This window comes from Meriones unguiculatus, chromosome 7 (genome assembly GCF_030254825.1).
Source record: "Meriones unguiculatus strain TT.TT164.6M chromosome 7, Bangor_MerUng_6.1, whole genome shotgun sequence".
NCBI classification, from domain to species: Eukaryota; Metazoa; Chordata; class Mammalia; order Rodentia; family Muridae; genus Meriones; species Meriones unguiculatus.
In genome coordinates this window covers 10,114,436-10,186,524 of record NC_083355.1, presented here as the reverse complement: position 1 = coordinate 10,186,524, position 72,089 = coordinate 10,114,436, and the positions used below count along the sequence as shown (strand labels likewise).

The 72,089-nt window shown below is 39.3% G+C and overlaps 1 pseudogene; it reads left to right on the top strand.

The window, feature by feature from the left end:
• The first annotated feature begins 27,474 nt into the window (after positions 1–27,474).
• LOC110561597 (large ribosomal subunit protein eL6-like) lies at positions 27,475–49,340 on the top strand (annotated as a pseudogene).
• Positions 49,341–72,089: the final 22,749 nt, after the last annotated feature.

Here is a 72,089-nt window from a genome sequence, read left to right as displayed (position 1 = left end):
CCATATTTTTTACTTACACATTGTCAATGGTTGATTCTGATTGCTACAGGAGGAGAATGTAGTCTCGGATCACATGGTTTACAGATTCTGAAAGACTTTCTAACCTTGGAGTAGAGTTTCATGGTATAGACTTCAGGGCTGTTAAGAGGGCTTAGAAGATACAGGTGCTGTCACTAAAACTGATGACCTGATTTTGATAATTAAACCTTAAATCATGTAAGGAGAGAATAGACTCTAGCAAATTGTCTCCTCAGCACATTTGCCATGACACACACCAGATACTCACAAAGATAATTTGTTAACAAATAATAAATATTTTGGAATCAAAAACTACGGAACTTGGTTCTAGTCATTGACCTTGAATAAGAGTTTAGGGCTTGTGTTAAGTATTTCTTTTCAAATACTTTGTGGGGGCATAAGAGATGGCTCATTGGTTAAGAACAGTTGTGCTTGCAGTAGACCCAGGTTCTATTCTCAGCACCAACATGGTGGCTTACAACCATCTATAAGTCCAGTGCCAGGGAATCTGATGCCCTATTCTGCACTCAGTAGGTATTAGTCATATATATAAGTTGTCCATACACATACATGCTGCCAAAGCACTCATACCTATAAAATGAAATAAATAAATCTAAACAAAATGAAACATTCAATGCCCCACCGACAAAGCTGCTATTCATTGTGATCTTCCTTCCTGAGATACAAGGAGAAACTAAGATGATTTCCTCCACTTCCACTAGCCTGAACAAAACCACTTTTCATTTATAGTTTAATGGTTGAGACCAACTGTATTCTCTCTTAATTCTGGTAAGCCTTTCTGTCTCCAAGTAATACCCAATTTGTTCTTTCTTGTATGATAGAATCAAGTTTCTGATGATGTTGTTTAGTTACTACTGAATAGTTAGCGCATTTGTATCTGTCTAGATCTGATAGTTTTCACAGTCCTTGCTCAAGAGCCTCTTTGCTAAATTGTGTAAAATGCAACCAAACTAGGATGGACAGGGAGATTCTGAGGAGACTGTGATGCTGACCCTGAATGCTTTTGAACCTGTATAGCCAATGTTCTTCTGACAGAAGGGCAAAGGATGATTTTTTGATGTTTCTCGCTCTGGTACTAGTTTTTTAGCTAATCCAGTGCTTGGCTGCCAGAAAGGGTCTTTGGCAAACACCTATAGGAGAAGTGTCTAAAATGTAAAGTGTGAATCACTGGAAATGGGAATTCTGTCAAAATAAGGGAATTAAATTCATTAAAGGTGTGGTAGCTTACTTCACTGTGCCAGCTTGTAATGATCAGGCCTGGCACCAACCTTCAGAGAATACAAACCCACCCAAACTTGGCAGAATAAATGACCCCAGCCAACCCACCTTCTTGGCTTTCTCTTCAGGTTAAATGGGCTTAAGTTAGTAGAAACTGAGTTTCGACTTGGGGCTGTTCTAGTCTGAGGACAAAGAGCAGAGCTGTCTTTGCTCATGGCTAGTGTGAAGTACAGTCTAGCTGAGAGTCTTTGAGATCTGCATCAGCAATGAGAAGAATTTATGCTGAAACTGACAGAACCTGCTTCCCGAACTGTATATATTTCTCTACTTCTCCATAAAAAGTGAACAGTTCTTCTCAAGAAAAAGACCTGCATGTCACATAAGAATGATTTCAAATTACCAATTCACAAATAAAGCATCGTTTAAATGACAGCCAAGAATAGGTAAGAGGACAGAGCTAGATAAACAGAAGAAAGAGCCAAGGGAATTTACTGAGCCTTACCCAACAGTGATGTCAACTTTGTTGTTGTTGTTGTTATTTATTATACAAGAGATAGGGCATATCTGTGCAGTTCTGGCCATCCTGGAACTCGCTCTATAGATCAGGCTGGCCTTGAACACAGAGATCTACCTGCAAAATAAATAAATAAATAAATAAAAGATAGTGTAACTCAATGGCTATTTGTTTTTTTCCTGTATTTCCCAAGAGTGGAGCTAAAGTTTAACTGAAAAAAAAAAAAAAATGGCCATAGGCAAACATCACTTTCTGTCCTTAGCGAATTTTCTGTACTTCTTTCATAAAACAAGAAGTTTGGATGAGAGCATTAATGTATGATAGAGTTTCATAATGTGTATTATTAATTTTATGTTGCTGTCCACTAACTATAAAGGCTTAAGTGGAAATATACAGTAAGTGTCAAAATCAGCCATAGTATAGTGACAGCAGTATATTCAACGTTTTCTCCACTTTTTCATGTGTGTTTGATCGTGTTTGGGAAGTGAACAAGTGTGTGAGGGTCACTTGCCCACGTGGAGATTAGAGCAACCTTGGTCATCACCTCTTTGCCACCTTCCGGCTGAGTCTTTCAGTGGCCTGGACCTTTCCCAAGGAGCTAAATTAGTTGCCAGAACGTTCCAGGGACAAACTTATCTCCTTATTCCGTTTCACCATAGCTGGGATTAGAAGCACTTGCTGCTGTGATTAGCTTTTTAAAGCATCTGAAGATCCAAATGTACATCGTCACATTTTCAAAGCAAGTGAGAAGGAAAAAGAGCTTGGGAAGCAACTATGGCAGTTTGTTATAAAAGGCACAGTTGGTTTATTCTTCTTTCTTACTGCATTTCATTGCTTGCTTTTTGTTCTGTTTTTCTTTTCACCATGATATCTTTGGTGTTAATTGTGTTATCAAGAGTAAATAATGGTTTGGAGAATGTCTCAACAATACTTATATCCTAAATAATATTTTTTGCAGCATTAAATAAATAAATATTTGCTTTAAAACTAAAATGTGTGAGATACGAGGAAATGAACACAGAAAAATGCTTTTCAGATGGAAGGGGAAGAAGACCTCCTCTATCACTGGACTTGGAGAAGGGCATGGGAGGAGATTAGGGAGAGAGAGTGGGATTGGGAGGGAAGGAGGAAGGGAGCTACAGCTGGGATACAAAGTGAATAAACTGTAATTAATATAAAAAAATAAAAAGATAATTTAAAAAAGGCAGTTGCAAACTCAAGTTTAATGTGCTTAAGTTAATAGAAATTTAGCTTGGATTTTCTCTCACCTGTTGGAAGGAACAGACATTTCTCATAGTGATGATGAAACAAAGAACCCAAGAGGTTTTCCCCTAAGAAACTGAAGAGAAAGTACATTACAACTGAGTAGAATATGAGAAGTGGTTAAGCATAGAAAACACATAAATTGTACTAATTAATATGAAATCAGTTTAGATTTTATTGGCAAGCACTGTCACTCATGGCCATGGATTGTAGGCCTCAGGCTTTGGCTCAGCCAAATAATTCAAATCAACTCAAGGGAAAAACAAAAACGAAATGAAACAAACAAACAAACAAAAAACAGAGCAAATAATAGATTGGGAGAAATGGAATGAGAAAGCTAACAAAGGCTCAAACACAAAATTTTTGGAAAGGGGGAAAAACGTAGGATCATTGGTTTTTTATTTCTTATTTTTGAGATTATAATATAATTACATTTGTCTTTTCCTTTTCTTCCCTCCAACCCTCCCAACTACCCTTCCTTGCTCTCTTTTAAATCCATGGCCTCTCTTTTCATTAATTGCTGTTACATACATTTTTGCATATGTGTTTATGTATATAACCTGATCACTCTATATAATATTACTTGTTTTCAGGCCTGACTACTTGGTGTTGGATAAACAATTGGCGTGCTTCTCTGGGGAAGACTGTGTCTCCCACTCTAGGCGTGGGATTTTCCGCCAACCTCTTTGACCTGTCTATTTGTGTTTTTCTCAAAGAAAAGCACGGAGTTTAAAAAATGTTCATGCCTATAATCCTAGGACATGGAGGCAAGAGGATCAGAGTTGTCTTCAGCTGCAGAGTTTGAAGCTTATCTAAGTTATGTGAGACTCTGTCTCGAAACCAAACAATTGTATCAGCTGTGTGAAAATTGTCAGGAGGCTTCATTTTTTTTCTAAATTCTGTTCACTTTTTTATTACTTCTTCAACCTAAACATTTATTTATAGGTATCTTGGTTTTTGCTGGATATAGCAGGAAAATGTCCTTCCTTCCTTCCTTCTTTCCTTCCTTCCTTCCTTCCTTCCTTCCTTCCTTCCTTCCTTCCTTCCTTCCTTCCTTCCTTCTTTCTCCTCTCTTTTAAGTTAGGAATAAAAGTAAAATTTTATTAAAATTTATGAAGTATCATTATTATTCCATAGCTTATGTACATTTGCATTTCATGGATATGCCTTTAAATAATTTAACTTGCCTTTGAAGGGTTTTTAAACACTATATGAAATAAGTTTAAAATTATATAAATGACCAGCATTTCAGTGGTTTATGGATTAGAAAGTACCCCATGCTATAAAGCCACATACAATTTATGGAGTATTATAGGCATCAGGTGGACGACTTAAGCGAATACCAGTAAAGTCAGTTCTTACTTGAAAAAGTCTTTGCTTCCAAAATACAGACATTGCTTTACTGCTTGCTCTTCACTCTCTTTTACGTCACAGACTGTGTCGTTGATTACTTTAGCAAGTCTATCATATTTTTCAGTAATATATGATCACTTCATTTCACTCTATCACATTTTGGTTATTTCTCCACTATCTTAGTCATTTTGCTTTTTTATTTTAAATTACTATTGAAAATAGATATTTCTTTCATACATCATTACCAGTTTCCTTTCCCTCCAACCCTCCTAGCTCCCCACCTCCCCTCAGCCTCAGTCCTTTCTTCCATTTCCTCTTCAGAAAAGAGCAAGTCTCCAAGAGACAATGGGTAGACAGAACAAAACAAGATACAATTGGGCAAGACAACCCATAACAGGAAGAGTTTTAAGAGCAGGCAAGAGTAGGAGATACACCTGCTCTCACAGTTAAGAATCTCACAAGTTGCTCTCCTTCTGGAGCTCCTGTTCCCTCATGGTCTTCCTATCTTCCCCTTCTTTCATAAGATTCCCTGCACTCTGCCCAAAGTTTGGCTATGATGTTTTCATACCCTGTTGGGTAGTCTTTCAGAGGCTCTCTGTGATAGGCTCCTGTTCCGTTCCGTTTTCTCCCCAGGGACCGTCTCTGACATAAACTCATGGGCTTTGATCACCTCCACCTGAGGGGGGAGCAACATTACCAGGCCACAGAGGAAAATAATGGAGTCCATCCTGATGAGACCTGATAGACTAGGGTTAGATGGAAGGGGAGGAGGACCTCCCCTATCATTGGACTGGGGGAGGAACATAGGAGAAGAAGAGGGAGGGAGGGTGAGATTGGGAGGGGATGAGAGAGGGGCTACAGCTGGGATACAACGTGAATAAACTGTAATTAATAAAAATAAAGTAAATTTTTTTTAAAAAAGTTGAAAAAAAAAGAGTCTCACGAGAACACCAAGATAACAGCCTAACATATATGCAGAAGACCTGATATAGGTCTTTGCAGGCTCTGTGCTTGTTGCTTACGTTTCTTTGAGATCACAGGGGCTCTGCTTAGTTTATTTTGTGGAGCATGTTTTCCTGGTGTCCTCCATTTCCTCTGAATTCTACAGTCTTTTCTCCCCCTTTTCTGCGGAACTCCTGGATCTCCATGGAAAGGGACCTAATGGAGACCTCCAACTTAGACTCTTTCTGAATGATGTCTGGCTGTGGGTCTTTGTACCTCTGTACCTGCTCCCAACTGCTGCCAGAGGAAGCCTCTAGGATGACTACTGGTCAAGGTACCAGTCTATGAGCATAGCAGAATGTCATTCGAATCATGTTTATTTTTTTTTCCAGTCATATTTGGTTCTACCTTTGGTTTCTCAGCTATCCAATCTCTGGCCATCCAGGCCCCCTCTCGTGAGGTAGTCCTCAAGTTAAATGGGACAGAGGTTGGCCATTCCCACAAGTTCTGTGCTACCATTGCTCCAGCATATCTTGCAGGCAGGACAGGTTGGAGGTGGAGAGTTTGGTGACTGGGTTGGTGTCCAGGTTTATCTTTTTATAGCCTGTGAAATATCTTCTTATACGAAAGAGACTGGAATGTTAGAGTGAAGCCTCCAAGACCATACCAGATCAACCTCTCTGTGTTCAATGAGTAGAATATGTCCTCCCATGGAAACTGCTGTCAGTTTCCATGGGACAAACTTCTGTATTAGTATCAGCTTGGAATGTTTAGGGATCTTCATGGAACCTCCTCAGTCAACAATTTATCAATAGAGGCCTTGCCTTGCTATAAAAGATGGCCAGTTTAATCTCCATGTCCCCCATCACTAAGAGTCCTTACTAAGGTCACCCTATGGATTTCAGAAAGTGTCCACTGTATGAGGTTTTCACACCATCCCCTCAAGTGCCCAAACCCCAGTTCCAGCTATCATACCCCATACTTTCTCCCTCCACCCTCCCTACCCAATCCCTCCTGCTCTGGTGCTCACACCTGTCATCAGCCCACACACAGAAGTGACTCTTTATCCTTTCCAGGGAGATCCATGCTTGTAAACCTATCTTTTATTTGTCTCTATAATTGTTGTTTCAGAGGTGTACTGCCTCTGTCTGCTAACCTAGGCCTAGTCTTGGAAGCTTCTAGCCTCCATACATCTTGGTTGGTTTGTTTGTTTGTGGTTATTTATTTATTATGATTTAATCGTTATATATCCCCATTGAAACCCCCTCCCTCAACTCCTTCCATTCACACCCTTCCACCCTCTCCCCTAGTCTCCTCTGCCACCTGCCCATAGCTTATCAAGCCTCATCAGGACTGCCTGGATCCTCTTCCTCTATGGTCTTATCTAGGCCGAGAATGCTTTCAGCCTCCAAGACTTACTACTGAATAAGCTCACTCTTTCCAGTACTTTCTGAACTTTGGTTGGCTGCTTCAGGTCAGCTGTTCTGGCTCAAATTCCTCTTTAAGCTGACTGATTCAGACTGGCTTCTCTCAGCTTCTGATTAAATTGCTCTACTTGGCCTCAAACTAACTCTAGCATTCTGTTCTAATTTTCTGGCTCCTTCTCATCCTCTGGCTGTCTCTGTACAACTGTCCCAGTAAAACTGCCTCCTCCCCCTCCCTCTGCTTGCTCTCCCATAAGTCCCCTCTCTTCTCTCTGTTCTCTTAAGTTGGGCATACCCTATTCTGTCAAATCTTCCTCTCATTTGTCACTTTGTCTGCCTCTCAATTAGCCAGAACTTTCAAACATTGGATGCTTCTTTCTACAAACTAACTTTACCTTCATTGCTTAGGGTTAAAGGTGTATGCTCAGGTCATGTCTGTATTCCAGCCAGAGTAGCCATGTTGCTGGATTAAAATACCTGTATGCATGCATCTCACTAGAGCCTTTCTCTTTACCTTACCTCTCTGCATCTGTAGACTGTAGCTGGATTATAATTTACTTAATAGGTAACATCCACTTATAAGTGGATTCATATTATATTTGTCTTCTACCTCACTTGGGATGATATTTTTTCTAGTTTTATTCGTTTGCCTGCAAATTTCATGATGATGTCTTTTTTAAAAAGCAGAGTAATACTCCATTGTGTGAATGTAAGACTATTTCTTTTTTTCATTCTTCACTCAAGGGATATCTAGATTGTTTTCAGCTCCTGGAAATTATGAATGAAGCTATAATAAACATGGTTGAGCAAGTGTCCTTGAGGTAGGTGGAGCATCTTTGGATATGTGACCGAGTGGTATAACTGGGTGTTGAGGTATATTGATTCTCAATTTCCTGAGAAACAGCCATATTGATTTCCAAAGCAGCTGTATAAATTTGTACTCCAACCAGCAATAGATGAACACTCTCCCTGCTCCACTCCTCACCAGCATGAGCTATCACTTGTGTAACTGATCTCAGTCATTCTGAGAGGTGTGAGATTTAATCTCAAAGTAGTTTTGACTTGTGTTTCTCTGATGGCTAAGAATGGTGAACATTTCTTTATGTGTTTCTGAACCCTCTGAGTTCCCATACATTTATTCAATTTATATTGATTATTTCCACCCACCACTGTCTCTCTCCAATTCTCTCTAGTGTCTTTCTTACCTATAACCACACACATACACACACAAATAAGTAAGTCAACATATACTAAACGGGGACACCATGACCTGGGACAACTCCTCTTTTTTTCCAAAGGATAAGAATAAAACAACAATCACTGCAGAAATTATATGAAAAACCTTTGTGTACACATATGTACAATTAAACCATGAAAAATTCTACAGCTCTAGAGCCGTTCTTCATACAACAGACTGCAATGTTTGTTTATTTTTCACATAACTATATTATCAACAAGCACACAGTTCTGCAGCTTTTATAGGAAGCATCATTGTAAAAGGATTATACATGGAGACATTTATTGTAACGAGGTGACACTATTTAGAGTAGATGGGGAAATAAAGAGATGGTTCAGTGGTTGAGAGCCAGTCCTGTTTTATTTTTTATTTTGCTGTTGTTTGTTTGTGTTTTGTTTTTGTTTTTACAGAAGGCATACACTTGATTCCTGGCCCCACATGGTGGCTCATGACTGTCTATCTCCAGCTCTAGTTCTAATTGACCTGATGCCCTCTTCTAGCTTTTGTGGACACTAGCCACACCACACCAGCATGGATTTTCACACTGGCAGTATATCTATACATGTGAAATACATAAATCTTATAAAAACAAAGAGTAGATTGGGTTAAGAGAATGACAAAGACACTTCTGCATTAGTCTACTTATGATTTCACAATGGAATAGACAATTAATCATCCCTACTTGAAAGTAAGACGTCATTGTTGAGAAATATGGCTGTCTCTGATCACCCTCTCTTTCCCTTTCTCTGTCTCTGACTGTCTTTCTGTCTCACGTCTCTTTCTTTTTATCTCTCTTTTTTCCTCTCTCATTCCCTCTCCGTCTGTCTTGTGTCTTCCTCCTGCTCTTTGCTTTCTGGTTTTCAGAAAATGAGCAGCTTTCATGAGCCAAGCCGGTCTCACCAAGATGTACAGCCTCAGCTCAGACTCAGAGAAACAGGATCAAGAGACCATACCCTCCAATCGCTGAGACTGTGAGCCAAAAGAAATCTTTCCTTTTTAGAAATTATTCACCTCATATTTGTTTTCTGAAACTGAAAGTTGACCAGGACAATATTGTATCATATTTCACTTCATCTTACAGTAATTGAGCCAGGTGTCAGTGGTGTTGTAACAAACAGCAAAATGTGATATTTTTTTGTAAATATAGTTTTGTGAATGATAGCTATAGCTATCTGTTTATATATTGTCTCTGGTTGCCTCCGTGAGCTATAGTGTCAGATCATTGAAAAGGTTATGGAGATTCTATGTCTCACAGAGTTAGAAATATTACGGCCTTGTGATCTTTCTCTATTGATCGATCTATCTATCTATCTATCTGTCTGTCTGTCTGTCTGTCTGTCTATCTATCTATCTATCTATCTATTGTCTATTTATCCATCTGTATAAATATCTCTATTTATCTCATTTCCTCTTCTGGAACAGGGTCTCATCCTATACTACAGCCTCTTTTCAACTTATAATCGTCCCATCTCTGATTCCCAGGTGCTGGGTTTATTAAGCATGTGCTCCTTCTCCACGCTCTACATGGTGATTTTTCACACTGATTTTTAGTATAGCTGAAAAGAAAATCTATAGTAATGTTTAAATAAATACACTTCTAGAATTTGATGCTTCTCTTGAATCACAAAACTTAATGCTACTTTAAGAAAAAAGAAATGAGTAATATTTTTAATGAACAGATGAAAATGTTTAAATTTACTTTGCATGGGTTCCCGAAAGCAGCAATGTGTAGACTAACTATGAAATCTGTCACCCAGTTGGTAGACCAGATGTGAGACTAATACATTACCTAGTTTGCACAGTAGGATAAGAACTGTAATTACCACCACCCCCAAAGTCAATATTCTAGTTTTTCATTACAATTGAATTCTCAGCTTTCCTCAAGTCTATCAACTGAATTCTCAATACTGTCTTTTCTCCCCACTTTCCTTTTCCCTCTCTCTCTCTTAAGATATCTCTCAAGCCCAGAAGCAGCCCTCATGCCAGATAACAGCCCTGCCTGACCCCTGTCTCTCCTCACACTTTTCCCCTGCCACACAAATACAAAGTCGCCGACTATCTTTTCATGGAAGCCCTTGAGTCTTCATGACTTTCTCTTGATTCTTCACTGTGAACTCACAGGAAAGTTTCTGGATTTTCTGTTGAGTCATAGCTACTGTAGCGAATAGTTAGAGGGAAAAATGAAGCAAATGAGTTAAAGAAAGAAGGGGTTTCTTTCTAAAGTCAGCCCACGGCGGCTCTAAATGGGCCCCAGCTCTGCAAATGCTGAATCTTATGTAGGAACCCTTTAGTGGCAAAGGAAAACAAGCTGCCCTTATTAGAAATTCTGCAGCTAAGGATGTAACATCATAGCTAAATTCAGTCGGAGACAGGTTGAGCAACAAAAACCAGGAGCCAAGGCAGTCTAGTCGGCTCTGAAATTTGATTCAGGCACCAGATTATGAATAGATTTAACTAGTTCGCCAAATGAAAATGTAGATTTTGGCAAGGACTGACCTTTTTTTTTTTTGTGGGGGTGGGAACATTCTATATGTGCAGTCCCAGTATGCACTGAGGGATACATAAAAAAGAGCCTTTATATTATATAACTACTCACTGTATGTCTTAAAGGAAAACAATTAACTCAATAAATGCCAAAAGATATCAATCTTATTTTATTAACATGAATATCAACCCCTCTGATTTACCTTGCTCTAGAATATAAGCTATCTTTCATGATGTAGATGGATACAGCATTATCCAGCAATCAATAATCAAATACTGACATGTGTGAGCAAATTAAAACAGTACTCATCTGGTCTGTCCATTTAAGTGGGGGCAGAGATATGACAAGCGGTGTAAGCCAGAGCATTGTAAATAAGCACTTATAAATCTAGTTTAAAGTGCCCTGAGATTTCTCAGATTCCCTTTCCTTTCCTGATGAAGGTGGTGTGCCTCAGACACAATGAACTCCATTTTCTTCAGCTTCCTGAACACTGGCATTTAGATCATTATTATTATCCAGGCTTTGTGACAGTGATCAAAGGTTAAGACAATTACAATAATGACAGTTAATACTGCTACCTCAATTTTGCAACCCATTTCTCAGTTCTAAACATACATTGCCTTGTTTCAGCAAAAGTTCAAAACTGTCATTTAAATACTCTGTCTTGCTATCTTAAAGTTAGCCACACAAAAAACACTTGCTATGCAATTTAATATATCTTAACAGAGTTAAATAAAACACAATTGATTACCAGGAATATTGTCAGGAACTTTTTGTGATTAATTTTCAGTTATAGTATTTCTTGCTTAAAAGATAGATATTAAGATAAGTTTTTTTTCTGATTGTGTTTGAGTGTATATGTGTGCATGTATGTATGTATGTATTTTTGTATGTATGTGTCTATGTGTGCATGTATGCCTGTCCCTAAATTGGAATCTCATTTCAGCAAAAAAAAAAAAAGATACCCTTTGTGTGATGAGACAGCGATCTTTATAATGAAGCCTTGTATCCTTAAAGTCCTGAGGTATGCTGGATCACAGTTAAATGTCAAATTCTGGCTCTATCAGTGTGTGGTTTTTCTAGCTTTGATCACTTTTGTTTCCACCTCTTTTCAAAACTTGAGCTTCTCTCATAAACATTAGGGTGTTGGCCTTAACCTAATGAGATTTCACACCCTGTTAGATTTGCTGCAGAGTCTCTAATGTAAGATACAATCAGTAGGCCCACGCTAGACAGGGTGCTTAATGACAACATAGAAAATTGTGTCTGCTCACAATGAACTGGCCATTTAAAAGCAAGCAAACAGATAAAGAAATGTTTGACTTCAGAAGGGTAAGGCTTGCCAAAAGACTAGAGGAAAGAACGTGGGATTCTTGGGCCATGTGCACAAAAGACAAATCAAGAAAGCTGACATGTCTGTCCATCAGGTTTTCCTTTAGAGTGAGATGTTTTTATCAGTTGGATTAAGGCATCGCTGGCATTCATTTTATAATAAAAAACAAGATATATAATATAATTAGTATACTATATATACAGTTATATACATCCATTATAAAAATTTAGATATATAATATGCTGTGAAGGATTTGCTAACACTTCCAAGTCTTCATATAAAGCAAGATTTTACCAGTATTTTGGTTGGTTGAAATAGGATTATATATTTAATAATCACTCCCCAGTAAGTGGAACATCTTGGGGAGGATTAGGATGTACGGCTTGGTTGGAGCAGGTATGTCATGGGTATGGTTTTGGGGGTTTCGAAAGCCTATGTAATTCCCAGTTTTCTCTTTAATTCTTTTCTGTGGATAAGACATAGGTGCTTGGCTACTGCTCTGGCACTAGGCCTATCTGCCCCCTGCCATGCTACTGACCATGATGGTCATGGACTCTAACCCTCCAAAACCATAAGCAAGCAATACCCTATTTCCTCTATAAGTTGTCCTGGTATCTTATTCCAACAACAGAAGAGTAGTTAAAACAAGTATTAAGCATGCTTCAGTGCTGTGAATAAGCAGGATCTACAGTAGTAATTATGCAAAGACTGAGCTGAATTAGGGCAGCAAGGACACCTTGACATTGGAAAGTTGTACATTTTATTTAGTTCCACTAACCTGTTAAGAAAGAAATCACAGACACAGAGATGCAGTGTTGGGCCAAAGTGATGGAGTAGTCAAATAACTGTGGTAAATTTTTTTCCTGGTGTTTGCTCAATTTCTCATTTCAGTCATTTTGCTTAAATCTGAAGTTCTTTTAGATTCCTATTGATAGTGTCAGGTGTTGCCAGGAAATGCTCTCTGTCTAGAAACCCAGCAACATTCTGCAAACACCTAATTTCTCCTAACATTGGGATTTAGTAAAGCGCATAGAAAATGCACAACCTTCCAAGCCAAACATTTCTATTTCGGGGTTAGACCTTTTTGGTTAAAAGAGGTAATTATGCAAAAAAAAAGTTTATTTAAAAATCCTCTGAGCTGGAGAGATTTCTCAGTGGTTAAGTGCACTGGCTACTCTTAAGAGGACCTGAGTTTGATTCCCAGCATCAACACGACAGCTTACAACCCTGTGTGTCTGTCACAGGAGAATCCATGGAAACTCATGAACCATCCAGCCCGATGTACACAGTATTAAGCAATAACAATCCCTATCTTGAACAAGAAAGAAGTCAAGGATAGACCTGAGATTGTCCATTTATTTCCACCTGCGAATGTACATGCATGCCAGCACTCTGTTACCTACACGTACATACACATCACACACAGTGTATGCTTCTTCTCTCAGTCCTGACGCTGAAAGACAATCCAAGGTGTGGAATTAACTCGCGATTGTTAATCCAGCTGACAAAAGCACCTGACTCAACACCGTGTCTGCTCTGAGATGTCCACTAGCAGTGTTTGAATGTGGCTTAAAATTTTCATCCAAAAGTTGTCTGCTAATAAATTGGCTTCTCCAAAAATCTGGGCCCTGGGGGTCCTGCAGAAAGAGATACACCAACCAAGGACCATTCATTGGGAAAAACCTAAAACCCTGGCTCAGATGTAGCCCATAGACGCAGTCTCCAAGTGGTTTCCTTAATAAGGGCTGCAGGTGTTTTCCTGGCATGAACTCAGGGGCTGGCTCTCTGATCGCCGCCCCCTAGGGGAGCAGCCTTGCCAGGCCACAGAGGAGGACAATGCAGCCAGTCCTGAGGAGACCTGATAGGCCAGGGTCAGATAGAAAGGGAGGAGGACATCCTTTATCAGTGGACTAGGGGAGGAGCATATGGGGAGAAAAGGGAGAGAGGGTAGAATTGGGAAGAGATGAGGGAGGTGCCACAGCCAGGATACAAAGTGAATAAACTGTAATAAATAATAAATAGAATAATAAAAAGAAAATGTAAAAGAAAAAAGAGAATAAATTGGCTCCTCTCTATAAAGAAATGTGTTCAATACAATAGAGGCTTTTGAAAAAAATAATGGTTTATTCTTTGACAACTTAATACATATATGCAAAGTATTTTTATCATACCTTTCATTTCTCTTCTTTAACTTAAACTGTTTCCTGCAAGATGTCCCCTCCAAACTTTATGTCTTCCTTGTTTACTTAAATAGGGCACTATATATAATTAGTGCTGCTAGAATAAACACATATGTGGGGCCATTCAGTGAAGCATGGACCACCTACCTGTCGCCATATAGCCAAAGAAAAGTGACCCTCTCTTCTCTTGCAGCTGTCTGCTGCTCATAGCTTCTCAGGTAGGGGAGGAGAAGCCTTATGAGTCTCTCCATTCCATACTGGAACTTTGACATGCTTGATCGCATAAAACTCTTACGGACTTATTCACACCTAGTGTTAGCTCAGGAGAACGACAGCCATGTCATAGCCAGAAGGAAGCACTCAGAGCATTCTTCCTATCTTTCAGGCTCTGATATTCTTTCTAGCCCCACTTCTTCAGAGTCCTCTGAGCTTTGGTGTTGAATGTTTCATATAAATGTCCCCAATATAACAGAGTACTCAACAGTGACTTACTCTCAGTACTTTGACCAGTCATAAGTCTCTTGATCACTGCACACTGCAAAAAAAAGGAGATCCTAACTGAAGTTCAGAGAAGGTCAGATGATAGTTTAACAACATGAGCATCTATCAAATTAACAATAATAGGTACCACATAGGGTACAAAGCACAAATTTTCTCCTATGGACAAGGCCTAAAACCCATTGTGAAATGAGTAGATTGTACCCATAACAGTCATGCCACCATTGCAACCACTGAGCACAGTTTGAATGGGAGGTCATTATTCTAGTATGCAGGGTCTAGCAATGCTTGATTGCATAAAAGATTATTATTATATGTAAGATTATTGTTGTCTTTTTTTTTTTTTTAGTAAACCTCACTGAAACTTCTTGTACTATGAAAACTAGTTAGTAGTGAGTAAGTTTCCAAGTCAGTTCAGGTTTTATTTCTCTTTGTCACCAACCAAATTGTGTTGTGTCTTTGGCAGTAGGATTTTACCCTGTAGTTACAGACAAAAGCAATGGCAGAATTCTGTGTAGTTTTTTGTTTGTTTTTTTAAGAATCTACTTGTAGGTAGGCAGTCCATGCTTGGGGCTAAGCTTTTCTTTTAGTAGCCTATGTCTTCTGGGTTATCCAAGGCAGGAACCTATATCCAAAATGTTTTAAATTTTTTATTTTTTAACTAGCTTACAAACTAGCGTGTCTCCGGAAGACATTTTCACATGTTTAGCTTTGAGTTTAGTTAACTTAACCCCTCACCACTCTCATCCTCCTGCCCCCATAACTATTTAAACCTTTAACCCTCAGTATTTCTTTTTTATTTTTTTAACAGCACAGGCTTTTTGCCACTCTCTGAAAGTGTATTTTTAAATTTGATAATCGTATCTATCAATACATAAAAGTATGTTTTTGCAAAAGACCTTTTTTTTTTTTTTACAAAATATAAATCTATAGAGCACATACATATGTAAAGATAGAAAAAGGAGCAAGAAAACTCCAGAATACCGTGTTTTCAGATGTCAGTTCCTCGTGGTTAAAGTTTTCTCTGACTCTCTTCAGGTGGGTGACCTGGGAGGCACTAAATGACAGACATTTAAGAGCTGTATGCAATAAAGAGGAAGGCACAAAGCTGCACAAAGCTGCAGTCAGATGCATGCAAAGTTTTCAGTCTGTTAGTGGAAACGTCGTGATGGAGTGACTAGGCAATTAGGGTATTTTATTAAAAGAGAAAAGACACATACAATTCTTATAAGATCACACCCATGGCGCTACAAAGTTTTTAGTTTAAACATTGTTTCCACCAGTGAGCACTAAAGAGAATGTTGTTACTAGGATGAGTTGTTAAGTTTGGGACAATTTTTTTTGCTGCAAGCACTATGTGCTGATTAAAAAAAATAAAATAACTAAGCACACAGAAATAGTATCCAACTCTGGGCCTGAGAAATTGGAAACACAGTTGTGCATTTCTCTGACAGTCTCATTTTTAAGTATTCTGCAACGCACAAATATAAACAAAAGGGAGAAAGGATAAAATTATACTTTACTTTCCCTTTTTTATGTTCAAAATATGGGGTTTGGAATAGTTAATTAAAACAAGCCGCATGCGTTACCTAACGTGGCCTAACAATGTGGCTGAAGATTGACACAATTAAGTATGGCATAGGGGTCAGAGGGATTTCGTTATAAAGCTCAAGTGGGATACAAACATACAAAACATCCACACACGAAATCAATGAATAACATAACTACGTGGATAGAGTCAGATATGGGAGAACTAATATGAGCAGTTTGGGAGAGTGTCCAGTTGGCGGCCAGTGCTGAAAGGCTAAAGACAAAGAAAGAATACAAATACTATGCTCCAGTTACTAAATAGGTCAGCCTCCCTGACAACAACACACACTCACTCACTCACATCTGAAAACACTGTGCTATGATTAAGGAAATGCTGCTTCTCCCATCAGTAACACATATCTTTTCCACTCTCCAGAGCATGTATAGCAATGTATAGTGTGTGTGTGTGTGTGTGTGTGTGTGTGTGTGTATGTATGCGTGCATGCGTGTTTGTGTGTTTATAACTAAGGGAAATATGGAAAGAGAGGTTAGAAAGTAGATAAAGATATTGTGGAAATACAAGCCACGTTTCAGTCTTCTGAATCATTAAGGGATGCCACAGAATTGAGAAAAATAAAAAGGCTTTGCAGCATCAGAGAAGAATCAGAGGTGGATGAGTTCACGCATTTAAATCAGACGTGGGTTATTGGCTCCCAGTCTTTAAGAGAACTCGTTGCTCTTTCAGAGGACCAGGATTTCATTCCTAGCATTCACGTGGCAGCTCACAACCATGCTTAACTCCATTTCCAGGGAAATATAACTATCTCTTCTAGCCTGGAAAGGTAACAGGCACATACATGGTACACATACACACATGCAGCTAAAATAGCATTACACATAAATTAAAATAAGTTAAAGAAAAAAAAAACAAGTAAATAAGCAGACAGGGATGATGAAATGACTCAGTGTGTAAAAGTTCTTGCTTGCAAGCCCGAGGACCTGGGTATAATTCCTAGGGCACATGTGGTACAAATAGAGAACCAACTTCCTCAGTTTTCCTTTGACCTCCACACTCTTGCCACCATATTTGACCACTGGGTACCTATGCTGGCTGACTTCTGTCCTTTATCATATCACCAAGCATTCTGGGAACTCTTAGCTTTTGTATTCAACAAGATACTCCAGGCTAATCTAGACTTTCTCTGGACCAGTTCCTTTCCAAGAAGTCTTAGTTCTTTTTACTTGACAGTGACATTTAAAACCAAGTGTGTGTGTGTGGTCCTGATGTTTTAAAATGACTTTTGCAAGACACTTGGACGTATCTAGGGAGAATATATTGAGATGTACATATATTTACATGCATATACACATACACACACTTATGTATGTGTGGAAAATCTATATGGAGGATATGTCTTCATTTCTATATTTAATTGTTTTTACACTTAGTTGTGTATTTACTGGTGATGGGGCTCAATATTTTACATATAAACTACATGTAGTATTCCGTACAACTCATGTGTTATATTTACATAGATAAATAACTTTTATTTGGTAGTTTAATAAATGTGGAAATCCCAGCTTCGTTCAGCTTATTCCGGAGCAAACTTCATTTATTTTTTATTTATTTATTTTTCAGATTATACCTCTTGGTGCTTGTAAACAACATGGGATTTATGTTATTTTATGGCACGTGGAAAAGTGGTAAAGGGTGCTCTGAGTCTGCCTGTCACTGAAGTCTGCTGCATAATGTGTTGGAAAATCATTCTGTGAGATTACAATTCCTTGCTCCCCAGACTTTGTTATTCTAGGCTCTATCTGTGTTTCTTAAGAACCAGGCCCCCATCTAATCCATCCTAACAACAGAGGCTAGAACAGCCACCAAGCCTCACCTGCCTTCCATCTGTTTTAGACCCAGGGACTTGTTCTCCTCCAGTCAGTCACCAGAAACACTTTCCCACATGCTTCTGAAGTCCACAGGGGCAATATTTTGGTCTAGAAATTATCTCACTAACTTGGAGGCAGATGGATTTCACACTAAGGCTTCTGCAGAGAAAATCCACAGGCTGACTTTGATGTTCATTAATCATTGGGCTAATTTGTTTTAACACAGGAGTGCTGACAGTAGATGAATATTTTTCCAGCCACGGTAACGGCCTGATCCAAGCTACTGTGACACTAACGGCAAGGAAGCTGGTAGGTCCAGGTTCAGAAATGGTGAATAATCACAAATAAATCTATATTTAATCCACATCTGTTGTGATCATTGGGTGGGCTACACCAGGACATTGGGATTAATGGATTACATCTAATTTGTGGTGTCTATTTTGATTTTTAGACAGATAGATAAGTTGAAATCATGAGGCCTAAGGATTTGTTTGACAAATGTGTGTAACTGACTTTCATAGTCTTCAGCTAAGTATGAAAATACATTTCATCTTGCAATACGTCTTATATTTACATTGCAAGTTTAGGTGTCTTGCACCAGACTGGAGGAAAATCAACTCAGAGAAGAGGTTTGCTGATATAAAGACAATGAAAGTAAGTGTTTTAATTAAAAATGGACTTTAAAAAAGTGCCCGTGTGTGTGCAGATGGTTCTGTGTATGTGGACACCATGACCTTGGGCATATTTAAGAGGAAGAATTACGGGAATTGGCTGTGTCCTTCTACCATCAGAGACCCTGGGGATTGAACCCAGGTCCTCAGGCTTGCCTTCAGGTGTTCTGACTGCTAACCCATCTGCTGAATGTTCAGGGTTTTTAAATTATTGAGTTTATGACTCTTTATAAGTCTCTTTAATGAATATATGGATTTTTATTTCCATCTTCCCTACTTACAAATGAAACTAAAGCTTTGTAGTGTCAATTTTGATGTGCTACATAAGACTGTAGTTAAATTAATCCAAATCAGAAGGCTTGTCTCTATAGAGATGGAGTAAAGTAAAGGTTTTTGTTTTGACTGTTTAAAATTTCTAAATACCTGAGCTACTCTGTCTGTAGAGGTGTGTCTGTGTGTGTGTGTGTGTGTGTGTGTGTGTGTGAAATATCTTGTTCTGTAATTTTTTTATTTTTCTCTATAGTCTCTGAAAGTGTTTTGTCTCATTATGTTGTTTAAAATGAGGTACAAATCAAGTAATTTAAACCAATAGAATAAATTAATCTAAATAAGTCATCTAAAGACTTTTAACTTGTTAGTATGTGAATGAGACTGAAACCAGCATTCTCTAGTTCCTGGATTAAGGAACTTTTTATTAACTAAAACAGAATAACCACTCTTCATGTTTGATTCTTTATTTTTTAAAATATTATTATTATTAATATTACAATTTATTCACTTTGTATCCCGGCTGTAACCCACTCCCTCATCTCTCCCGGTCCCACCCTTTTTCCCTCTTCCCCCTTCTGGGTCCCTCCCCTAGTCCACTGATAAAAGGGAGGTCTTCCTCACCTCTTATCTGACCCTAGCCTATTAGGTCTCATCAGGACTATCTGGATCTTCTTTCTTTGTGGCCTACTAAGGCCACCTCACCAGGGGGAGATGATAAAATTGCAAGCGACCAAGAAGTTTACGCCAGAGACAGTTCCTGGCCCCCTTACTAGGGAACCCCAATGGATACTGAGCTGCCCATAGGCTAAATCTGAGCAGGGCATATAGGTCCTCTCCATGCATGGTCCTTGGATGATTCACCAGTCTCTGCAGAAACCCCGGGGCCCAGATTTTTGTTTGTTTGTTTTGCTCCATTGGTCTCCTTGCGGAGTTCTTGTTATTCTTTACTTTAATAAAATTATAATCTGAAATTCACAGTCAGAAATAAAAAGTCTCTTTTCTTCCTGTAAAATCTGAAAAAGGCTAATTCCCTTGATGGTGTTTTCTCAAACATTATTCTTAAGAATGCTGATTGGCTGTTTTCCATAACTGTGATTTTCTAAAAGTCTTTGAAACATTATTTCTTGATTTAGTTTCTCATGGAGAAAAACCGAGTAAACGGCTGTGAGGGAGAGAAACACTGTGTGGGGGCAAACTGAGCTTCGAAAGGACCCAGTTCACAGCAGCTCCCGCCCACGTGCGGTAGAATGAGGCAGGAGGTGACCTAGTGAGGGATTCTTTCTGCGGAACGTTTACCCGTGACCTGTCATCCCTCAAACAGAAGCTGAGGTGCACTTCTCTTGATTGGCTCACTCGTTATGTTATTAGAGAAATTCTTAAGTTCTTCCATAGGGAGCTGTTTTTTCTGTCTTCGCTCTTTTCCTAGGGTCTGTTCCCAGATCCCACACCACCAGGACCCTGCCAGGATGCTGAAAACATGTCTGCGCTGGGGCACTCCCACGCAGCTACCTGCCAGTTTTCTCCCACACTCCTTGAGCACCTAAATTTTACACAGAACAACAGGCAGTTAGATACACTCTGCACATTTTTCTTATGGTACTGCCCATCAAGTATTTTTTTTTAAAAAAAAAATGTGACAAAAAAAAACTGAAAAAAAAAATAAAGCACTGTAACTTTGTGGGGATCTTGTCTTCAAATCGACAAAACACATTTGAACTTATCCTGTAGAGAGAAATACATTGATAGAATAGTAAGTTACTTTTTAAAAATTAAGTCTTCTAGATACAGGTTGTAACTCTAGATTGTAACTAGGTAACACAGAGACCTATCCAGCAAATTGATTTTCAAGAAGACTTTTCATTAAATTAAGCCCTTAATTGAGGCCATATTATAGGGTACTGTCCCACATAAGGATAGGTGAAATAGATACCATTATATTGAAAGAGACAGAAATGGAGTAAAGCCAAACATTTGTTAAGGTATACTGTTTCTGGGTGTAGGGAGATGGAGAGGTGGTTAAGATCTCTTCATGATTTTACAGAGGACCCAGGTTTGTTTCCTAGAATGCATATCAGGTGGCTCATAATTACCTGCTCACACACCCACTCCTGGACTCTATGGGCGTTTCATTCAGGTCCACCCCATAAAACACCAACACACACACACACACACACACACAAAGGGAAAGAGAGAGAGAGAGACAAGCATAGATAAAAATAAACTAAAAAACCCTACACCTGTAGTTTCCCACAAATAAGGCTGCCTAAACATGAGCTAAACAAGGACAACAACAGACACGGCAAAGTGGATGCAGAAAGCCCATGAGGCCTCAAGCCTACACAAAGAACGACAGGCAACCAAGGGATGCTGAGAGTTGGGGAAATAGTCTTCCTCGGGAAAAGCCAGTGTCCAGTGCCGGATGGTCAACACAGAAAGCATGCATACAAGGAACATTAAACAGACTGCTCGGGTTGTATTTATATGTGTGGGAATTTTAAATGAGGTATTATTTCAGAACCAAATGCAAACATTAGTTCAGTCACGAAAGCTTTGTGCATCGTCTTATTTCAACTGAATGATTTTGTTTAAAATCCCCTCTCTCTGTCTCTTTCACTGAAACACACACACATTTACAGACACAGATACACAGATGTACAGACACTCACACACACACACACACACACACACACACAACGGGGATCATTCTGCACTCTGCTCAGGGCCTCCCATATGCAGGAAAAGCACCCTACCACTGAGTTCTACCTGAAGCCTCAAGGCCTTTAGTTGACATGTAAAACCAAAGCATTTTGTACCAATATTTCACTTTGCTTCTATCTGAGGTTCTGCCTACCATCAAAACCCAAAGAAATGTATCTCTGTTATAAACTAAAGAAAGTTATATAGCATTTTTTCCTTGTTTACCCATAACTAACTTGTACTTTTCCTATTTTATGACATTGAGTACTTAGTAGATAATTTAATAATAATTATAAAATAGAGAAAATAATTACTCCTAGCTATATTTTAGAAGCTGCAATTAGCATCTTATCTGGGAATTTCAGTTTTATTATTATTTAATTTACTGTGTAAACATGTAATTCAGTACGTTCATATAATTTGTTTAAGCAAATGGCTCTTAAGAAAATAAATAGAATAGGTACGTTTGTCTGAAATCAGACAAGCGTGGCCTCGGGGCACTTTCCTGTGTATTTCCTTTTCTTCATCGGGGGCCCTAACGAGCAGGCTCCAGTATGACTACAGCACTCCTCTTTCAGAATGGAGCATGCATTTAAATTACAGGACTTGTCCCCATTTTAACATGTAAAGGAAAGCTGGTAGGAAATCACTCCGTGGTGCCGCTGGTGGGCTGAGGAAGGAGGAAGCCGAGATGCTGAGGAGGAATTTTCTGCTGTTCTGTGGTGCCGGAGACTGAACACAAGGTTTGCGCTGCGGGGCCAACCCGGCCGCCTTCAAATATCTCGCAGAGAAAATTGCTCTTGTGATTTTGTTTTGTTTTTCTGTCTTGGATTCTTGCTTAGCAAAGTGGAATTATCTTTTTGAAAGAGTTTGTTCCGGGTGACATTTACATTGCTTTGTTTATATTCAGATTTAAACTTTATTAGATATAATTGCAACATGCAAACCTAGTATTGGAAAGTTATTACTAAGTAAAATAAAGACATTATAATATAAATAAATTATAATACATTATTAACATACATGTGTGCAGAGTGTGTGTGTCTGTGTAAGTGTGCAGCATGTGTGTGTGTGTGTGCTTTTTTTTGAGGTTCTTTTTATTTAACTTTTATTAATTACACTTTATTAATTTTATATCCCCCCATAAGCCCCTCCCTCCTCCCCTCCTGGTCCCACCCTCCCCCCCTTCTGCATGCATGCCCCTCCCCAAGTCCACTGATAGGGGAGGTCCTCCTCTCCTTCTTTCTGATCTTAGTCTATCAGTTCTCATCAGAAGTGGCTGCATTGTCAGGGTTCTAGGTTATCTCCATGAATAGTCCTTGGATTTTTAAGGCCAGATGGAGGCAATACCCTTCTGGAAGTGCATTAATAGGTGGTTGTGAGTTTCATGGAATAAAGTGAGTGCTGGAAAATGAACTTGGGTGCTCCAAAAGAGCAAGCCAAGTGCTCTTAACTGCTGGACTGTGGTCCCTCATGCCCCTGGGGTGTTTTTAAAATCATTATTTATCTTCACCTAAACAGTGCTAAGCTTCCACCTTGGCTGAATCACAGTGAAATCCCCATTTGCTCTTTTAGCCTTAAAATGACCTGGGTCCTTTAGGCAGGCTGGTCAATGACACAAAAAGGCCCACTGAAATGCAGCACATCTTGAAAAGCGCTAATCAGTCCATTGCTTTCTCACCTACATAAATAAATAAGGAAAACAAAGTTATGACCTTTTTCAGTTTGAAATCACAAGTTGTAAGGTATTAAAAATCAGTCTATAAATTGGGGCTAAAGATAGTTCAACAGTTAAAAAGCACTTGCCACTCTTGCACAGGATCCAAATTCAGTTTTCAATACCCATCCCGTAGCTCTTACTTACCTGTAACTCCATTTTTAGGAAACCCAACACCCCTTCAGGCTTCTGTGGGCACCAGGCATACACAGAGTACACACACACATGCAGATACTCACCCACATACATAAATTAAAGATAAATAAATACGAAAAATGAATTTAAGACATCAGGGTTTTACAATGATAACCAAAGAAGAGCCTATTGATTTTAAAGTGCTGGATAACATGGGAAGGGCTATAGTGAGGGAGGAAGGAGGTATGGGATGGAATAAGGAAAACAGGGAGTGATATAATTACATTTAAACTAAAAATGTAAAAGCAAAAACATAAAGAGGAAAAGATCTATAAACTTATAAATTATTTCTCAAAGGTTTTGCTACAGTTGTGTTTTAATTTCTCAGCAAAAGAGATAGAGACTAGTTAAAGCATGGCCCTGAACAACAAGCAAACTCAATTTATTGACTGTTTACTTCCTAAGGTAACTGACAATTTAGATACAAGAGATTTCCTTAATAAGCTGAATTAACGGTGCTTTTATTTTCAAAATGCCAAAAGTCTATCATGCTTTATGCATTTTAAATTTTTATATAAATATCATTATAATCAATATGTAATTTCTTAAATCAAAATTATAAGAACATGCAAACTTCTACTTCTCTTAGATCTAAATCAAATTGAGATAAATAAATCAATGTAATAAAGTCCTTAGTTAAAAAGAACAAATGAAGTCCTTAGTTTAAAAAAGACAAATGGGATGGACATTGGATGTAGGAGAAAGCAAGTAACAGGACAGAAGCCTACCACTGAGGGCTTCTGAAAGTCTCTACCTAGCAGTGTATCAAAGCAGATACTGAGACTCATAACCAAACCTTCGGCAGAGTGCAGGGAATCATATGAAAGAAGGGGGAGTTAGTATGACCTGGAGAGGACAGGAGCTCCACAAGGACCAAATATATTAGGGCACAGGGGTCTTTTAGGAGACTGTTTCTGCAACCAAGGACCATGTATGGATGTAACCTAGAACCCCTGCTCGGATGTAGCCCATCATAGCTCAGTATCCAAGAGGGTTACCCTAGTAAGGGGAACAGGAACTATTTCTGACATGAAATCAATAACTGGCTCTTTGACCCCCCAAACACACACACCCGAGGGAGGAGCAGCCTTACTAGGCCACAGGGAAGGACTTTGCAGCCAGGCCTGAACATACCTGATAAGCTAGGGTCAGATAAAAGGGGGGAAGGTCCTCCCCAATCAGTGGACTTGGAAAGGGGCAGGGAGGAGATGAGGGAGGGAGGGTGAGATTGGGAGGGCATAAGGGATACAGAGTTAATAAAATGTAACTAATAATAAAAAAATAAAAATAAATAATTAATTAAAAAATATTGGTCATAGTCCATCATAGGAGCATATTGCTTTACAAATAAGTTATTTTAATTTTTACTAAGCATTTTATATTTAAGTAAGTAGTATTCAAGATAAGCCTAGTATTTTTCTCATGGGGTATATGTAAAGTCACAGTGTTTAACTTTCTTTTTGAGATGACAAGAATAAATACATGAGGAAAAATTTACATTTTAGTAGTGAAATCCTGAAGACAACTTTGGTTCAACCATTTGTCAGGGAAATAATCCCATCGGTACATACAACCCAGCGAGCAGGACTTAAAGACAGTTGATTTGAGAAACTACAGAAGTTTGTGTCTTTCTATAAATGTCTGGTTGGTTGTCTTCAATTTATAACTGACTTGCCCCAGATATCTGGCAAGGTGTTTGAAGATTCCTTTGCTCATTTTTATCATGTGTGTTTCTGAACGCCATAGAACACAAGCAGTAGTAAAAATTGATGGGAAATGGGAAGGTCAGAAATTGACCACAGTTCATGACCTCTAACAAATTCATAAACAAGTCAAAATCTAAGAATGACAACTCCAATACAGAAAGAAGAAAAGAATCAAGAGACAAATTCTTGTCATTTATTTCCCACTGGGCTGGAGTGAGAGAAAGAGAGAAAAAAAAAAAAAAGAGCTGGTGATGTTTAGAGATATTTCTCATGAGACCAAAATCCCATGGTATTTGTAACCTGATTTCCAGACCAGAGGAATTCTGACAGACATTCAAACTTTGAACTGTTATGCAAACCAAAGTAATATACCCTGAGAGCATATCCTTCATTCAGTTTGACTTCAGTGGGAGAATAAGCAGGAGGAACAGCTGGGCTACCAAGGTCAAAGGTCTGAATGGCAATCCTATCAAGAAAGGCCCAAACAACAACAACAAAAATAGATATTCATGGTTTAGGCATGATTGTTTCAGGTCCACAATTAAAAGGCTTCTCCTGTGTTTAGTAGAGACTGGAAATGATGTTTAAACAATTGTCCACACCAGATCATTTTCCTATGCTTTTTTTCACCCAACCACAGTTCCTAAGGAAAAAAAAAATGCATGCTTCCCCAAAGCAATAATACAGGAATACAAATGATTTTGCCAATCCTTCATAGATGTGTGATAAATCACATGGCATTTAGGAGAAAGTTCAAAGTGGGAACCAGAGGAAGATATATGCATAAGATTCTAGGTGGTAAAAAAGTAAAGTTCTGTGGCAAGGCCAGGCCCCTTACTCTGCTGGCCAGTAGATGAATTGTCAAACAAATGTAACCAAAGCCTAGGCTTTGGGAGTGTTTACTGCAAACTACATTATTACAGGCAACTGTCTTTCAGATCCAAACAAGAATTGGTGATGGCACAGGAGAAATGGACCAACAGTAAAGATTCCCCGAGTTCACTTTTCAGCACCCACTTTGGATGGCTCATAATCATTAAGCTTCAGCTTCATAGGACTAAAACACTGGCTTCCGGTTTCCACAGGCACACATGCACATATGCATGCACACAGACACGCACTCACACACTTGGCATACATTTACACATACATAGACCCATATACACACACCCCCAAACAGAAAAAAAAAACGATTAAAAAATTTATCTTAATTTTTTTCATGGAAAGCTTCTTGAGACATGCCCGTTCTTAAAAAAAGAAATGTATTGAACAATATAAAACACAATGGGAGAAGGAAAAAAAAAAGAAAAAGAAAAAGAAAAGAAACCCAAAGAGTCATTTCTTTAGGGAGGTCAGTGGGTTCCAGCCTATAGACTTTCATTTTCCCAGCATGAATTGGTGAAATCCTGAGGCTCTAAAGTGTAGTCACAGATAGTAAAACTGCTTCTACAGATAATCTGTTTATTTGACTATATTTCTGGGTTTTCTTCTGCTACATTTTATAAATTAGACATTTGACAAAGGCATTTTACATACAGAAAAGAAGAATGCTCAGACATCCCCTCCTCATTCACATTGCAAAATGAAATAGAAATAAACGAAGTGTGGGTGATGTTCTATAGGTCATATTTTAGCCACTTTCCATCTCCCCATTTTCCCGCTTTCTCTCTTTCCTCTTTACACTTCCTCCCTCCTTTTAAATATACTGCCTTCTTATGTTCAAATGTAACTTTTTTTTCTTTAAGACAGGATTTTTCTACGTATCTCTACCTGTCATGGAACTTGCTCTGTAGACCAGGTTGTCCTTGAACTCAGAGATTCCCTCCCTCTGCTTCCTGAGTGCAGATTATAGGCCACAAGACCAAATGTAACTTTAAAGCAAAAACAAAACCGGAAAAAGCTTTTTATTGGTTCTTTGTGAGTTTCATGCTCCCGTCATACAACCTTTCACCCCCCCCAAAAAAACACACGCAATCAACAACAAAAACAACAAACAAACAAACAAACAACAAAAACAAAGCATAGAAAATATCTCATCATGGAAACTGTAGTGTCCCACATCTGTCCACACATTTTTCACTTGTGCATGTTCATTGCAGTGAGTCATTGTTCTGGTTAAGGTCTCTGGCTTCTGTGATACTGTAGGATTGAATACTCACCAGGCCTTCCCCTGGTTTTCCTGTTTTTGTCCTGTGTCATGGAGATAATGCAGCTTTGGATCAGCAGGACTGGCCCTTTCATGCTTCCCAAATGGTTCCAGATGGTATGGATTTTTGGGGTGGGCCATCTCAGAGCCCTGGGTCTGGGCCTGGGTGATGACAGGGCTAACCAGCCCACCAGCTCTCCTTTACCCACACCTCAAGGGCAAGCTCTCCAGCACTGCTCTGGCTAGGCCATCCAGTCAGGGCCAAGCGCTCCTGTTCTATGTCCTCAGAGCAGCTCACCAGCAACCAGGATCCAGAACCACCTTCACCGTGCTTCGAAGTCAAGGCATGGGGCCGCTCTCCCAAATGCTGCAGCCTGTGAGGGCGCCGCCAGCTCTCCCTCAGGTGGTAAGGGGGGGATGGGGAGGAAAAACAATTATGAAAATATATTTTGTTGAACATAAATGCCCTTATCTTGTATGAAATTGTAATTTGATACACTTTTTCAACAGTCAGTTCTATTTACAAATAATGCAAGAACAAAAAACTGCAATGAAAAGATGAGCCAAAACAACTTTTGAATGTCCATGGACATACCACAAATTCAGAACCATACAGCCATTGGCCCACACCACAAACCCGATTAGTTTTCTGTTTGTTTTTGTTTTTGTTTTAATTTTAATGAGTTCCCTTCATGTTTATTTGATGCCTGGTGATGGGAGGGAACACCTAAGTGCCTGTTCTACAAGCCTCGAGTTTACGGGACTCTGCCTGCTTTCCTACGTTTACCGTATTCCTCAGTAAAGTTCCTCGGTTTTCTGATGCCCGTCATGTTCCAGGGTCAGAGAGATGGTTCATCAGGTAAAGGTGCTCGCCAGACAAGCCTGACAGACTGAGTTCGAACCCTAGAGCCCACGTGAAAGTGGAAGGAGGGAGACAGCTCTACAAAGGTGTCCCCTCACTTCCAAATAAGCGTTGTGGATTATATGTATTTATTTCTATAAAAATGTTTTTTTTTTCACGCCACATTTTTATGGCTTCACACCATGGTGGTTTCAGATAGCATATAAAAAACACTTTTATCCTTTTTTAATATGATGTCTTTCTTAGTTGCTTAAGCATTAGAACACGAATGTAGCAGCATTAAAACCATGTGTTACTGTAAAGGGCCAAATTATTTGTTGAGCATGGTGTCCTGCCCATATGACATTTATGGACGTTGAAGGAGGGGACTGACTTCTGTTTCCAAATTTTTCTGTGTTTATTAGAGAAACATTATTTTCAAAAAATGTTGCTCCAATTAAATTGTGGACCAGGGCACATGAATGCTGTCATATCAGACTCTACTAGAGAATAAATGATTTATTACAACAGAAATAAATGACTAGAGGTTTTTTTTTTTTTACTTTGTTTGATTGATTTTTGACCCCCAATTGATAGACTAAGGAGTAAAATGGAATGTTCTTCTTAAGGTCCTGCATCTCAAAGGCCTGACACCGAGTGGAACTAATTGTCAGCATCAGGAAACTCTAAACTCATTCCATGAAGCTTTAGTTAGAAGCAGACTTCAGCCAAAAATGACTCCAGCAAATGCCCCTCATCCCTCCTCCCTTTCCCTCCCCTGGCTCAGTTGTTTCCCCTCCGTCCATTATACAACATCCAAGATTTCACATGGAAACACCCCATGGCGTGTTTTTCATTGCAGCTTAAAATCAACTTTAATTTTGTTATTTTTCCCCCCTAAGATGTCGCCCATCCCATTAAAATGATTAGGCTTTTCTTTGCTATAGTTACCTGAGGTAAGAATCAAATTGGCAGACCTGGCCCTGAGAAGGGAGGCAGGAAAGATGCCAGGGAGCTGATGTGGACTGAGCTGTCATTGCAAGGCCTCAATTTCACACCGTGTTTTAAGATGCTACGCATGCAGGTCCAATGATAAAGCAAAGGGTTGTTCTGCTTTGGAAAACAGAACTGCATTTCCTCACTAAAAGGAAGGAAGCCACGTTCAGGATCACATTTTTGCACAGCAGCCGTATATCAAATGACAGATGTTAACAATGGTTCCTGCTAGCTAGACATGAAATGCTTGGTTTAACTGACTTTTCAAGTGTTGTGTTGCCCTTTGTTCACGACTGGAAGCTCCGGTATTGCCAATGTGAGTTACAGAACCAGCCATTTAATGGTATAAATGAAATTACGCTCTACAAACTGGGTTTTCAGTGTTGTAATACGAGGCATACAATAGTGTTTATGTGAAGGGACATCAGAAAAGATTTAAATGGCAGCTTCCCGTGCTTCCTTAGCAAAACAAATGCCCTTTACAACCTATGGTATACTATGACTGAAATAGCCCAGCTATGAAGAAGACTTTATCCAGACTGGAGAAAATCTCTATCCTGTTAAAAATATTTATTTATTTATTTATTTATTTATTTATTTATTTATTTATTCATTGAAGTTTATCCACTTTGTATCCCTCCTGTAGCTCCTTCCCTCCTCCCCTCCCAATTCCACCCACTCTCCCTCATCCCTACTTGTGCCCTTCCCCCAGTCCACTGATAAGGGAGGTCCTCCTCCCCTTTCCTCTGATCCTAGTCTATCAGGTCTTATCAAGAGTGGTTGCATTGTATTCCTCTGTCGCTTGGTAAGGCTGCTCCCCCCTTAGGGGGAGGTGATCAAAGAGCAGGCCAATCAGTTCCTGTCAGAGATAGTCCCTGTCCCCATTACTATGGAACCCATTTGGACACTGAACTGCCATGGGCTACCTCTGTGCAGGGGTTCCAGACCATCTCCATGAGTGGTCCTTGGCTGGAGTATTAGTCTCAGAAAAGACCCCTGTGCCCACACTTTCTGGATCTGTTGCTCTCCTTGTGGAGCTCCTGTCCTCTCCAGGTCCTACTATCTCCCACTTCTTTCATAAGATTCCCTGCACTTTGCCCAAAGTTTGGCTATGAGTCTCAGCATCTGCCTCATAATATCCTGCAGGGTAGAGCCTTTCAGAGGCCCTCTGTGGGAGGCTTCCATCCTGTTCCCTGTTTCCTCCCTCCTCTGATGTCCATCCTCTTTGCCTTTCTGAATGGGGATTGAGCATCTTAGCCAGAGTCTTCCTTCTTGATCAGCTTCCTTAGGTGTAGAGATTCTAGTATGTTTACCTATATTATATGTCTAATATTCACTTATGAGTGAGTCTATACCCTGTGTGTCTTTCTGCTTCTGGGATACCACTCCTAGGCATATATCCAAAAAACTCTGAAGTATAAAACAAGGACATTTGCTCAACCATGTTTGTAGCAGCTTTATTCGTAATACCAGAAGCTGGAAACTGCCAGATGCCTCTCAGTTGAGGAACGGATACAGAAATTACGGAACATCTACAGAATGGAATATTACTTAGCAATAGGAAAACAAGGAAATAATTAAATTTGCAGTAAATGGTGGGAACTGGAAAAGATTATCCTGAGTGAGGTATCCCAGAAGCAGAAAAATATTTTAAGAAAAACTTTATTCAAATCTGGTGAGGATTAAAAATACCACATACACACACACACACACACACACACACACACACACACGTTTACCAACAATTAAGGGGGGGAAGCCCATGAATTTGAAAGAAAACAAGGAAGTGTACATAGGAGGGATTAGAAAGAGCAAAAAGAAGAGGGAAACTATCTTAAAAAAATACCTATTTTTAAAAATCTGAACAGGGACAAAATCAGATAGAAATGTTACAGACATTGTGAGCCATTATGTGGGTGTTGGAAATTGAACCCTGTTCCTCTGGAAGAGCAGCCACTGTTCTTAATCCCTGAGCCATCTCTCTTGTCCCTCTCTTAACTTTTGAGGTCTTTACAGAGCTCTTCACAAGTCCATGGTGGAGATTATCCTCATCAATCTGTCTTTGCAGTGGTAACTCCCTACATCCCACAGCCGGAGGTCGAAGTCTTCCTGTGAGGAAACTAATGTGAGACCCCTTGAAGCGCCTCTTTTGGATTTTGAGTGAGAGCTGAATTGATTGCAAAAGCTTAGATATCAGGGTTATTTCTATTCTTCGTCTTCTCACTATTACAGATCACAATTGGACTTTATCTTTCCTTGTTAGACTCAAGCATATGCTGTCTGTCACATTGAAATTATAAGGGTCTCCTGATCACGTAAGGGTAGAAAGGGACTCAATAACTAGCCCCACCCGTCCTGTGACTTTAATTGCTGGCTTTGGCACTGAATGGTGTTTTCCTCAGCAGCTTAAAGGGCAAGCTCTCTCACATGGTATTATGTTGACACAGAACCATCACATGCCTTTGATAATATAACCACACACCCACTAACCATCATATGTGAATACATTAACCGCCATGCATTCTTACAGAGGAGAATGACTTGCAAGAAAGTCACGGGACCTTCACCACCACCTGAGCCTCAAAAGCATTGTGTCAAGTGAGAGGAGCCAAACATAAGAATAGATTGCTATTTTGTCCTTTGATGACATTCTGTTTAGTTATATGCCCAATTAAAAAAAATGTTTGTTTTCTTGATGACTAGTTTTCTGTCAGATATATATTTGGAAAAAAAATTTGTCTAATTTTGTAGGTTGCCTCTCAATTGATGGTGTTCTTTGCTGTACAAAAGCTTTTAGTTTCATGAGACATTATTTATTAGCTGTTGATCTTAAAACATCCTAGATGTCTATCAATTCATGAATCAATAATGAAAATGTGTACATTTAAACAATAGAGCATTACTCAGTTGTTGATAAAAGGAAAATTATGAAATTTAAAAATAAAGTGCTGGGTCTGGAAATAACCATTCTGAATGAGATAACCCAGGCTCAGAAAGGTAAGGTCACATGTTTTTTTTGTTTTGTTTTGTTTTGTTTTTTTATCATCTGTGGAGACTAGTTTTGAATCATTCAAGACCAAAAGTCATTCAGATATCTATGTTTCACTTGAAATGCATAGAGGTATCAGGAAATTAGCAGAGAACCATGGCGGAGGGAGTTCTTTCAAGAGAAGGCACATAGAATGTGGTTATAAAGGGTTAAAGATGAATAATGAAATAGGGAGTATTAAATAGGCATGGGGCAGTGCTTCTTAATCTGTGTTCACAGGGGTCACATCAGGTATTTACATAATAACTAACAACAGTGGCAAAATTATTTGTATGAAGTAGCAAGAAAATAGTTTTATGATTGGAGGTGACTAAAACATGAGGAACATTAGGAAGGTTGAGAAGCACTGGCATAGGGAATGAGATGGAAAATCATGGTCAAGGAAGTAAAATGTGAAAATAAAGACCCTTTGGAAAAAGCTATATGGGCCAGGTGCAGTGGCCCACCTGTAATCCCAGCACTCAAGGAGACAGAGGCAGGCGAATTTCTGTGAGTTCAGGGCCAGCCAGGTCTGCGAAGTGAATCCAGGACAGCCAGGGGTACACAGAGAAACACACACACACACACACACACACACACACACACACACACACACGTCTGAGTTTAAATAGAGTTATCCAATAAAAGGGTGATGGTAATATTTTTGTTATATACCATAGGTTAAGGAATTAAAAGCTCAATACGAAGAACTGTTTTTCTTTTTTGGAACTGTTGATCAGTGGGGTCTCATAGATCCCAAACATTATAGGCTATTGCCAATGTTCTTCCGTACCCTCCACCCCTGGACCTTGATGCTATGACACTGTTTCTGAAGACGCCATATATGTGAATTAAAGAACATACAGAAATCAAGCTGGTAATAACCTGGAGGATTCATTCCTTCTAAATAGCTTTCACAGTTCTGGAAGGTGCGATGCACACTATAGAAAGGGAAGAGTCATCATTGATATTACCCAGCTGTGGATTCCTTGAGCAACAATGATGACTGGCCTGGCAAGATACGCCCACTGGTAACGTAGCCGTACAAACATCAAGGAAGTAACTAACTAGTTTCTATTGGATTAAAGGCCTGGTCTAAAAGATAAAACCCACACTTGGCACTTTTTTGGGGGGACCGAGAACCTGTGGCTGGACAGGTAACACAGACTTTAGGGGAAACCTACTATTATTGTTATTCTGCAAATGGCCAAAGTGATAAGCTGACTCCCAATGACTTAGCATCAAGGCCATACCTTAGTGACTCTCTCAGCCCTTAACAAAGAAGTTTCTTTCTTCAACAAATGGTGATTAGCACAGAAATCCATGACTGTTGAACATACAACAAGTAAGCTCAGCCATTAAAAGGGCATCTGTATCATTCCCCTCTTCCCAGCACTTATGCATAATTGTGGATAAGGGAGCAAGAGTATAAATCGTCATGAATGGCTACAAGGAAGTGGTGTTTTCCAGACACCACAGAGCAGTTGCACATATGAACTCACAGCAGTTATGACAGCATGTACAAGACCTGCACAAAATCCCAGCACGGACAAAGAAGATGGATTTGAATTTCCACCTTGGGCTGTAGAGCTGTTGACAACTGATGGCTTTTGAGAGAGAAGAGAGGCTCTTTCATCTGAGCACATAGCCCATGATCCAGTAGGAGGTTTTGTAGCACAGAGTATTTGAACAGCACAAACTGTACCAGGTGAGCTGACGATTAAAACAACAACAGCAACAAGTAAGACAAAGAAGAAGACACAAAGAAAAAAGGGAAAAGGGGAGCAGATCTGAAAAGAGACAAAGAGGAGTAACTACAACCAAAACAATTTGTAGGAAAGTCTCAAAGGATCAATAAAAATGCAAAATCTAAGTATAATCTGTACTCTATAAAATCAATATCCAACGCTGGTTGTCTTTCTCCAAATCAATTGTGAAGGAAAACAATGCTCCTCACATTGTCGCCAATAGCTTGTGGTCACCAGCTCAGGAGAGCTTGCACAAAAGGGATCCTGAGGCAGCTCCTCCAAGTGCAAAACTCTCAACAAGTGATAGAACTGTGGAAAATACATTCACAAAATCCCAGCATCAACTGGGGACTTCCATGTAAATTATCTTCATTCCTTTTTATACTTAGCCATCTGTCTAAAATGTTGACCCAACAAAAACCATCAGGGGAGAAGCATGAAGAGCTATTTATTCATTTGTGTTTGCAGTGCCCTCTCTGCACCATCAGATGTTTTACAGATTAAGCCAGGAAGGGGAAAGTTCTATGGGAGAGAAAATAAAACTAAGGCCAAGGTTTCTTTCTGTCATTACCCCTTGCCTGGTTTTTCTTTTTCTTTTTCTTTTTCCAGCCCCTTATTGAGACTTTGACAAATGACAATACAAAAGGAGAATTTATGACGGGCCTTGGCGATTAGCACATTATCACAAGCAAAACAGACCCCTCAGCCTCTGCCACTGGGGAGCCATTGAAGGAGGCTTTGAAAGTGATGCATGGGTCAAGATTCATTTCTGCAGAAGTGGAGTTGCTGTTACACTGGCTCAAGTCAAGGAAGAAACCCTTGGAGATTCAGGTGAAGACACTGAGCACTGGATGAGGAACATTTAGTCAGAGAGGTCATTCTGGAAAGGAAGGAGGAGCTGCTCTGCCCCCTCAAGACCTCCGTGTTGAATGATTTAAAGCTACCTGTAGGAAATACCTTGTACTTTATTGCTTTCTAGTCTCCCTTATTCTTTGGATGAAAAGGGGGAAAAAGAGAAAATAAGTGGAGCACAGACCCCCATTCCCTTCTGCTCTTGCCACTACTCCCCAGGAAATCTTCAGAAAAACTTGGTCCTACCACCTCTCCATAATCACGGGACTTCTTTAGATGGTGTTCTGAGACTCAACCACAGTGGACAATAGATGAGGTGGCTTCCTGGAAAATAACCAAACTTTGATTGTATTCACATTTCTTTTAAATTATTAGCAGACTATGTTTATAGTTTTGGGATCGAATATCTAAGAACATTACTCATGAAGCAATTTCAAGAAAAAAAAATAAGTACAGAATTTTGGCCCATAACAAATTAAAATTAGAACCTACAGAGTATAAACCGGTTCTTTAAAAATCTATCTGTCTATCTATCTATCTATCTATCTATCTATCTATCTATCTATCTATCTGCCTACCTATCTATATGTGTATGGGTTTTGGCCTACAGGTATGTATAAATACTACATGCACTCCATGCCTACAGAAGCCATAATATGGCATCAGATCCCTTGGAACTGGGCTAGTGGGTGTTCTGAGTTACCACACAGACACTGAGAACCAAATGATGCTTTCTACAGGAACAAGCAATCTTATCTGCAAAGGCAACTCTTTAGCTCCACCTCTGTTCTTGAATGACTAAAACATAGAGAAGTTAATTTGGATGTAATAGTCAGGGAAATACTGTTCAAAATGTCTTAAAGAATATAACACGGTTATTCTAGGTATTAGACATGTAGCTAGTGATTTGGTGTTCATAGCAAACAACAAAAAAATAATGATTGGGCCTAGAAAAATATTGAATGGTAGAAAATGAAATGGTATCTTAGAAATGATTAGCAGAGACTTGGGATGGCCATAGTATGGACCGGGGCTCAATCTAGAGATTACTGATATATTACTCTTTCTTTAAGGGGGATTTTTTGTCTTCCAAAAGATGCTTAGCATCATCATTGGCTTCTTGGCTGGAGAAGACACGATGAAGATAACCAGTGGAATGTGTAACATTTACTTGGATGCAATTAGCTCATTTTGGCTCACAGCCCTCATCACAGAATCTTGTTTTTTCAATAGATGGTGACCAATAAAGGGACTCTCAACAGCTCAGAGTGCCAAGTATAAAGGACCATGGAGTGCTCAGCCCCAAATGGAACATTAATATCATATTTCTTGCTCTCAGCAATCAGAAATCATTGCAGAAAAGATGGCAGAAAAATTGTAAGAACCAAAGGTACAGAGAGAACTGTCACAAGCATTGTTTTTGTTTTTCTTGAAAATGACTGGCCTGTTGCACATAATAATTCACGTTAGCTCTGGCTTCATGTATGAGAGTTGCATAAAATCTTTCATATTTCTCTCAGACCAAATCAATGCGGCTGCTGAGATTTGGCTGGGGGTGTGGCATTCCTTCTTCATAATTACCTCTCCTGAAACAACCTCCATGTATTTTCTGAGGGTTTCACTCACTCTGAAGCTAGAGCCCTCACTATTACAGCCTCAGAAAAGGCATTGGATATTGGATGCAGGTTTAGTAAATGTTCTAGTGTCACTCTGTGGTGGTGAACCTGGGATGATACAGTTTCAAGTAAGCCTTAATAAAAAGAACAACTGACATAACACATTTACAAATTAGTAAGAAATTCCAAAGAATTATGGGCCACCAACTGCTCATTTAAGAATCTAAAGATAATACATTCACAATGATCTCTGAGCATATTCTAGCTTCCTGTCTTGTGTTATCTAATCCTGCCTATAACAGTCAGGTTCTCCTATATTCTCCTTCTGTGCTGCCCACACTATTCCTTCCCTGATAACTCCCATCTTCTCTTACATTTCCCCACATATTTAGGTTTAAACAGAAATAACTACCAAGGTGACTTTGTAGAGGGTTCATTTCCTGTAGACATTTCTCCCATCTTATTCACATGAGAGCTACTGTCAGTAAGTAGGTAGTAACCAAATACATTGCCAAAAAATCTTAGCAATTCACAAAGAATTATCCAGATTAAAATGTCAGCAGTATAAAGACTGATGAACGTGATCACCTTTTAAAAACAACCAAGATGCTGTCTTATGAGTTCCATGAGATAATGAACACTTTTAGGATGATCTGAGTTGTGTAATTTTTATTGGGTTTTGTGAAGGTCAGGATTGCATTGTCCCACTTGTGGCTTCTAGAATAGACTAAGCATCAAGTATATACTGCTGTCAAAGATAGGTTTCACAGCTCAGACCAAATTGGAAGCTGAGCTTTGTACAGGTTTCTCCATGAGGAAGCCTCAAATATGCAGAAGTACTAGAACAAAGTGGGAGTGACCTTCCAAAGAGACTTAGGATACTTTAATGCACAGAATAAGACAAATGAGTGTATGTCCTGCAAGCTGGTCATAGAATTTGTACACACAAGGACCATGGGCTAACAAATTAACATAGATGCTTCTCTCCTCTGGATATTAAAAATGGAAAATATGTTGTAACTCATGTATAGGTGCTATGTTTATAAATAACATAGCTCTAGCTATGAACAGACAGTACAATGTTTAAGGCTACAAACAAAGGGGAAAAAAAGGTTCCTTCAAACCTATTCTATTTGAGGTAACTAAGGAAATTCTTTATGTGGAATGGGAAAATGGTGGAAGTTGATCATGGTATTATCAGCTGTGGTCAGCAATAAGTTAAATGGCTTGTAGGTAAGGAGCACAGCAGAGAAAACAAATAGGATGGCCAGATGACCTGCAAAAATTACAGTGATGCTGAAGACCAAGCAAGATGAAGTCTCACTAAAAAAAACAGAAGAAAGACAAAGATACTTCTCAATGTGGTATGAAAACTGTCTGTGTACTCAAAGCATCTCTCCCTCTATAAAACATTGTCCTTATTCTCCTTTTTCAGTGAAATGGGTGAAGGGATCTACTGCAGGAAATTATTGAAATCCTCTTCTTAGGATGAAGCTCAAAGCCAAAAACATGGTCCCAAAAGTAGGAATGTTGGGAAACTTGCAGGGAAAATGATGGATACATAATGGAGCTATAGGACCAGCTGCTTGGTTCATTTATGTCAGAAAATAATTACTCTAATTTTAGAAATATAGAACACAAAGAATAGCCATCACCTATATAGTCTCAAAATATGATTTGTGTTATAGATACTAATTGGTAAAGTATTGATTGACACTGATTTTACAAACTGAATAAAATTCAATAAGCTGATAAGAACATTTGTAATCTTTCCAAAGCCATGGCTGGTTGGCCAAGGCTGGGAATCATATGACAGATTTGTATGAGTTAGTATGACCTAGAGAAGACAGGAGCTCTACAAGGACCAAATATATCAGGGCACAGGGGTCTTTTAGGAGACTGTTTCTCCAACCAAGGACCATGTATGGATATAACCTAGAACCCCTGCTTGGATGTAGCCCATGGTAGCTCAGTATCCAAGTGGGTTACCCTAGTAAGGGGAACAGGGACTATTTCTGACATGAACTCAATGGCTGATTCTTTGACCTCCCACCACCCCCACCCCTGAGAGAGGATCAGCCTTGTTAGGCCACAGAGGAGGATACTGCAGCCAGTTCTGAAGATAACTGATAAGCTAGGGTCAGATGGAAGGGGAAGAAGACTTCCCTTCTCAATGGACTTGGAAAGAGATAGGGAGGAGATGAGGCAGGGAGGGTGAGATTGGGAGAGAATGAGGGAGGGGGCTACGGCTGGAATACAAAGTAAATAACCTGTGATTAATATAAGAAAATAAAAATTATAAAAAAGAAAAAAGATATACAGTCCTCAATTTGCCATTATAAATTGACTAATAATACCTCCTTTGTTATAACAATTTATCTGTATACATTTATTTACACTTTTATTTTTGCTTCTGTTTTTTATTTCCTGTGTGTGATTTTGAAAAAGCAAAGTGCAATGTTTTATGCGTGTTCATATTTTATAAACAGGTGGAGAGTTTGACTACATCGTCTTTGTTAGCACTGAAGCAAAACAGGGAATATTTAATTTGACATTTTCCCCTCTGTTATGAAGCATAATAACCGTTTACCCTTAGAAAGTGTAACTACATGAACTGAGTTCCTTTAAGAGGCAACCAACTCATCAGTTGTCCCATACTCTGTGGATACAAAGTGAAGCAATGTTTTGAGAATGTGTGTTTGTGGCTGTGTATTGGGAGAACTGGTGTGTTAATGTGGCTTGCCATCCATCTCTCCATGTGGCACGTAGAAGCTGACTTGTTGAAATTTTGGAGGCTTTTATTTACAGAGAAAACAGAGCGTGTGCAGCTCAGGGTCCTATCAGTCCACACGTTCAAAGGAATCACATCTGGAAAGAGAGGGCTTAACTCAGAACATTTATGGATAATCTAATCCACAAGGAGATCAAAATTGCCTTGCTCCTGTGAATTAAAAAAAAAAACTAAGGAATTTAATTATTTACGGATTATTCATGAATATTTTGATAGTGGCTCAAGGCTAGAGTTGGAAAAGGGACAACGACATATTGTTGACAATCAGTGTTTTGTTGAAGAAAAAAAATATGGAATATTTCAGTCACAGGATAACACTCCATATTTCCAGAGCGTTTAAAAAAAAAAAAAAAGAGGTGTTACTATAGACAAGTGAACCTTGGGTGGAAACAGAAATAAAAACAGACCCTCTGAGAAAGAAATGGGATATGGAATAGTGCTGGGAAGAAATGACCGCTTCGATGTGTGCTGCTTAGTTATAATAGACAGATTATAAGTTACATTTTGTGAGAAACACATGGCCGTGTGCTAAACATCCATATGCCAAAGCTAATAAACCTGGATCCCGCTGATGGGCCTCGCACAACTGATTTTACTTAGTGGTTGGAAAGGCCCTAGGACGCCAGTGAAGACATATCTGAGTCATACATGCGCAAACATATATGCACACAAATATCGCCAGCATACATGGAGTGTAAAAGAAATGAGAATGTCCAGGGCTGAAGTCTAGACATAAGTGAATGATCTAGATGTGAGAAATGAGGAGAACATGATGAGCTACTGTCGTTCTATAGCTTTGACAGGTATGGAAAAGAATGTCAGTTTGAGAACAGGCATTCAGGAAGACATCTCTGAGGAACTAACATTTTTTCTGATGAACAAGTAAGTGGGAAGTCACGGAGTGCAAACTTTAAGAATGGAGTTTCAATCAGCAACAGGAAGTGGGAAGCCTGGAGTCCAGACAGAGCTTCACAAGGAGAAGAAATAAAATAAATTCACCACAGTAACAACACAATTCTGGAGAATAGAACCACAAACAATTAAACAAGGACTCGGGAAGGATAGCTAAGTGGGAAACTGTTTCTGTTTGCACTTCAAGAATACAGACTTTCTTCCATTGTATGGTTTTGGCTTCTTTGTCAAAAATCAAGTATTTGTTGGTGTGTGGGTTCATTTCAATTTCATTGACCCACCATTCTGTTTCTCTGCCAGCACCATGCATGTTGCTCCATAGTACAGCTTGAGATGGGGGATGGAGCTACCTCCAGAAGCTCTTTTATTGTACAGGATTGTTTTAGCAATTCTGGGTTGTGGTTGTTTTTTTTTTTTTTTTCCCATATGAAATTGAGAATTGTTCTTTCAAGTTCTGTAAGGAATTTTGTTGGTATTTTGATGGAAATTGCATTGAATTTGTAGATTGCTTTTGGCAGGATGGCCATTTTCACTATGTTAATCCTATGGATCCATGAGCATGGGAGATCTTTCCATCTTCTGATATCTTCTTCTATTTCTTTCTTCAGAGACTTGAGTTTGTTTTTTTTTTTTTCAAGCAGGTCTTTCACTAAAATCTATACTCCTAAAGAAACTAAACAAGAAGAAGGACTCTGGGTAAGATGTTCAGTCCTCATTCAGAAAGGCAAATGGGATAGACATTGAAAGAGGGAGAAACAGGGACTAGAACAGGAGCAAACCACAGAGGCCCTCTGAAAAACTGTACCTAGCAGGGTATCTCTCTTCTCTGAAAACTCAGATGCTGGTATTAAGAAATGCAGGGTATCAAAGCAGATGCTGAGTTTCATAGCCAAACTTTGGGCAGAGTGCAGGGAACCTTTTGAAAGAAGGAAATAGAAAGACCTGGAGGGAACAGGAGCTCCAGAAAGAGATCACAGAACCAAAAAATCTGGACACAGGGGCCTTTGCAAAGATTGATACTCCAACCAAGTTCCATGCATGGAGATAACCTAGACTCCTTGCTTAGATGTAGTCCATGGCAGCTCAGTCTCCAAGTGGTTTTCCTAGTGTTTCCCAAGAGAAACAGCAGCTGTCTCTGAAATTAACTCAATGACTGGCTCTTTGATCATCTCCCCCATGGGGTACCAGGCAACAGAGGAAGACAATACAGCCAGTCCTGATGAGACCTGATAGGCTAGGGTCAGATGGAAGGGGAGGAGGACCCCCACCTCTATCAGTAGACAGGGGGGGAAGGGTATGGCAGGCAAGGGCCGGAGGGTGAGATTGGGAGGGGACCAGGGACAGTGCTACAGCTGGGATACAAAGTGAATAAACTGTAATAATAAAAAAAATAAAAAATAAATAAAAAACTTCAAAAACTATAGTAAATAATGAGTCAAGAGGAGGGGCAAGATGGCGGCGCCGGGAGGACTCTCATTCTGAGCAGCAGCAGCAGGATCAGCAAAGTGACCAGTAATCAGAACTCACTGCCATAAAACACAGTCATTGTGTTTCCCAGGTGAGAGGATAGCCCACGGTGGGGGATTCAATCAGCTTTTAACTCACCCGGCTAAACCGCGGAAGAGATCCCGGTTCCGCCAGATGCTTGGCTGCCGGCCGCCAGCCCCAGCCCCAGCCCAGAGCCACAAGCCAGTGTCTCTGGTCACAGTCCCAGACTGAACCGTGGGCACCACACTATCAGAGACTAGAATTTTCAGTCAAGAGATAACCCCAGGGTACAGGAAACGATTGGGACCGGCCTTAGGTCACCCAGATATCCCCTGGAAAAGACTCGGGAGGGTTCCACGGGCACCCCAGGAGCCAGAGCCGGGGACCCAGGTTCCGGCACAGAGCCCTGCCTGCCTGCGCGCCTGATTCGCCGCTGGAGATAAAAACGGCGGGTCTGATCTCAGAGCACTCAGCTCACCCCCAACCTGAAAAGGTCCCCGGAAAATTACCCAGCTTAGGGAGGCACTCAGGCTCCCAAAAGCCGCAAAGGCAGACACAGGCAGTTTCTGCGCACCAGACAGCTGGCAGAGACTGAGCCACCATCACACAGCTGTGCTCCAGGCACAGGCAGTTTCTTCGGCCAGCCAGTTGGCAGACACTGAGCAGTGTGTACCAGGGCAAAAAAAGACACTGGGAGTCCGTGTCTCCAGAGAATCCACGGGGAAGGAAGGAAACTGTACTGTCCTAAATCACCCAATCCTTCCCTAGAAAAAGTCTAGCAGTCTAGTGGGGCCGAGGCGCCAGCACTCAGCTGTGCTCCAGACACAGGCACAAACAGTTGAGGCGCACCTGATGTCCAACTGGGTCACAGCAGCTGATCATTAAATTTACAACAAGAAACCCAGAAATAGGGCAGCTGCCCTCAGGACTTCCCTGGGTGAGAGGAGAACCCTCTCGACTAACAAAGACCACAGTTACCACTCAGGTCTATATCCCTGAGGTGAGCAACTCCTGAAAAAACACCAGCCATCCAGGGACTATACCCAAAAAGCTGAGAAGACATCCTTCAGGAAAAACCAGCTTTCTGCAAAGGGGATTCTCTCCACCACAGGATCCCCAGGAACCACCAGAAAATAGCCCCAAACACCTAAGATAACACAATGGGTAGAGGCCAGTGTAAAAGCTCAAGCAACAAAAGACAGAACAATATGGCATCTCCAGAACCCAGTTACCCAGGGGCAAGTAGCCCTGGACACCCCACCATAACTGAAATCCAAGAAGATGACCTAACAAGTATGCTCATGAAGATGATAACAGAGGAAACAAATAAGATTCGTAAAGACATAGAGGAAGATAAACTCAAACAGAATATTGCCATTCGTAAAGAAATAGAGGAAGCTGCAGCCAAACAGTTTATGGCCTTTAGAAAGGAAATGCTTAAAACACTGAATGAAATGATAGAAACAGAGTTGAAGGAACTAAAAGAAAAACAGGAAAGTACAATCAGACAGGTGAAGAAAGTAAACAAAACAACTCAATACCTGAAGATAGAATTGGAAAAATTAAAGAAAACACAAATGGAATAAATAATGGAAAGGAAGAATCTAGGGAAGAAAACAGGAACTACAGAGATAAGCATAACCAACAGACTACAAGAGATGGAAGAAAGAATCTCAGGTGTAGAAGATACAATTGAAGAAATCGGTGTATCTGTCAAAGAAAATGTTAAATCCGAAAAATTCCTGACACAGACCGTCCAAGAAATGCAGGACAATATGAAAAGACAAAACCTAAGAATAATAGGTATAGAGGAAAAAGAAGACTCCCTTCTCCAAGGCCCAGAAAATATTTTCAACAAAATCATTGAAGAAAATTTCCCCAAGCTAAAGGAGAGGCCAATTAGAATACATGAGGCCTACAGAATACCCAACAAATTTGACCAGAAAAGAAAATCCTCCCGCCACATAATAATCAAAACAGTAAGTATACAGAACAAAGAAAAAATACTAAAAGCTGCAAGGGAAAAAGGCCAAGTAACATATAATGGCAAACCCATTAGAATCACACCTGACTTTTCAACAGAGACTATGAAAGCCAGAAGGGCCTGGACGGATATCATGCAGACCCTAAGAGAACACAGATGTCAGCCAAGGCTACTATACCCCGCAAAACTCTCAGTCCTCATAGATGGAGAAAACAAGATATTCAATGACAAAAACAAATTTCAACAATACCTACAAACAAATCCAGCATTACAGAAGACACTGGAAGGGAAAATACAACCCAAGAAAGCTAGCTACATTCAAGAAAACACAGGAAATAAATAACCTCACTTCAGTAAAACAAAAAGCAAACAAGCACACAACAGTATGACCACAGCCAACATCAAAATCAAGAGATCTAACAGCCACTGGTCATTAATCTCTCTCAACATCAATGGACTCAACTCTCCAATAAAAAGACACAGATTAACAGAATGGATATGTAAACAAAACCCAGCAATCTGTTGCATACAAGAAACACACCTAAGACACAAAGATAGACATTACCTGAGGGTAAAGGGTTGGAAGATGACTTTCCAAGCAAACGGACCCAAGAAGCAAGCAGGAGTAGCCATTCTAATATCTGATAAAATAGACTTTCAACCAAAATTAATCAAAAGAGATGGGGAAGGACACTTCATACTCATCAAGGGAAAATTCCACCAGGAAGACATCACAATCCTGAACATCTATGCCCCAAATACAAGGGCACCTACATTTGTGAAAGAAACATTGATAAAATTTAAAGCACATATAGATCCCCACACGTTAATAGTGGGAGACTTCAACACCCCACTCTCAACAAAGGACAGGTCAACAAAACAGAAATTAAACAAAGAAACAATGTCTCTGACAGAGGTCATGAATCAAATGGACCTAACAGACATTTACAGAACTTTACACCCAAACACAAAAGAATTTACCTTCTTCTCAGCACCTCATGGAACCTTCTCCAAAATAGACCATATAGTGGGTCACAAAGCAAGCCTCAACAGATACAAGAAGATTGAAATAATCCCATGTATCTTGTCTGATCACCATGGAATAAAGCTGGACCTCAACAATAACAGAAATAACAAAAAGCCTACACACACATGGAAACTGAACAACTTGTTACTAAATGACAGCTGGGTCAGGGAAGAAATAAAGAAAGAAATTAAAGTCTTTCTAGAAATCAATGAAAATGAAGACACAACATACCCGAACTTGTGGGACACAATGAAAGCAGTGCTAAGAGGAAAGTTCATAGCACTAAGTGCCTTCAAGAAGAAATTCGAGACAGCTCATTCAAGCACCCTAATGGCTCACTTAAAAACCCTAGAAAAAGAAGAAGCAGACACACCAAGAAGGAGTAGTCGGCTGGAAAAAATCAAACTCAGGGCTGAAATCAATCAATTGGAAACAAATAAAACAATTCAAAGAATCAATGAAACCAAGAGCTGGTTCTTTGAGAAAATCAACAAGATCGACAAACCCTTAGCCAGGCTAACTAAAAGGCAGAGAGACACCACCCAAATCAACAAAATCAGAAATGAAAAGGGGGATATAACTACAGACACTGAGGAAATCCAAACAATCATTAGGACTTACTTCAAAAGTCTATATGCCACAAAATTTGAAAATCTAAATGAAATGGACAATTTTCTTGATCGATTTGACTTACCAAAGCTGAATCAGGACCAGGTAAATCAACTAAATAGTCCTATATCCCCCAAAGAAATAGCAGTGGTCATCAAAAGTCTCCCATCCAAAAAAAGCCCAGGACCAGATGGCTTCAGCGCAGAATTCTACCAGACCTTCAAAGAAGAGCTAACACCAATTCTCTTCAAACTATTCCACAAAATAGAAACAGAAGGAATATTACCAAATTCATTCTATGAAGCCACAGTCACCTTGGTACCTAAACCTCACAAAGACTCAACAAAGAAAGAGAATTTCCGGCCAATCTCCCTTATGAACATTGATGCAAAAATACTTAATAAAATACTTGCAAACCGAATCCAAGAATCCATCAATGTGATCCACCATATTAACAAACTGAATCCATCAATGTGATCCACCATATTAACAAACTGAAAGGAAAAAACCACATGATAATCTACCTAGATGCTGAAAAGCCTTTGACAAAATCCAACATCCATTCATGTTCAAAGTATTGGAGAGATCAGGGATACAAGGCACATATCTAAACATAGTAAAGGTGATACACAGCAAGCCTATAGCCAACATCAAACTGAACAGAGAGAAACTTAAAGCAATCCCACTGAAATCAGGGACAAGACAAGGCTGCCCACTCTCTCCATATCTCTTCAACATAGTGCTGGAAGTCCTTGCTAGAGCAATAAGACAGTTGAAGGAGATCAAGGGGATACAAATTGGAAAGGAAGAAGTCAAATTATCACTATTTGCAGATGATATGATAGTATACGTGAGTGACCCCAAAAACTCTACCAGGGAACTCCTACAGCTGATAAACACCTTCAGCAAAGTGGCTGGATACAAAATTAACTCAAAAAAATCAGTAGCCCTCCTGTATACAAAAGATAAAAGGGCTGAGAAAGAAATTAGGGAAACAACACCCTTCACAATAGCCACAAATGACATAAGGTACCTCGGAGTAACCCTAACCAAGGAAGTGAAAGACTTGTATGAAAAAAATTTCAAATCTCTGAAGAAAGAATTAGAAGAAGATATGAGAAGATGGAAAGATCTCCCATGCTCATGGCTTGGCAAGATTAACATAGTAAAAATGGCCATCTTACCAAAAGCAATCTACAGATTCAATGCAATGCCCATCAAATTACCAACACAATTCTTTACAGACCTGGAAAGAAAAATTCTCAACTTCATCTGGAATAACAAGAAACCCAGAATTGCTAAAACAATCCTCTACAATAAAAGATCTTCCGGAGGTATCTCCATCCCTGATCTTAAGTTGTACTATAGAGCAACAGTTTTAAAAACTGCATGGTACTGGCATAGAAACAGAATGGTGGATCAATGGAACCGAACAGAGGACCCAGACATAAACCCACACACTTATGGACACCTGATCTTTGACAAAGACGCCAAAACCATACAATGGAAAAAAGATAGCATCTTCAACAAATGGTGCTGGTCTAACTGGATGTCTACATGTAGAAAAATGAAAATAGATCCATACTTGTCACCCTGCACAAAACTGAAGTCCAAGTGGATGAAAGACCTCAACATAAAACCAGACACATTAAATCGGCTTGAAAAAAAAGTGGGAAATACCCTAGAACTCATTGGTACAGGGGAAAACTTCCTGAACAGAACTCCAACAGCACAGGCTCTAAGAGCAACAGTCAATAAATGGGACCTCATGAAACTGAAAAGCTTCTGTAAAGCAAAGGACACCATCATCAAAACAAAGCAACCACCTACAGATTGGGAAAGAATCTTCACCAACCCTTTATCTAACAGAGGACTCATATCCAGTATATATAAAGAACTAAAGAAGCTGAAAAGCAGCAATCCAAGTAATCCAATTAAAAAATGGGGAACAGAGCTAAACAGAGAATTCTCTGTAGAGGAATACCGAATGGCAGAGAAGCACTTAAAGAAATGCTCAACCTCACTAGCCATTTGGGAAATGCAAATCAAAACAACCCTGAGATTTCACCTTATACCCATGAGAACGGCCAAGATCAAAAACTCAAGTGACAACACATGCTGGAGAGGTTGTGGAGAAAGGGGAACTCTCCTCCACTGCTGGTGGGAATGTAAACTTGTACAACCACTCTGGAAATCAATCTTTCTCAGACAACTAGGAATAGCGCTTCCTCAAGATCCAGCCATACCACTACTGGGCATATATCCAAAAGAGGCTCAAGTACACAAAAAGGACATTTGCTCAACCATGTTTGTAGCAGCTTTATTTGTAATAGCCAGAAGCTGGAAACAACCCAGATGCCCCTCAACTGAAGAATGGATGCAGAAATTGTGGTACATCTACACAATGGAATATTACTCAGCAATGAAAAATAAGGAAATCATGAAATTCGCAGGTAAATGGTGGGATCTGGAAAGGATCATCCTGAGTGAGTTGTGCCAGAAGCAAAAAGACACACATGGTACATACTCACTCATATAGACATACAACATAGGACAAACCCACTAAAACCTGTGCATCTAAAGAAACTAAGCAAGAGAGAGGACCCTAACTAAAATGTCCAATCCCCATCCGGAAAGGCAAAGAGGATGGACATCAGAAGAAGAAGAAAACAGGAAACAACCTAGGAACCTACCACAGAAAGCCACCTCTGAAAGCCTACCACCACCTACCACCTCTGAAAGCCTCTGCCCTTCAGACTATCAAAGCAGATGCTGAGCCTGATGGGCAACTGTTGGGCAGAGTGAATGGAATTTTAGGTAAGAACTGGGAAATAGTAAGGGCTGGAGAGGACAGGGTCTCCACAAGGAGAGCAACAGAACAAGAAAATTTGAACACAGGGAACTTCCCAGAGACTCATACTCCAACCAAGGACTATTCATGGAGATAACCCAGAACCCCTGCACAGATGTAGCCCAGGGCAGTTCAGAGTCCAATTGGGTTACATAGTAATGTGAAGAGGGACTGCCTCTGACATAATCTGATTGGCCTGCTCTTTGATCACCTCCCTCTGGGGGGGAGCAGCCTTACCAGGCCATAGTAGAGGACAATGAAGCCACTTTTGATGTGAACTGACAGACTAAGATCAGAAAGGAGAGGAGAACCTCCCCTATTAGTGGACTTGGGGAGTGGCATGCAAACAGAGGGAGGAGGGAGGGTGGGATTGGGAGGGGAGGAGGGAGGGGCTTATGGGGGGATGCATAATGAATAAAGTGTAATTGATGAAAAATTAAAAAAAAAAGAAAAAGGAAAAAATGAATGTAAACCATTCAATGAGCTATAGTACCTTAGTCATTTGTGATGTGTACAAATTTGGGATTATAATAATGTTTACTATAAAATAAAGATTAATTAATTTATTGACAAAAAAATAATGAGTCAAATGTTAAAACTCAAAAAATTTCCAAAATATTTATTCTCATTACAAATATATTATTTTATGTTTTAAAAAAAAGAATAAAGACTTGAGCATGATTGACTTGAGGACAGATGGGAGAAAGGCCAGTCTTGGTGATACATATTGTTAAGCCCTGCCTTAAAGAGCTGGAGACAGCCTGAGTGTTATCCTACTGAAGATGTACCTAGGAAGCTGCTGAGTCATGGCAAAAAGCCCTTCAGTCAGCGTGTGTGAAAGCTGTGTGCCAGCATCACTCCTGGGACCATCCTGACCACCCTCACTGGGCGCTCCAGGGGCAAGAGAATGGTTTTCCTGAAGAAGCTGGGCAGCGACTTACCAGTTGTGATGGGAACTCTTGCCCTCAACAGAGTTCCTCTGCACAGAACACAAAGGAAGTTTGTCATCACCACCTCTACAAAAGTTGTTATCAGCCAAGGTTAAAATCTCCAAACACCTGACTGATCCTTACCTCAAGAAGAAGCAGCTGAGAAAGCCCAGGCACCAGGAGGGTGAGAGCTTTGACACAGAGAAGGAGAAATAGGAGATTGCAGAGCAGCGCAAGGCTGATCAGAAAACTGTAGACTCACAGGTTTTGCCAAACATCCAAACTGTTCATCAGCTGCAGGGCTGCCTTCGATCTCAGTTTTCCCTGACTAATGGGATGTATTCTCACAAACTGGCATTCTAAATTGCTAACTACTTAATTAAACAACTTCATAATTTAAATAAGAAAAAAAAAAGCTGGAGACACATGGCTCATAGTGGATCTCTGGCTAACCAGCTGAGCCTCCTTGATGACCTCCAGGCTAGTGAGAGACCTTGTCTGAAGAACAAAATTAAAGTTTTGGGGATTGGTGCATAAGGTAACCCTCTGTTATTTACACACACACAAACACACAAACACTAGTGGACTGTAGTGGAGAGAGCAGGAGGAACCTATATTTGGGGAGGTTTTGAAGACCAAGCTAAGGATTATATCTGCAAACTCAGCTAAAGCAGAAAAACAGAATCTAACAGTGGCCTGGGCTATATAGGGAAACTTGGAAAATAAAACAGCAATAGCAAATGAAAACTGGCTGTTGTAAGCCATCCAGCAAGATAAAACAGTGGTTGGAATCTTGCAGAAGTCACTGGAGGTGAAGGGAAGTTACTAGGCTTGGTAGAGAGTTTTCCAGGTAGAGATACCTGTTTGGGATGTGGAGAAGGAGAAACAGAGGGGAACCAAGATGGGCTCAACCATGTTGCAGTGACTCCTCCTTCCTGATGAGCCTGTCTTTAATGTTGCACACAGTGCTAGCTGTCATTTAAAAGTTCGAATGAAGCTTGTTCTGTATATGTAAATGTATAATAAATACAGTTACAAAAGAGAAGGTTGGTTTTATTTTCCTTTCCCTAAATGCTTTGTATGAGTTATCTTGCATGGCTTTGAGAGGCTAGATTATATCACTGCCAGGATTTTATATGAAAAGAAAGTAAAGTTTAAATAATTCAGTTAAGGGCTATGCTCAAAAGTAGCGATGAAAATGAAGTTCCCCTGGGACTACCAGGGGTAGTTTCTCTAACCCCGTCAGAGTTTAGGCTTTTACACTTTTTGTTGAAATGAGAAAAATGGAACTTACTAACATCTCTCTCGGAAACTATGCACAAGTTGTTTCTGTTTAGTGGTCTTCCTACTGCTGAAGGGTGTTGGATCTCTGGCTCCTGGTTTATTAATAGGCATCATTTCTTCTATGGTTCCCACATGTCGGACACTCTTCTGGCCATTTTATACTTATTAAAATAATGTGATTGTTACAAGATCTCTGAGATACATACAAGTATGATTACTGTTTTATACTGAGGAAATGGAAAGCAGAGATCTTTATCCTAATAGACTTGATTCTAAAGGCAGTTATTCTAACCTCAGAGTTACTGGAATATCCAATTAGCACATGGAACTGATTAACTTCAGATAAGTCCAAATAAAAATAATACTGAGATGTTAATATACATGTCAGAATAGACGAATGTAAATGACTGACCAAACCAAGTGTGACAAGGATAAGGCAAAATAAGAACTTCCAGGTTCCCCTCTGCTCTCCTTCTCCACATCCACTCCAGGTTGATCTTCCTGCACACTATTTTTCAAGGAACTAAACTGTTTATATGTGCTTGTATGTGGGACTATCCACCAGGTCCTGGGCAACCTAGCAGTGGCCACATCTTCAAAGAAAAGTGACTATCCCTCAGCAGCTATCAACTGCCAATAACTCAACAGTTGTGGTTGTATAGATGGAACCTTTAGAACCTCGCTCTCCCACTTCCATGCTGAGATTTTTAAGTTGCTTTACTTGCTCAGGTAAGTACAGTTGAGATGAGTTCAAGAGTGACAACCATGTCACAGCACTACTCCCCCAACCTCAATCCTTCGGCTCTTTGTGTTTTTTTCACATCCTCTTCTGTGATGTTTCCTGAGCCTTGTGGCAAGATGTAGAGGGAAGGGGCTAAAGCAGATGTTTCCTCTTCAGCTGGTCAATCAGGGCACAGCTCACAGCAACTAGCACAGTCACCAATACAGTTGGCTTTCTGCTGACCTCATTTCCTGCTGAGGCTTCTTCTCCATTTCTCTACCCTAACTGAGCCATTGTCATGATATAGGAGTGCTTTCTGTCATTTGGGCATGAGGTATCCAGACATGTAAGTTCTTTTCCTGAGACTTTCCCCAAACTTTAGCTAGGTGTCTATTATTTTTATTTATGCTTTCTGTTTAGGTATCTTATTCTTTTTTTTTTTTTTTTTTTTTTTTTTAGTGTTTTCTGACACATGATCAGAGTGGTCCATACAACCATGCAAATATTTAATGCTAACAGTTCCTAAACCATATTTCATTTGCTACTATAATTCTCTGGTTCTCCTTTCTTCTCCCATAGTTTTGTATCTCTTGAAAACAGACAATGTGGAAACCTGATGTCTTATATTTTACACATAATCATGCTTCTAGGATGTTTTGCATGGTTGGGACTTGGTGGAAGAACATTTGTTGAGTAAATAAGTTAACTGATTTTCATTTTATAGACTATGCAATGGATAAGTCTCCCCGGTTAAAATACAATGTGATTCAAAGGGTTTGAGAGACAGCTCAGTGGTTTCAGACACTCATTGCTCCTTCACAGGACGTGAGATCACTTCCCAGAAAGCCTCATCCAGTGACATTCAACTGTCAGTGAATCTCACCAAGAACCTCTGCACACGCATGGCATAGACTCTCACAGACACATGAACACGTAACTAAAAATATAACTAATCTTAAAGTTAATAGCCTTCCACACAAGTGCATAAACAAATACACAAAATGATACAAAATGCTAAAAGTTTACCAGGTGCATGGAAACTGGGTGGAGGGTAAGACTTAAGATTGGTATGATATAATGTTCTTGTTGTCCTGACCAAATATCTGACAAGAAGCCATGAGAAAGAAGGATTTATTTTTATTTACAGTTTCAAGGGGTGACATTCTGTCTTCGCAGGGAAGGAACGGCCACGGGAGCAGGAGGGCCACTCCCCTCCTCAGTGGGGAAGTAGAGAATAGGTAAGAAGTGATGCCAGATACGAACCTTAAGGCTGACCGCCAGCGACAGACTGACTCCAGCAAGGCCTTACCTTGTAAAGTTTTCACAACTTTGTAAAATAGCACTGTCACCTTGGGACCAAGTGTTTAATCACATGAGATCATGGGAAATTTTTTATATTCAAACACCATCAGATATTGCAGGTAGGTAGGCTGTCCAGAAAGGGCTTTTCTAATAAAGATTGAACAGAAATATAAATTATAAGACAGACTCATCCTAGAGAAAAGAATATTCTACTAGCAGGATGGGATTGTGCAGTATGACACCCTGAGGAGGTGTGCTGGGTAATTTTCTGACAGTTTGACACAGGCTAGGTTCATCTGAGAAGGAGAAACCTCAACTGAGAAAAATGTCTCTATTATGTTGGCTTATTGGCAAGTCTATTGGGCATTTTCTTGGTTAATGATTGATGTGGAAGGGCCCAGCCTTCTTTGGGTGGTGCTGTCTTTGGGAAGATAGTACTTGGAGTTATAAGAACAGTGTTAGTGACATGACAGCATGAAGAGTAAGCCACTAAAACAGCATTCCTCATGGTTCTACTTCAGTTCCTGCCTCCAAGTTCCTGTCTTGGGTTCTTACCCTGTCTTCCCTTCATAATGGACTATAACCTGTAAGATGAAAAAAACATTTCCTACCCAGGTTGCTTTTGGTTATGATATTTATTGGAGCAATATAAATCAGACTAGAAAGAGAGAGAACACATTCTTGAAAGGTTTTAGGAAAAGCAAGCAAGCAAGCAAGCAAGCAAGCAGACAAACAACAACAAAAACCATGCCACCCTGGAAAAGGAAGAAGTGGGAGAGGTGTCATGTCCCTGGCTTGGTAAACATGAACAGAACTTCAAAGGAGTAATTAGAGTTGCAGCGTTCACTCCCCTTCAAGTTTAGAGCACCAGATATATTTTTTCTTTCTGAATAGCCATTACAAAGCAGTGCCTTTTTAAAAAAAAAATCATACCATGTTCTAGCCCTGTTTTGAAGTTCTTCATAAGCACAGTGCTCAGTACAACAGTTCATTGACTCTCTATCCATGGTCTTCTCCCTGTCCCTCCCACTGGGTGCTAAGATCTACAGCTAGGTTTTGTTTTTTTATCCTGTCTTCACAGCCTAGAAGAGGACTGCTCCCAGAGATGACGTTCCTCCAAGATCTCCTGGAGGAGAAAGCATCTTTTGTTCCCATGTTATGAGAGCTATCACTGTAATGGTCAAAATAAACAGAAAAGGAAATGGAAATATGAGTTCTAGGCTATTTCCATGATCCAGTTGGAGGTCTCAGTGAGTTTTCTCTGGGCTGATGGTAATACACCCAATAGGAAGCTTCTGGATACAGAAGGCTTTTGGAGAAAGTCTCTTGGGATTTTGTACAAGCCTGGATCAGAACACTACACGAAATCTAAGCAGAATGTATTCTATAGATACATGATACATGATTACAACAAGAAATATATCTGCTTAGATTCTAGTATTTTCTGCCTTGTATGGCTGTTAACAGACCAAATGGATTACAGAAGGAATGTGTTGCATTAATACCCAAGATATACCAAAGAAAGGTAAGAGCTTATGATCTCGTAATGACTTAAACAATATTCTTTGAATAATTACTTTTCTCTATTTGAGACAATGCTTTACATATTTTGTGAATATTAAAGTAAGGAAGGCTCATCAGAGCCCTCTGTTTTTTTATTGTTTATTTATTTATTTATTTATTTATTATTTTTATTTATTTATTTACCTTTTACAGAAACAAATATTTAATATAGTTTGCTCAAATAATAATATTTGCAGTATTATTCTATGTCAGGAAGGAGATATTTCTGAAGCAAAGGATTACCAAGCAAAGAATCCAAGATGAACAACATGTTTAGAAATGTTCATAAGATGAGGAAGAATTACTTGCTGAATCTGTGGTTGCAGGTGTTCCATGAAACAGAGCCAAAGAGCTCAAAAATGTTAATTAGAAAATAGACGATATGAAAAACTATATAGAGATGTGGACTATTAATCGATAGCATTATCAACTTTTTATCAACCAAATAATCAGACCACATTTACTCCATGAGGTAAAGAGAACTCAGTTACTTCATAGAGAAATTACAGAGTAATTTTTTCCTAAGAAAAGAACAAAATTACCAGTGAAATATACTTATCTACTTCCTTTCTAGAAACAAAAGTAAAGGCTGACCTTTAACAAAGATAATCTGATTTTCCCCCTTTAAAGCCTATACATGTGGCTGGCAAGATGATTGAGCGAATAACAGCTTATTTTATACAGGATTATTTTACAATCCTTGACAACCAGGATTTAGTTCTTGGGATATACAGTGGGAGGAGAGTACTGACTCCTAAAAATTGTCCTCTGACCTTCACATATGTGCAGTGACATGTAAATACATATGTAGCCCCCCAGATACCATAACAACATATACATGTATTTCACACACACATATATACATGTACATATATACATACACATATCTATACACATATTTACGCACGTATACACATCATAAAATACAGCACACACATAAGTACACTATCTCACACAGTCATATAATAGTTTTTTTTAAATCTGCATTTCCTATCTTCCTTGGGGGGGCATTTATCATTTTTATTATGATTCTAAATATTTATTCCAATATACATGATCTTTTCATTGAGAAAAGATTGAAATATATGTATATGTAAACATATTATAATTGCACACAAATACACACACACACACACACACACACTCACACAAACACTGCCCAGCTGGTGAAATCATGTAATAGTGTCTAAATACAGGAATTGGTGATTTAGTGATTTTGTTCATATTTGTCTTATTTTTAATGCTTCTGGAGCAGTAGCAGCCAGTATATGACACGATGTTAAATCAGTCTCTTTTTTTTTTTTTCCAGTTTGAAATAGGAAAAAAAAATCACTCAAACCTCACATCAGGACCAAATGAGGCAGTTTATGCTGGTTTTTGAAAAGAAATAGCTCTAGAGAGAGAAATAACAAACCGGGGCTTGAGTCTGCCCTATACATCCAGTTTGGAAAGGAAATGCGGAAAAACAAACAGAAAGAGCCCAGGTTTCTTTATCATACCTGAGCAAGACTGTGTGTGCTCCATGCAACTCAGCCATGCCCTGGCGCCAGGTCTTCCTTCTCCCCTCCCACCCCACCTCCCCTCTTAAAACGGCACCCACCGCTCTATAAAATGATCTATTGGGACTTCAAAGCTGTGGCAATTGCATGTGGCACAGGATGTACGCAATTAATTATGTGATGCTTAAATGACAGGGTGTAGGAAAAATTGGGAAGAAGAAAAAGGAGGGTTTTTTTGAGAGTAAAAAAAAAAAAATGCCCAAGGTAAACTGAAAGGCTGGTTGTCTGCTTGCCAAGAACCAGTAGCAGATAAGACCTCCAGTTGCTGTGGAAACTGGGGCCTCCAGGAGCCAGAATCCAATTTCAGAAACCACAAAATCAACATAAACGTGTGCAAAAATAAAAAGGTTTGTTTGGCAAGTCACAAGGAGAAGGCGACCAATGTATAAAACACGTGAACCAAAGTGACCTCAGCCCACTAAAGCCCTAATGACGGTGATGCCCACAGCAGACCTGGCACCTCTGAAATGAACGGTAACAAGACACAGTCCCCACTGCTTTCTGCTATCAGGTAATTGCTACTTTGTGAAATATCAAACGTCCACCACCTCTTTCCCAGCCCTCCCTCCAAAAGCACAGCACCCCTCTTTCATGAAGGTAACCCTAGAAACTGAGAGTCCAACCCCAGAGGCCAGAAAACCCACAGCCCTATTTCCCTGTGTTCTTTAGACCATGAATTACATGCTATATCACCCAAGAAAAGAAAAATGAAGAAAGCTAGATGCTTATTGTGAAGACATACTCTTTGCCTTTTGCCATATCTGTGAAAAATGATCTCTTTCTAAACTGTAGAGTGACCTTAACTCTTAACAATTATCCCTGTTTAATTGACTTGGTTTCTGAATAAACAATCTTACTCTAAGATAAAACCATTGGTGAATCCATGACTTTAAATGTATTCTGTATTCTCAGACATTCTCTACGCAATAATTATTTTTATGTCTCTCCTTCATTTTCTATAACCAACGAGATGGTTAAGGATTTGAGATGCTACCCTCTTTGCTTTACATACAATTTACCTTTAATCCAAGACACTTTAAATATAGTGCTGAGAGAATCTGCAAGCTTGCTAATATACAAAGAACTAAGCTTTCAGTTAAACTATGAAATCAGTTAAGCACTTGTTCAGAAAGACAAAATAAAAACCACATTAAACTCAGACAAATAAAATACATAAGGAGACAAAACTCAACACAAACCCATCATATATATATATATATCACACACACACATATCACCTGTGGAAAATGGATTCATACACGAAGTTGAGAGGAGAAAGTGGTGGAGATAATTGATGGAAATGGAGACATGCAAGACCTGTGGGTTTGATCATAATTTTATATTCGTGTATGAAATTCCCAAACAATAAAAAAATTTTAAAGTCTATTCCTTTCTCAGTTCTAAAGCTGTCTTCCCTGAAGTAAAGTTTAACATATTTTCTTGCCATTTAAGTATTGTGATTTATATTTGTAAAGATGTTAATCCTTGTACATCAAGAACATAGGTAGTCATATTATGCCCATTTCAGAAACAAAGAAACAGGCAAAGAGTGTTTGAATGGATTGTATGATTTAATCAGGAAACTGACATTTGAATGCAGGTCATATGACTCCAGTGGCTTGGATTTTTTTTGCAATCCACTGAAGAGTGGCTACACAAAATGAAAATGGAGTTTTCCCCAGATTATAGTATCTCAATAAACAGCAGGTTACACAGATTTGTCTTTCTACTACTAAACAAAAATAAGAATTAACCTATAAAAAGTATCAGTGCAGAGTTGGGCAAGGCCTCTATTTATATATTGTAACAGAAAAAGAAGGAAAGAAATTCTCTCTAAATGCAAAAGAGCAATGAATGGTTGCTGGAACTACCTGGGCATCACTTTGCAAAGAAGCCTTCCTTTTCTCCAAGAGAAAAGCTGGATAAAGACTCATTTCCATACTAAGACAGAAGGCCCTTGCTCCCTTCAGCCCCCATCCTTTTCCCTATCCCTTTCTTCCCTTCATGATGGAGAACTCTCACAAAGGCCAAAATAGAGCAGAGGGACTGAGTCAAACAGAACTTTGTTTTGCAAGGTCACTTCTTCCAAAGGGACTTGATTAATCTAATAATGTTACACATTAAATCAATTTTCACCAAGAAAATGAAAGCCACACAGGGTGATATATACCCCCTGGGAACTCCCCAAATGCACCCAGCCAGCGCTTTAGTTTCATGCGACTCCTTTTATTTTACACAGAAAATTAAACGCTAGCAGTCCAGTTCTATTTTCGCTTAGAATGTCCATTAAAAGTCTGGCTGCAATATTTATGAATAGCAAAACAAGGCCACCAGGACACGTATCAGCTCAAAGCAAGTTTCAGTTACAGACCTGTCAAGCAGAGCCTCAGACATTAATAATTACAATAATGTAGATGGCTAAATTGGAAGAACAGGGCACACAGAAGAGTGTAATATTTTAAAATATAAAGTAACCTCTTCATGTGCTTTAGCAAAGGTTTTCTTCTGGTTCTTTGGTCCTTAGGTTACTCAGTAAATAATCACGTTCAAAGATATGACTAATAAAGTTCATAAAGCCTACAGGAAAACCAGAGAAATGTCAAATGCTTAGTTAAGAATATGTTGAGATTCAAACCGAGAGCTTACTGTCTGCAGAGTTAATTTACTATTTTATTTTAATTGTTTTCTGTTTGCATACGCTGTACTTTGAATAATCTGTACTCATGCAGGCAGCATAAGAAAACTCAGTGGGTTTAAACAAAAGAATCTTTTATAAACGATGTATTTATTTTTAAATGATGTGGGAGTGGGGTATGAGCACATGAGCGCAGCACTGCTGGAGGCTAGGGGAGTGTGTTGGCTGAATCCCAAGGAGCCAGAGTTGCAGGTGGCTGTGAGCCACTCCATGTGGGTGCTGGGAACTGAGCTCAGGTTCCCTGCAAGAGCAGCGCATGTTCTTTTGACGCATTGAATTTTTATTTTCAAGCATCAAGACACAGCTCCCAGCCTCCATCACAAGCCCAAATGAATTGTTTTTGAAGACAAAGGTTTTTCTTTTCTTTTTCTTTTTTTATCATTTCATTTCTATTCTCTTTTGTGTTGACTTGTTTGTATTATTGGCTCTAAGCAATAAATAAGCTAGGGTCTGACCACAAATGAACTTAAGAAGGAATGTATAGAAGGGGAAAAGGTACTGGTTACTGGAATGTCAGTAGCCAATGCTAAGGAGAAAAAAAAATGATGCTAAAGGTCATGAAAGATAAACATTTCACAAACATTACCATGAGCTAAGGAGGACAGAACCTTTCATTTGGAAAACAGATGTAAGTGGTCTGCTCTGTGCCGTTTTCCAGTAGTACATCACCAGCTATAATTGATCCCTCGTTAAAGCGTAAACTGGAGCACACTCTTGATACTTAGAAGTAAAAATCAGTGCAAGCAGGCAAATAAATGAGTCTTAAAAATTAAACATAGACACCCATACTCTGTTTCCTCCCCCCACCCCGAATGAGCTTTAACCTTTCTTAGTTCAATTAGTTTTGCAAAACCAAAAACAAACTCAACAATTTTATCAATCAATCTCCGCATCACTCCTCAAAACTCAGAATCAATGGAAAAGAAATGTGGTTTAAAAGGAGGCTTAGAAGAAATGCAGGGCAAAGGCTTCTAGCTCTCTCAGCAGCAATCCTTACAGTTTCTTTCCTGCCTCTGAGGGAGGGATTCCTCTCCTCATGCAGGACTACGCTCTCAGAAAGGCTCTGGCCTATGTTGCTGGGCACAAAGAATTAATTCGGGATTATAGAACACTCCTTGGCTCCTGGTAATGGACTAACTTCATCCTAAATGTTTTACTGTTGCTTCCTATTCCATATGAAGGAAGCAAACATCTCCACTTAAACTGCAGCCACAGCGGTGGGGGAGGAGGAATAAAGAAGGAGAGAGGATGGTAGGTGGAGCAGACGGATGTGAGGCACACTGTTTTCGGTATAATCAGCTTTTACAATATTTAATTTTATTTCTTGTTATGTGTGCATGTCTGTGTCATGAGTTCAGGGGATCTTTTCAAGTCAGGGAAGTTTGATCCCCCGGAAGCTGGAGTTATAGGCAGTCCTGAACCACCTGACATGGATGCTGAGAACCAAAATTGGGAGCTCTGTGGGAGCTGTTATCTGTCCAGCTCCAAGATCAACCAGTTCTTAATGGGTCTGGCTCTTCAGTTGACTTTAACTTGGTAGCATCTTCTATGTCAGAGAACTGGCTCAATCACAGAAGATTTAGACGGAATAGTATGCCTTACATTACTCTGTGTGTGTGTCTGCCCACATGCACAAAACAGTAACTCACACTACAGAGAATTACTAAGCTAAAAATCTCTCTGTAATGGAGAGAGGGCATGGTTTTCTTCTAGTCAGTTTTCAAAGAAACTGTTCTGTCATCTGGCCCCAAGCTTGACTATCCGAACTCTATGTTGCAAAGCAGATCTTCCTGGATCCATTTCTCACTCAGCCCCCACGATGGCAAAATGCCAATTGCTCCCTTGGTAAAAGCAGGCACTCGGAGACTTCGGGTGTTCTCTATCATTTCCCTCTGAAATTCTTTTGAAGTGCTCTTATTATGGCTTTACTCATTTTGCAATTCTCCAGAATGTCTTTCAGGATAATTGGACTATCAAAAAAAATGTCAGATTAGAAAATAAAATCCAGGAACTGAAATCATAAAGCCCAACTACGCAGAGCCAGAAATGTGAATGTTTCCCCCCAAATCTACGTTACTTGCCATGTCCATCATTTCATAAGCCAGAAGTGAATATTGTGAGAATTGTAATGAACATTAATATTCTAAGTTTTCCCATATGCTTTGATGGGGAAGAGATAGGCTTTGGCCAAGAATCACCAGACCTAGCAAATATGAATTTGAACGTTGATGGATTTCATGTTTAATGGGCTCATGAGGGCTGGAGTTGACTATACTAAAAATCACAGTCTTAGAGGACATGGTGTTCCTCATCACAGCACCTTCCAGAATGAACATTGGGGACAATTCTAAACCAAGACAATCCATATGAGGCCACGAAAGGGAAAGCAACAGATTTTGCATGAGAGAAACGAGGCAGGTGGGCCTTCCTCAAGTATGCAGAATCCCTGGCAGCTGGATGAGATCATGAAGGGGAGATGTGATAAAAGACAGCTGCCAGGCAAGGATTCTGGTTTGGAACTCGGGGGCATTCACAGAGTGCAAAGGTAGAAACTGGAGTTTGAAACTCGCTTAGATCTCCAAGGCCCAGGCTCCTCAAAGACACTCCAGATTTAACTTTACACCAGCTGCATCCAGATCTGCTATTCAAATGACCAAATTTCTGGACTGGGTGAACCTGCCATTGTCTTGTGTGCCATTGCTTTGACTGTATGTAGGGCTGGGAACAGAGAGGGAGAGTTGGGGGGCGGGGCACTGAGAAACGGTCAAAGGCTGTGATATGCCTGAAAGTGTCAGCCTGAGATGGTTATTATGAACTCTGCTCCTGACATCATGGAAATGACAAAGCCTCATCTTTTCCATCTTTACAAACTCAGGATGACTCTTTCCACAGACTGTCCCCAGTTACACCTATCTTCCACAATAATGATTTATTTGGAGATCTAAAATGTTAAGTTGTGCAATGCAAATTATCTCCTATATTTCCCTTTTCTTTTTGTATTATTTATGTGATGGGAAAAGAGGTAGATTTCATCTTGTTCAGTTTTGAGAACCCTAGAAGGCAAATATAATTTAAGATCATTGATTAAAATAATGAATTAAGTAATTATGCAAAATCAGTCAATCACCTACTCTTCGTTCTGACTGTCACTGTTACTTTGTACAGTTAGTACTCTATAACACTCAGAGAATGTTTAAAGGCGAGTTAAGGCTGGGATCATGATTCCACAGGTAACAGTAGTTGCTGCATAATTATCAAAACCTGAGTTCAAATCCTTAGAGACTATGTAAACTGCCAGGCATGGTTACATGTGTGTCAGGGTTGGGGAGGATCTCTGGGGCTTGCTGACCATCAGCTTAGGTTCAAGTTCAATGATAGATGTTGTCTCAAGGGAATAAGATGAAGGATGAGGGAGCTGAACACCCAGTGTCCTCCTGTGGTCTCTGAGGACAGATCTATACACATATTTGTACATATGTGTAATACATGCACATTACTGGACTGTTTAATATCTTTCAAACATTTTGATGACACAATCATATTAAATAGCTAGTGACTATTGTAATTTATAAATAATATACTTTCTACTATCCTAGGTTTATAAACATTTAGACCCAGTCATCATCAACAATAAAGTGGACCTTTTTATTTTTGTAAAAATATAATCTGAGTGAAACCATTATGCTTTCAATTCTCTTTTCCAATGGATCTTCGTTTGTCAAAATAATTTAGAATCATTTAAAAAATTCATTCTGCAAAGAACTTGATTTTTAATAATCACAACTGCAATTGTTTTTTGAAAATTACAATCAATGAGATGTGCTGGGAAATACACTGGCTTCAGAGAAGGAGAGGATTAAAAGCCAGCACTGTAATTCTAATACAGAATTCATGTACAAAAAGCATTTGCATCTCTTGCATCATGAATAAGGTAAAAAGTTCACTCTAAGCAGCAGAGAAAAAAAAATCTTAACAAACTGTATAAAAAGATGTCTATTTCCTTAGAGTAGATGGCAAAGTCTTACCTGGAGTAATATTTTTATAATCCTTTCCTGTTTTCAGATAGCAGGCTAAAACTGTCCCTCCATCCATTTGATGAAAGTTAGCTACAGGCTTTCTTCCATTCAGAAACGTGACCTTCGTGGCCTGTGAGTTCTTTCTGGCCACGTGAAGTCTATGAAATGTTGATGTCCCTTCCCTTCTTGCACCGTTCACACAGCACTCAGTGCCTTAGCTGGCTGGGTTCCCTCTTTCTGTCAATGGTGCACCCTCCCTGTAGCCACCCACACTTGAAATTTTGGAGTTACTTTTCATCCAATTGGCCTCCTATCCTTTATCTCAATCAGTTACAAATCTGGTCAATGCTTTTATGTCTCTTCCCCATGCAAGCCCATTTTGTCAACCACATTACAAGATCCTAATTCACTTATTTATTATTTTATGCCACTCAGCTGTAACAACATTGGAACACGAATCTATTTCTCTCAAATCAACTCATGACCTTAACCTTGATATTCACCTTCAGTGTCCACCTTTTGCCTTTATCTTTATGGCATAAGCTAGTGACATGTTCAGCAAATAAAGGGTCATGAGAATAATATATTTTGAAAGGACTGCCTATTGTGGCCTCATTAGAAAATTCACATTGTACTTTGGTATGTCAGTGACTTGATCTCCTGATTTTAAAATATGATTCACTTTATTAATAATCCCTTCTATCAAATTAGTTGAACATTAAAATATTTTTCGTGTAAATTCAATAACATCTGTCATATTTAATATTTTGAATTGTTTATACCTTGGAAATTTTTCATAAATAGTTATGCATTTTTTTTGCCTGCTTTCCTTCATGTAACTGTGCAGGCTCAAATACCCAGGACACAGATTTATCCAGTAACACAGCCCTTCAGATTTTCATAATTATCAGATTAATTGGTCTTTCCACTAACTTTCAGCAACTAATTTTCAGGAAACTATTTTATCCTTCAGTAATGAATCAGGGCTGGGGAGATTGCTCAGTGGGTGAAGTATTTACAGAAGAAGCATGGAGATCTGAGTTCTGATCCACAGAACTCATGTGAAAAAGACCAAAGTGAAGAACATACTAATAGTATATGCATGAATGGCAAATTAATACGGAAAGTTGATACATTCTATTTGGAATGGAAGGCAGTAGCTCAGGCAAAGGTAGAACAAAATAGTCTCTGACCCAACCCAGTGGGTCTCTGACCAGTGTCCATCATTAGAAAGCTAATCATGGCAAATACCGTGCCCATTTTAAGCACAGAAACTATATTATCGGGCTGAGTTTTATGAGATGAAGAATCTCTGAATTATAAACTAACTTGAAAAATAGTATTAAATGGTCCCTTGGTGACTTCTTCTTTGGGCTGTATAAACCCAATTCCTTTTATCTTTTCTCAAAGGTCTGGTTTTCTCAGCCTTTAATCATCACTGCATCTCTCTGAACTCCCTCCAAACCTCTGTGCTCTTCCTTGCCCGTCCTTTCCACAGATGGTCCCTATGTGGAGTAAACAGCAAAGGAATGTCCTGAGTAGCCACCCTAAGTGGTAAGGTTGGTTGTGCTAAGCACCCAGCACATATATCCTCATTCAGAATCCCTTCCCTGGATGGAAAAACTTGGCTGTGGATCAAAAGGATTTTCATGGCCTAGCCGTACAGCATTACACAAGGGTGATGATTTCTTAAAAAAAAAAAAAAAAAAAATCTTCTGGGCATGCTATTAAACTACATGTCTCCAAATAAGTGCACACCCAGAGAATGAGATATTTGAGAGTGATTTATTATTTCTGTTGTTTATTTGTTTAAATAAATTTCATACAGTGAAAGTGCTTGAGCTATGTATGTATCTACATACAACACGTATACAAATATATGCTGTGCTAAGTACATATTAAAAGTGTTTATAGAAAATTAAATAAGGCATGTAATAGTTACTTTTCAAACAGTTTAAATCACCCCCCTTTTTCCTTACAGGGGCTTACTTCTTACTCCTGAGTAGAGAAAGAATAGAAAAGGTATCCTCGGTTGTATAGGTATACATACATATCAAAATGTCATACTGTAAATCAGAGGTACAATTAGCAGAGAAAAAGAACATCTCTCTGATAAGGGAATAAGAACCAGGCTGATGGCAGATGGCTTAAAAGCAACCATAAAACTTAGAAACTTCTGGAGACTTCGAGTTGAACACTTATGAAATAATCACGGGACCTAGAATAATGTAATAAGATAAGCAGTCTTTTAAAAGAGGAACAAAAATAATGTTTTCAGATATAAAAATCATTATTTGCTGAATTTGGTTCTTACATTATTTTTTTTTACTGGAAATAGTTCAAGAGGTCAAATAGGACTTAGTAGAGGGCATGAGGCTCGTGTGCTCACACGCAAGCACTAGGAAAACCATGGATGTTAAACACGTGGCGTTGTGTCTTCAATAGAAGAGAGATGTAAACTGGTCTCTACCTAGAAGGCTGGGAACTGATGTGATGAATAGCCTAAGGACCTGTGCTATATTGAGCGCTGTTTCTCAGCAAACTTTCCACTAATTTAAAACTTTCCACTGATTTAAAACTATTTTGAAAAATTAGTAAAAATATTTAAAACACTATATCTCCAGGAGGAAGATAAGTTAACAAACAGTGACAAAAAAAAAGATGAACACATGCTACTTCTTATAAAACTAAGATATTTTAAAGGTCAGGAATGAATTGAATGAACAGCTTACACCTTGGAGGGCATCCTGTCCTTAGGATGCTGTTATCTCATTTTGCATGAAGTGATCCACTTCTTTGAAGAGCAATCAAAAATGAAAATTATGAATACATGTGGTACATAGCCACAAACATGGGTTTATAACAGATTTTTAAAATATCATGCCAGAAGTCAATTCTTAGAAAGAATATCTTAAATGTCCTAAAACTATACCTTGTAGAAACATATGCATTAAAAGTTTTCCAGCAAATAACATACCAGCAATGCAGGACTCATTTCCATTTCCAAATATTCAAGTACAAGTCACAGAAAATGAAAAGCTTATGTCACAATTCCTTCTATGAATCCAGGAACTCTTGAGGCTAAACATGTAAGGAAATTTTAAAAAGAAAGAGGAGAAAAAAAAGTTAATACACTTAGATGTAATAGATTTGATCTAGGAATACAATGGGTTCTGGTGTCATGAAAGCTTTAGTTACATTTCACTTTAAAAAATATAGATTCGCAGAATCTAAAGGCCTGAAAAGACCAGCACAGCTGTCCACGCACACACACACATCCACTAAATGTCTAATTAAGAGTAACTGTCTCACATGAGAAAGGTATCAAAATTACATGAGGAGGAGATGGATGAAGAGAGAAAGAAAAGAGGGATGGAGAAAGAGAGGATAGGGAAAAAATAGAGGTAGGTGCTGACAAAAATAGAAAAAAAAACTACGTATATTAAGAAAAAACAGTGTTCTTTAAATAACTATATCTTGTTCTATCCTCCCTTTTCCATGCCCCACTAAAACACTCTTGAATTACACGTGTGGGAAATGGGATGTTTAAATGTAAGATTATTTTTAAGGACTGTATGCTGATGCACCAGGTCTTAGATAATGTAGAGGCCTTTGAATCTGTTTTTCTCCAGGGTAGGGTTGGGGGTTGACTGCAAGACGAACTAGAAAAGGAAGTCAGAAATCAGGACGTTATTGTCAAGTGAAAAGGTGTGTTGAGGATGCGTGAGGTGATGCCTTTAAAGGCCCAAAGGAAGCAGTAGTCACAGAAATGGAACAGCATCTTATCTTTGCATTGTTCTGGTCATAGTAGCAGCTCCAGACAAAATGGATTCCCGAATTAAATTCATTTTCCTTCTGCAGTCCCTTGTACATAAATCATAGAAAGTCTTTCTCGTGTCATTTCATATTTCTTAATATTTTCCCTGGGCCCCTCTGCTAATTCCTGGAATCTCTCCATTCAGAGCTGGAGGTATAATCTGATTTGGCCAGACAATACCAAGGCAACTGCCTGTGTGTTTTCTTTCCACAGGATCACTGGATGCCAGAGCGCAGCTTAGGAAATGGCGATGGGGGTGGAGGGGAAGAGGTCCTGTTTCTTGGGACACTGATTACACAAGACAAAGTCGGTTAAAATCTGATTCCTCCCAGGTTTCTGCAAGCAAATTGTTCCAATTACCCCAAACCAGTGAGCAAATTGTGAAGTAATTAAGAAGGGTAGTCATGATTCTACCAAGCCAGCCCTGCCAATATGCAGTCAGAAATTCTGCAGGCAGACAGGCTAAGGAGCAAGTGGAAACGTGTGAATCGTGCTGCCAGTTTTGCCCACCATCTAATAACAGCATACGCATTAACATGGCATTCCACGCTTTGCTTAATGCAGGCACGTGTGTTTATGATGTAATAGGCGTATCTGCACATTACGATTTTGAAAGCAGGCTATTGCTTTCACTTACGTATAAAATAAGCACATTATCTTTGCTAAGTGTAGTATGCCCATACATAGGCAGAGCCAGGGGTATTTTATTAACACTGTAGAATAGAAGGCCCCACCATTGTTGTTTAAAGTCCATAACAAGCAGCATACAAGCCAAGGCCACATTAGTGATGGAGACAGTGTACTTTAACGGGCCTGTTAAACGTGGTTTTCACAGGCTACTTCATCATTTCAAAGTGAAGCCTAAACAAACTATTCATATATTTACCCTGTTTGTCACCAAGAATTACGGTGTGATCTCATTTGTATAGGCATGAAAGGCTGTCTCGAACATTTCTTTAACAAGTTCATTGAAGGAGTCACCAAGAGCCAAAATAAAGAGGACCAGAAGATAGGATGTGACAATACTCTCTTTTAGAGGGGGTACATTTTAAAATTATTATTATTATTATTATTATACAATTTATTCACTTTGTATCCCTGCTGTAGCCCCCTCCCTGATTCCTTCCCCACCCTCCTGCCTACTTCCCCGCCATTGCCCTCCCCTTGTCCACTGATACGGGAGGTCCTCCTCCCCTACTATCTGACCCTAACCTATCAGGTCTCATCAGGACTGTCTGGACCTTCTATTGCTGTGACCCAGTAAGGCCACCCTACCTAAAGGAGGTGATCAAAGAGCAGGCAACAAAGTTCATGCCAGGGACTGCCCCTGCTCCCCTAACTAGGGAACCCACATGGAAACTGAGCTGCCCATTGGCTACATCTGAGCAAGTATCCTACGTCCTCTACATGCATGGTCCTTGGTTGATTCATCTGTCTCTACAGGCCCCCATGGGCCCAGATTTTTTGGCTCTGTTTGTCTCCTTGTTCAGCTTCTGTCCCCTCCAGATCTTTTTCTCTACCCCTTCTTCTATAAGATTCCCTGAACTCTGCCCAAAGTTTGGCTGTGAGTCTCAGCATTTGCTTCGATACCCTCCATTTCTTAATATCAGCATCTGAGTTTTCAGATAAGAGAGAAATCAGCCTCTTGCAGGTTGATGTTCTGTTTGGAGAAAAGCATTTGCCCCGCCCCTACAAGAGAGAGTGAATATTTACTAAGGGAGTAGAGGGCATTAAAATCTGCTTGTTTGAAGGGCAAATGAAATGAGAAAGGTCCTTCCAAAGTAACACAATGGGTTAGAGTTGAAGAAATAAATCAACCCACATGGAAGACTTGATGTGTGATGGAATTAATCTCATTCAAAGGGTCTAAGGGGAGCTGTGATGTCTTGTCTCATATTAACAATACAATAATGACTAAGTAGGTTATTTTGTATTACCATTTATGACTTGACATTTAATTTATACACTGTCTTCCCTATAGAATACTTTTTAAATGAATTACATTTAATTTAATGTATGTTCAGTAAAAAAGAATTAACATTTATCAAATGTCTATTGTTCATAAAATACTCAACTGGGTGCTTCCAATACTTTAACCTCATGTGAACATATATCATAAAATGTATCATTTGTTGCCATATGAAAGAAAAATGGGTTTGAGAGTGTTTAACCCAAAGCCATATTACAAGTATGAAGATCTTTTTCCATTTTTATTTTATTGAAAATAGGGGTGTTTTTTTTTTTGTTTGTTTGTTTGACTATAATTCCACCACTCTGGGAGGCAGAGGCAGGCAGATCTTGTGAGTTTGAGCCCAGACTGGTCTACAAAGTGGATCCACAACAGCCAAGGCTACACTAAGAAACCCAGTCTCAGAACGCCAAAAAAAAAAAAAAAAGAAAGAAAAGAAAGTTTTTTTTTTCCTACAGTATGATGTGATTATTGTTTCCTCTCCCCAAGCTCCTCTCATATTCTCCCCATTTTCACTTCTTTATGAATTTCTGCCCCTTGTTAAAGGACTCACCTTTTGATAGCACTTTTTTAAGTACTGGTTTGTACTATACTATAAAAGCCTATATTGTGTTTTAAAGAAATCATTTGTTATGCACATGCACACACACGCACACACACATACACACACACATACACACACACACACACACACACACACACACACTGGAATATATATATATATATATTCCGATTCCAGAGGATCCAACTCCTTCTTCTCCCTTCAGGTACACACACACACACACACACTAAAATTTTATAAATATCTTTAATTCCTTATTGAACACTGGGTACAGTTCCAGATTTTGTAAATAGAACAATGAGGTAGTAAACAGAGAAGAAACTAGCAGGAAATTATTATAAAAATTAAATAGGTCCCTAAAAGGTACCAATGTGAGTGAAATAGAGGATGAAAAAGAGGAAAATGGAAAATAAGTGAATCAGGAGAGTTGTACTTCGGCACATGAAGGTCAGGATGGGCTTTCTTGGACAGATGACTTGATTGTAGATGCACAGGAAGTTGAGGAAACATCAAGAAATATAGACAGATAGGGAATGGCATGGGACCAAAGCCCAAAAGTGGGACACATATGCAAGGGAGGTATCAGAGGCCAAAATGCAGGAAGAAGAAGCAGCATGTGGATTTTGTAATGGAAATCTACGTGAATAAACGTGACCCGAATGGAAACTGACTGTATGAAATGAAAATTATCTACTTATAAGTTGGTATTCTGTTGAAATTTACTTCTATGTACTCATTAATTCAAGTAATGTTGGTGAGGACCCTTCCATGAGCTAGCCTTCTGTGACATGGGAAACAATTTTTACGTTGACAATCAGTTTCATGATTTCATATCAATTACCAATGAGAATGACTATCTATGTCTCTATCTATCCATATCTCAATTACTTGTCATTGATCCATGCTACAAATCTTTCACAACATATGATAAAGTTAATAGAAAACCCTTTGCATGTGTGATTGCCTCAAGTGATTAATTCATAAAACCTAAGTTGGTTATAAAGACATCAAGAAGTTACATTTAATGATATGATCTATTTAGAAGCATGTCTTCATGGCATAATTTATAATCTCTTTGAACAATTATTTAAGTCATGACATTGAACACAAAAGCTTTGCTTTTAATGTAATGCTGATAGCAATACTTTCATTAGAATATTTTCCATTGGATATACATATATATATATATATGTGTGTGTGTGTGTGTGTGTGAAATACACACAACAGAGAAACTAGAATATTGGTTTGAGCAGAGTTTAAAAGTGGATGCCACAGTTTCTGAGAGCCTTTCTATTTCTCCTAGACACCCAGTCCCCATGTTTAAAATGCAGTGACGTGACAGGCCAAGCAGGATGACCTTACTCACCCAAGTAAGCTGAGAGATAGCAGGACTTTAGAGAATCTTTCACTGACCAGAGTGGTTGAAAAAAGAACATCCCGACTAATCACCATTTCTGCTTCCTTCAGGATACTGTCTGAACAGGCGCAGAGTGTGGCTGACATAGCGCCAACCCACAGAGGTGCCTGCCTGCTGTTGTTGTTGCTATGCTGATTTCGCTGTCACTGGTAATGACCAGAGTATCACATTTCCCTTAAATATTTCTGAAGCACTTTGGCACTCCGGATCCATTTGTTCTTAATGCTTCAGCTACCTCAACAGCCTTTCTGAATAAAGTCTCTGGGATGCTATCTTTTGGGACTCCATCAAACTAGCTTGCTCATACAGTAGGCGGATGAAATCAGCCTGTTAATAAGAAGGACAAAAATCCATCCAGCTTCTAATAGCCTTATGATTCATTCCCTGGTGGCTCAGAGGCTTTTCTGAACAACACTGATTGCCATCTGGTTTCTTTGGGGATGATAAATTCAGCAATAAATATGGCTCTTGGTACACTGTCCCTCCAAATCCAAGTCACAAATACTGTGAGTCACAAGTTCCCACCCAATAACACAACAGCTACAGAGCTCAAACGATCCTTTGACATTGCCTGTACCACCCAACTACCAGTTTTGTCTAGGCTACATTTCTTTTGGATTCACTACAGGATTTTTTTTTCTTTGACACACTTGGTGCACACACACACATACACACACACACACTTTTTTTTTTTTTTTTTTAAGAGGTAGGGGCACGCAGCCAAATGAACTGCGTTAAGCAGTGGGTTCCATTTTAGGTGTTGACAGTATATAATAAATCCAGACCTACCTAACATTTACAGGAACATTATAAAATGAGTGAAATGGCATGAGCTGGTTGCCAGGCCAACCAGACAAACACAATAAACAGGCAACAGTGACAGGGATAACTTACACCATCTCTCCGGTCTGAAATATATCACTTTACATTAGTCTTTGAAAGCTTTGAAAGCTTTTTGTTTTATATTTTTCAAAACTCTCTTTTACAGCACAGATTAGCATTAAATCTTTTCAGATGAGGAAGTCTCTTTCTCTTTTTGCTTTTTATCTCCCCAAACTTGCACAGGTCCAAAAAGCGAACATTTATTTTTATTTTAACCCTAATTAAAAAATAAATTCAAGTCTTAGGAACAATGTTAAGGCTCAAATCCTGAAGGTTCCCTTCTGGCAGATTAAAAAGGGGAAAAAAATCCCTAGACTAGAAAGAAAATAAACAACAGCAGTAGTCAGTGTACTTAGTTGGTTTAAATGTTCTGTTAAAATGGTTGTGTTGCTGCCCTGCGGCTTAACCCTTTGCAAGCTAGTCTCCATTCTGCTGTTCCTTTTGTCTGCATGCAACATACATTTTATTATAAGCAAAAGACTGTAGGATATCATCTCTAGAAGTATCTTAGAAATTATTTTTCTCAACATTTTTGGCCGAAAAAAATATACAGAAATAGGCAGGATGGGTTAGCGTTTTTGTTGTTGTTTTCCTTAATTAAAAATAATGTTTTTCTGCTATTTATGCTAAATCAAAGTGTTTGCTTTTTTTTAGCTGATTTACTGAAGTTCCTGGAGCTCAAATAAGCCCCGTTGTATTTCTTGCGCCATAAGTCACAAGCATCAAAGTAGAGCAACGTGGAAGGATCTATATAGCACTGTCCTGGGAGACATAGAACACTTGGACACTCTGTTTAACCAAATAAAGTTTGTTCAATCCATGTGAAATGGTGCCAGATTTTCAAGCACTCTTCCACCAAACACACTTGGTAAGAGAATGATCAACTTGTCACAATTAGCCCAAGGCATTCTAAGTTTGTACAGCAAAAATGGTATCTCAGAGAAACCCTCAGGCCCGGGTTAGACAGGACGGTGGGCTCTGTGCTTACACAGGCCTTTAGCTAGAACCTTGATTTTCCAAGCGCCTAGTAGAAACTCATGTGTAAATTATAAAAACAAAACGAAGTTCTCTTACCTGAAACTATTTAATGTGAGTCACGTGTTACTAGGGCGGCTCCTGCAATCAAGGGGACTCAGGCAACCAACGTAAGTCCGCTCGCAAAAGCCTGAGCAGCAGTTTCATCCTGGACATGCTCTGTGAATTAGCTTATGCACTCTATTCAAGATTATTTTTTTTAACTTCTTCCTTTATCACTAAAGGTATTACCAGATGGGGAGAGCCTATTCCGGCTTCCCTCGCACTGATGCGCTCTCAGCCTGCTTTCA